We start from the raw sequence: 72,089 nt of genomic DNA, 5'->3' as shown, positions 1-72,089 counted from the left end.
GGACAACTGAAGAAAAAAGAAACGAACAGACAGTGAAAAGTTGTGGCTGTTTTCAATATCTGCTATAGGTAAGCCCGTGGACTCAGTTTGTGTTGCTCTCTCCAATTTTTCTTTAACGTAAGAAGTATATTCTTAATTGTTTGAGTTCTTATTGTGCACCCTTCACGTTAACATCCCTTTTGCAATTGCCCCTTTCATTCCACACCATTGTCTTGTATTGGTGAATGGTATGGCAATATTACACGAAGGAATTACCTAGTTTATTTGGAGCCTTTTTTTGCTTACCAATGATTTGAAACAGAGACATTAGCAAAAAAAACACGAGACATTTGGTCTACAAATGTATTTGTTGTTGTTTCCTATGCCCTATTTAGAAAAGGAAAATAACCACGGAATCAAGTTTGTGTTTGTCTTCTTGCTAACAATCTCTAGGTTTACGGCTGCTCCTTATTTTCTTTAAGTGCTAAAGCTTGTATTCATCCACTATGTGCTTATTTTACTATACTTGCTCTCCACTACTTTCTAGAATTATAAATTGTTCCCTCGCAGCAGGCTCCTTGTAATAAAAAATTGCTTATGAAGCTTTCAATTTTTCCTCCTTGTGTGTTTTGTTTGTCCTGTTTAGAGAGGAGAATCCACATCTTTTAGATGTTCCTCTCAATTGAATAGCTATATGCACTTATTCCCTCCAAAACCCAGGGTACATATTGTCCGCTTTAGCCCAACAAACGTCACAGATTTATCACTCGGGCTATGCTATCAACAACAACAACAACAACAACAGCCCAGTGAAATCCCACATCTTGGGGTCTGGGGAGGGTATAATGTACGCAGACCTTACTCCTACCAAGGTAGGATGGCTGTTTCCGAGAGACCCTCGGGCTATGCTATCATTGAGCAAAAATGCGTGCCTACCATGTGAATTTGTGCTGTACCTTATAAAGTTCTTCACTTGTGCAATTTTCAAGGAATTAGAATTAGACGAGAATATTACACGATAAATTCTAATCTTGCATAGCATCTTTCCCGTGGATGCTCTATCTGTGGCATGCTCCGACTTTTATTTCTAACATGTTCCAATTGATAATGCTAGCTCTCCTGAGTCTTTTTTATCTACTGAAACTATGTGATTAGATAAAATATGTCTTACTTCTATCTTTTTGGCAGTTATGTGTTAATGGCGAAGGCTCATGACTATTTGGGAAATGTATGGTGAACTGTGAGTTTAATTGGAAAGAAAAATAAAGTAACAGCATTTTCCTTGAGGAACCCTAGCTAATGCGAGGAAGAAAATCGTTATATAAAATTTAAAACAAGTTAGATGGACTTAATTTGGGAAAGAGTAATGAAACCTAAGTCGGAGTTTTTTGGATTTCTCTGTAGATACTGAAAATGTTCTCTCAAAATGAAGTTTGTGGTCCTCCAATCTTCCAATTTCTGCTCTTTCCTCTCTTACATACCTTAATTTTGTCTCTCTGATATAGGAAAACAGAAAAACATCTAGTTGAAGACATTGAACAATCAGTCATATAAGTCTATGTATATGTTGTTGAAATATGTATTCATGTATTCATCTAGTTGAAAACATTGAACAATTTCATATTGCCTTTATATAGAAATTCTAGTGAGAAATATTGAATACTTTGAAAGTCGAGAAGTGCATTTGCTTGGTACTTTTGGTTGACTTCCCGGATTTTCTTATCTCTCAGAAGTGACTGCAAACTTGTCAATACATGACCATGAAAAGTGCGAGGAGATCTGGTGTAGATAAAATTAGCAATCTGCCCTGTAATATTCTGGACGGAATTCTAGGGTGCTTGCCTTTGAAAGATGCAGTGAAGACCAGTATATTGTCAAAAGACTGGAGGTATAAATGGGTCACACGTCCAGACCTTGCGTTTGATTATCACTTTTTCAGGTCACTTGCACATGAGCAAGAAGCTAAGACAATCATTTACCAAGTCCCATTACTCCATAAAGGACCAATACTGAATTTTATACTCAGCGGCTCTAACTTGATAAGCTTTCCTGATATTGATAACTGGATACTCTTCTTGCCAAAGAAAAATGTCCAAGAATTCACCCTTCAGACATTCTCACGCAATAGATATCATTTACCTTCCCACCTTTTTACATTCAAGCAACTAAGGCATCTGGAACTTGGTATGTGTTTGTTCCACCCTCCACCCGGTTTCAAAGGATTTGAGAAGCTTATCAATCTTGATCTTCAGGACGTCACTTTTGTTCCAGCAGTTCTTAAGAATCTTATCTCCAGAAGCCCATTGCTTGAAAGATTGAGGTTGCGTTGGTGCACAAACTTTGACACCCTTGAAATCGATGCTGTTAATCTCAAATGCTTTGACTTCAGAGGAGCATCGAAGTCCATTTGCTTCAAGAACGCCCCTATGCTTAGGAAAGCTAATGTGTATCTTACTTCACCAGCTTCAGCGGATGCATCTTCTGTTTGTTCCATCTTACAAAATTCTTCTGTTACATGCCTTGCCTAATGGAACTGGATATAGGTGGTTTTTTATTGAAGGTAATGGGCATTTGTGGTATTAGTTATTATAACCAAATGATGCATCGTATTTGTATCTTTAACAAAATTTTCACATGCTTTTAGTACTTGACGATGGGAGGTCTGCCGGAGAATGCTCTGACTGCTCTGAACAATGTCAAATCTCTTAGAATTGGGGGAATGTTATTTAGAACCGTTCAGCAGGTTTCGTGTGTTATTTACTTGATTACGAGCTGCCCCAAATTACAGGAGTTGACTATTGAATGTGTAATCACTCACTCCTTTTTTCCCATTAACGTGATTTAATATTGTTTTGTCATCTGAACCCAGCCTGACCAGTTCCTGGTAATCTTTAGGAAACAATGAACGATGTTGCGGAACCTATTGTACAATTCTTACGAGACCAATCAAGCTTGTATGGTGTTATGAAGATGCTTCAAAGAATGCGTATGAGTACTTTTGGTGGTCTTGAGATGGAAATGGAATTTGTGAGGTTTATATTAGCATATGCACCTGTACTTGACAAAATTTCCATTTGGAATTATTCATGTCTCCTCATTCAGACGGGTAGACAACTGACGGATAAGATGAAACAATTCCAACGAGTATCACCCAATGTTGAAATCATAGTTGATGTAGAAGATTAGTATTAGTTTGTGTTGATGGTGCAAGACGGATCTTTTATTATTATTGGTTTTTGTTTTGTTTGTGGAGCTATTGCAGCAATTCTTGAGTTTGGATTTGCCTGTTATGCACTGTTGGTGTTGCCTAAGATACTTATATAAATCTAATTAATGGTCATATTTGCCCCTCTATTTTCAAAAGTTGTTCACATATCTCCTCTATTTGAGTATGTGACTATATATTACCCAACCATTACACTTTTGAATAAAAATTCCCCTCAACCATTATAGACCCGGACCTACGAATTAAAAAGACATGTGGAGGGCCATATACACATTTGTATATGCCCGATAGCTTTTACTCTAACCCAAACCCCTGATTTGAAAGCATAACCTACTTAATGCTAGTTAATTTGATTCTATTCTACTCTTCTTTCTTTTCGGTGTCGGTTACTATCTCGAATTTTCTAATTAGGGAAGAAGTAGGTTGTTTGGATTGGGGCTTGGGCGGTACATTTGAGGATGCAGTAAGTATTTAAGTTTTATTTCTCTCTTATTCTCTACTGTTTGTATAATAAAATTCATTTACAGTATAAATAAATCATTTTTAAAAATTTACCTCTATTTTTTAATTGTTTTTGCAATTACCTGCATATAAATATATTTATAAAGTTATGACGAACCATTTTTCACTTATATAAATAAATATTAAAGTTTTTATTATTTTTAATAAAATTTATTTTTTGTTTATTCTGCTGATTTATTTTATTATAAAACATCATTAACTTATATACTCAATTAGTATTCTCACTTTTTTCTTCGACTTCAAGATAATATTTATTTGTTATAATACATAAATTAAAAAAATTAAAAATATCATGATATTAAAGAAGTAAAAAAAAAAAAAAAAGACAAAAATTGATAATGTAAAGGGTGAAATAGGCATTTAAAAAAGTCAATTAGGATAAAGCGGGAAGAATGTCTATTGTTCAAAGTTGAGGGGGGAGTTTGGATTTTAAAGCATAGTTGGGGGAGTAAATGATTTTCACCCTTATTAAAAACAAAAGATTCTCACTGGAAAATATTAAATAGAGGGGTTATCGTTCTCATTCAATATGTGAGGGAGTATCGTTTTCCAACCCTTAAATGTTAGGGGGATAAAGTGGGATTCACTCGAATCTTGAAGACTCTTCAACAACTGTATCTTTTAAGCATTCCTAAAAGAGAGGACACACACAAAAAAAAAAAAAAAAAAAAAAAAAAAACTTCAACAATACAATTATTATTTATAGTACTGAAGACTCTTTAACAACAACAGTTACGAATCTTGAAGACTCTTTAACAATTGTTTTCCTTGGTAATTCTTGTCTTCCCTCCCTTTCTTAAGGGGTGTTAATGGTACGGTTCGAAAGGTTATTTTATAAAATTAATACCATACAAATTTTTCGATTTTTTTTATTTAGTATAATCAAAATTAGACTATTCGAAACCATTCCATCATCTTGGTTTTTCTTCGGTATCGGTACGGTTAGTTAATTTTCGGTATCTTTTTAAAAACAAAAATTTCATGTAAAAATTAGAATACAATACCATGCATACTCCAGTTGGACTTTTGTCACACCCCAACCTTGGGGGGTGTGGCCGGCACTCGGCACCCGAAGGCCCGAGCGAACTAACCATGGCATCTGTGACATGTAATATAAATAATGGGCCGACAAGGCCTCTATATGACACTAACAAGAACCAAATGTGTCAACCTGCACGCAGAAGAACCCAACAACAATATATAAGGCCAACAAGGCTATATCATGGTCATGCCAACTGTACAGGGGCCGACAAGGCCAAGCAAAACATATATACACTGACAATTGGTCTGCAAGCCTCTAAAAGAGTAACACAATATCAACAGGTCGGGACAGAGCCCCCGACATATTCGAAAACTATACATATACATATGCATCTGTACCTATGGACTCAGAACTAGCAAGTCCGAAGAAGTGGAGTGCAACACTCAATCGCTGATCTCGGTGTCCTACTGCAATCAGCACCTGTGGGGATGAACACAGCGCATAAAAGGGCGTCAGTATGAAATATGTACTGAATATGTAGGGCGATAAGCACAAACACAAATAATGTAAATAATGTGAGAAGAGATTTAGAAACAACCTGAAACTCTGTTCAAGGCCATTGAGGGCAACCATAACCTTAACATAAATGTAAATGCATGCTCGTAAAATCATTCCTCAATGTGAAGGAATATATCATATCATATAACAATAATAAATCCCTTTGTGGGGTGAGCTCATCATCATAACATCCTCTCTGCCCAACTGATCAGTGGTGATGCACAACTACATGCCTACCCGGCCGCCTACAACACGGCTCGATAAGAAAGAAACATTTCTAGGTGCACATATAAGTGCCTACCTGGCCGACTATAGCGCGGCTCGGTAATGAAAATAAATACATATATAAGCGCAATGCAAGACTGACCTCAAAAGAGATATCATAAAAAAAGTCTGAGTGACCTGTTGTCGTTATCCTCCGACTATCGTTATTGTCGATACGTTCTTTGGTTTCCAATTATGAGACAACCAGCACAAGAAACATGAAAGTTACATTTTAGGGATTTATTTGAAGTAGACATCATGTTCAAGCTAGCAGTAGCCATGATCAATATGAACGTCAGAGAAAGAACGAACAAAAAAATCCTAGTTCTCTTGAGCGACAAACAAGGGAAGATGAGAATACTTAAATTTTCTTCGATGTGAGTTATTCATGAGAAAATGGCATAATTAATCATATTTATCAATTTGAAGTGGAGCAATTTGAATTCGACGAAACAATTCAATAAGCATTCATTCGAGTTCTAGTCATGCCGAAAGATATAGAGAAAGCCCTACATACCTTGTTGATGGAGTTATATGCGTTTTTCAGGTCCTTGAATACCTTATGAAATCAAAATCAAGTTCATAGCTCATGAAAATCTTCATTTAGACATTTAAGCAAGCAACTCGCGAGCATAAGTTCGTAGGCTCTTTTGTAGCTCAATTTCCCAGCAAAACGCTACCAAATTCTACTTTCCCACTCCTCCTCATCAATACGATCCTATCCATATTCCCACATATTCAAATAACACACCAAAACCATACAAAATAGCTCAACAATCAAACTCTATTCACAAGACTTCTTAAGGAATGGCAAGAACCTATCTTATGAAATTTCAACCAATTTTTAGGATTAATTACTTGTAGAAGTTCAAAGAAATCAAAAGGGGGTTAAAATATATCTTAGATCATGAAAATCACTTCAAAACCCAAGTTACTTCAAAGTAAGGTTTCCCTCTGAAAGGTGAAATAGTGAAGAAATCACAATTTCGACATGTTGTTCTCCACGTTGAGGTTGTTTGATTTGCCCTTAGGTGTGTTATAATTGATGGAAGATGATTAGAGAGTTTTTCCTAGGGTTTATATGTTCCTTCAAGGTGAAGAAATGGAGAAAAATTCGTCCCAAGACATCTATTTATACTTGGGCAAAATAAAGCCACCAACCCAGCACACTGTTCCCGCGGCAGTTTGCGTCCCTGGATGGAAATGTGAATATCTCTCTACTCCGATGTCGTGTCAATAAACAGTTAAATGCGCTGGAAACTAGACTCGTAGACCTTCAATTTTATAGGTGGATCACCCCGTAACTCCAAGTATATTGAGAGAAAAGCTCTTCGACATCTAACTCAAATTTTAGTGAAATTTACAAACGTAACTTGCGACGACCTTTGTCGACTTTTGTATCACAACTCTTTGACTTCAATACTTAACATACGACTATCATACTATTTAAATACCTCAAAACATTACCTTCTTAGCATGTTATCCACCTTACGATACGATAACGCACGAAAACACGAGGTGTAACATCCTTCCCCCCTTAAGAACATTCGTCCTCGAATGTTGAGGGATATCTCAACTCTCAGGATTTCTAAAAATTTCGGCATAGTTGTCTCTATAAACAGGACTATCCAAAACCTGTCAAGCAGCTCAAACCAATATCCAAAGCCACACAGGTCCACATAACAATATAACAATGGCAATTTGGCCTCACACGACCATCTAAGTATGCAAAAATCAAGATAAGTATGCACACTAAGTATGCAGAAATCAAGGCTAGGGATGTAATTTGAGCTACAATTGCAAGACAATTAGTGTTTGGAAGATGAAGATTTCATATGAGGTCTATTTCCGGAATTCCCCATAGAAGACTACCAACCAAACAAGGCCCTTGTCTCATTAATGACATTTTTGTAATAACGAGTTAGTCTTCTTTAGCCTCTTAGGGCACGTTTGGTATGATGGATAAGCAGAAATAGTCCTGGGATAAAAATTGTGTGCCGCCTTATCCCACGTTTGGTTGGAATAAAAACTCGGGATAACTAATCCCGGGATTAGTTATCCCGGGATTATAGTGTTTTTTTATCCCACATTGAGGGTGGAATAACAATCCCGGGATAACTAATCCCGGGATTAGTTATCCCGAGATAACTTATTTTCTAACCAAACGAGCCCTTAGTATAAATACTATACTTAACCATTTCATTTACTTACTTTATGAATTATGATGAATTGAGAGTTGAGATTACTCCATTGAGAGTAGATAGTTTGTTTAGCTATAGATTTAGTGATAGTTCATCATAGGTGGATTCCTTTGTTGGCTATGAACCATTTTCCATTGATATTCATATGAGAGTTGCTTATTTGTGGATTTCAAGTTTGTGACTCTTGATTGAATTTCAAATAGTGTAGGTGCCTTGATTAATTTCCAATTGGGAGGATTTGGGTTTAATATACTCAAGTTTGCCCATAGAATTCATTATCAAGTGGGTCTTGCTCCTATCCTTCTCTTCTCATCTAAAATTCTTCTTTATTTTTCAATTTCCGCATTTAGATTAGATTCCTAGAGTTTCGGTTGTAGGAATCTTATCTCAAGAACCGATAAATAGAAATATTAATATTATTACACAGTAGACCTTTTATTTTTAATCTTTAATTTAGTTTAATTTCTTGAGAATATTTCAAAGTTGTTTAACATTCTTAAAATGGGAACCAAATGAACCTCTTAATGTAATAACTTAAGAGCAACTAAGCACACATAGTACAAATAGTCAAAACATGATAAGTATTGGTTTTTATAGCAGTTACTGTTTCCAAAACTATTTATCTTTAAGTAGAATTTACCAAATTCCTTGCAAAGTGACATGCCATTAAGGAGAAAGGCACTTTCAACTCCTTTTTTTTTTCTCTCCTTTTCTTTTCTATGATTAAAATTTAAAAATTTACCATTATAACACCTCATCACTCAATTTAAGTGGAGAGGATGGACTCTTTCAAAAGAAGATATACTTTGCTTCTTCTTTTTCTATCTTTTTCTACTATCGTGAAACAAAGTAACTCAATTTCATCACCAAATTCTATGCAAACTTCTCAGAAATATGTAATTTCTCCCTCTACTGTCTTAACACTCTAGAACTCTTCACATAAAAATGATCCATAAAGTAAACATAATCCATTCAGTAAAAATATAAAATACAAGTTAATATAATTATATGAGAGAAGGTAAATAATAAGAAGCAACCATATATAGGATTTTGCAGTAAAAGGAATATTGGTACAAATACTTCAGTAAAATCAATTTCGAGTCTAATCCTACGCATGAAAAAAAATAGAGAGAAAAAAAAAACCAAAGTTAGTAGAGCTCTCATCTTTCATTCAACCAATATCCATGAAAAATAGTCAAGATTCATTTCTAAATATGAGACTTGCATACTAGGATAGCAAAATAATTCAACAAATAAAGTTGAAGCATATAATAATAAAGTGTGTAAGAACATATTCATATTTGAAGTAATAATTTTTCAGATCAGTGCATCATCAAAATGCTTATGAAGGTTGAAAGAGAAAATACACAAATACGCCCCCAAAGTATACTCGGACTAATTATGACGCACCCAACCTTTGCGGGCGACCTATTACCCCCCTGGCCTTATTTTTTCTGTATTTTTGTACCCTTTTTTCGGCTGACGTGGCATAACAAAAATTAGATGACTAGTTGCACAAGGGAGAGTGTTGCACACACTCTCTGCCACATCGGCGCCACGTTGAAACTCCATTACTCATCTACTATAATTTCTTCTCTATTTTTTTCTCTCTCTATATATGGATATAAGCACTGCCTCCGCGGCGGCAACTACTGCAGCGGTGGCGGAGGTCCAACGCCGTTCTTGTTAAAGACATATGAAATGGTTGATGATTCACAAACAGATGATATTGTATCATGGACTCAAATTGGTCATAATTTTGTTGTTTGGAATCCACCTAAATTTGCTAAACATCTTCTTCCTACTTATTTTAAGCACAACAATTTCTCCAGTTTCATTCGACAACTCAACACTTACGTATGTATCATATCTCTCTCTCTCTTTCTGTATTTATTTAGTTCTTTATTAGCTTTTGACTTTTGTTGGAAATGGCTTCAGTTGAAGAAAATTGAATCTTGAAATTGAAGAGTTTAATCTAAAAAAATTGAATCATTGAGTTTATTTTCTATTTTTAGAAATGGGTTCAGCTTAATATTGGAGTGATTGCAAGCAATCCAAATTTCTCAGTAGCTTCTCCGCCTACTGAGAAGCTATTCGTGGGAGGTGATTTCAATGGGCACATCGGGCCTATTTCGGGGGGTTATGATGATGTGCATGGAGGTTTTGGCTTCGAGGAAAGGAATGGAGGAGGAGTCTCACTTTTGGAGTTCGCAAGAGCTTTTGGGTTGGTGATAGCCAATTCGAGTTTCCCAAAGAAGGAGGAGCACTTGGTAACCTTTCGTAGTTCGGTGGCTAAGACTTAGATAGACTTTTTACTCCTTAGAAAGGATGATAAAGGTCTGTGCAAATACTGTAAGGTCATCCCGAGCGACAACCTTACAACCCGACATAAGCTCTTAGTGATGGATTTAGGGATCAAGATGACGAGAAAAAAGAGGGTCGTGGGTGATCGGCCTAGGATCAGCTAGGGGAGTTTGACCATGACTAGTGCCCTGGAGATGGGAGAGAAATTGGAAGCTGTGGGGGCCTGGGATAGTAGTGGGGATGCGACCAGTATGTGGGATAGAATAGCTAGTTGCATTAAGGTAGTAGCTAGGGAAGTGCTGGGGGTCTCGATAGGTAGTCGTGGTGGGCATTGAAGGGATTGGTGGTGGAATAGAGAAGTGCAAAGGAAGGTGGAAGCAAAGAAGGTAGCGTATGCGAAGTTGATAGAAAGCGGGGATGAGGTAGAGAAGTGGACGAATAGGAAACTTTATAAGATAGGAGGAAGGAGGCGAAGTTGGCGGTTTCGATGGCAAAAACGACATTTTTTTAACGCCTTTCTACTGAACTAGAGGAAAAAGGCGGGGATAAGAAATTGTTCAGGCTAGCCAAGGCAAGGGAGAGGAGGGCACGTGATGTGGATCAAGTGAAGTGCATCAAGGACGAGCATGGAAAAGTATTGGTAGAAGAGGCTCACATTAGACGGAGAGGGCAGTCATATTTCCATAAACTCTTGAATGAAGAAGGGGACAGGGACATTGTGTTGGGAGATTTAGAACATACAGAGAGGCATCGCAATTTTGGGTATTGCAAGAGTATTAAGGTTAAGGAGGTTAAGGGTGCTGTTCGTAGGATACGCAAGGGAAGAGCGACCGGACTTGACGAGATTCCTGGAGAATTTTGGTAGATTGCGGGCTCGGCAGGTTTGGAGTGGCTGACTAGGTTGTTTAATGTCATCTTTAAGACGAAAATGATGCCTGAAGAATGGAGGTCGAGTGTAATGATCCCCCTATACAAGAACAGGGGCGATATCCAGAGTTACAACAACTATAGAGGTATCAAGCTGCTAAGCCATACTATGAAAGTGCGGGAAAAGGTGGTGAAGATGAGGGTAAGGAGAGGCTTATCTATTTCAGAGAACCAGTTTGGATTCATGCCGGGACACTCAACTACAGAAGCCATCCATCTTGTAAGGAGACTGGTGAAGCAGTATAGGGAGAGGAAGAGGGACTTACACATGGTATTCATCGACCTAGAAAAGGCTTACGACAATGTTCCAAGGGAGATCCTATAGAGATGCTTGGAGGCTAAAGGTGTGCCTGTGGCGTACATTAGGGTGATCAAGGACATGTATGAGGGAGCCAAGACCAGGGTAAAGACAATAGGAGGAGACTCAGAGCACTTCCCAGTCGTGATAGGGCTGCATCAAGGATCAGTTCTTAGTCCGTTTTTATTTGCCTTGGTGATGGATGAATTGACGCGGCATATTCAAGGTGAGGTTCCATGGTGTATGCTTTTCGCGGATGACATAGTCCTGATCGACGAGACTCATAGCGGAGTTAACGCTAAGCTGGAGGGTTGGCGACAGACTCTGGAGTCTAAAGGGTTCAAGCTGAGTAGGACCAAGACAGAGTACTTGGAGTGCAAGTTCAGTGAAGCACCTCAAGAGGCTGGCGTGGAAGTAAGGCTTGGTACCCATGTCATCCAGAAGAAAAGTAGTTTCAAGTATCTTGGGTCTATTATACAAAGCAGTAGGGAGATTGACGATGATGTCACACATCGTATTGGGACAGAGTGGATGAAATATTGGCTCGCTTCCGGAGTGCTATGTGATAAGAAGGTGCCATCACAACTTAAAGGCAAGTTCTACAAAGTGGTGGTTAGACCGACTATGTTGTATGGGGCAGAGTGTTGGCCAGTTAAGATCTCTCACGTTCAAAAGATGAAAGTTGCCGAGATGAGAATGTTGAGATGGATGTATAGGCACACCAGGAGTGACAGGATTAGGAATGAGGCTATCCGGGACAAAGTGGGAGTGGCTTGGTGGAAGACAAGATGGGGAAGCGAGACTGAGATGGTTTGGACATGTGAAGAGGAGAGACACAGATGCCCCAGTGCAAAGGTTGGCCATGGATGGTTTCATAAGAGGTAGGGGTAGGCCGAAGAAGTATTGGGGAGAGGTGATTAGACAGGACATGGCGCAATTACAGCTTACCGAGGACATGACCTTAGATAGGAGGGTATGGAGGACTCAAATTAGGGTAGAAGGCTAGTAGATAATATCATTTATCCTTGCATGTTAGTAGTCACATTATCGCGATATAAGTTCTTGTGCTTTGATTTCTGCTACTATCTGTTATTTTATACTTTGATTATCTTATTTTATCTGTGATAGTTACTGCCCCTTTGCAAACTGCTTCATCATGGCTTAGTCGCTTTCGTTATTTTCATTTCCATATCGCTTTGAATTTTTTGGCCTTATCTGACCTCTTTTTATGCTTTCTATTGAGCCGAGGGTCTTTCGGAAACAGCCGTCCTACCTTGGTAGGATTCAGGTCTGCATAGACTCTACCCTTCCCAGACCCCACGTTGTGGGATTACACTGGGTTGTTGTTGTTGGTGGTTCAGCTTAATACTGGATCTTTGAGTTGATTTTCTATCTGTTGAAATGGGTTTTGCTGAAAAATGGGTTGAATGTGTGTGTATTAATGGAGGGAGAAAATGAGTTGGTTGATTTCTTGAAAAGATATGTATGATTGATGATGAAATTGAATGTGTGTGTGTTAATGGAGGAAGAAAATGGGTTGAATGTGTGTGTGTTAATAAAGGAAGAAAATGGGCTGGTTGATTTCTTGAAAAGATATGTATGATTGATGATGAAATTGAATGTGTGTGTGTCAATGGAGGAAGAAAATGGGTTGAATGTGTGTGTGTTAATGGAGGAAGAATATGAGTTGGTTGATCTCTTGAAAAGATATTTATGCATGATTGATGATGAAATTGAATGTGTGTCTTAATGGAGGAAGAAAATGGGTTGATTGATTTCTTGAAATGAAGAAGAAGAAGAAGAAGAAGAAGAAGAAGAAGGGTTTAGTGATGAAGAAGATAAAATTAATGGTGGGTTTAATGGTTAATTAGAGGTTAATTAGTGTAAATATAATTAATAAAATAAAAATCAAATGAAAAAAAAGGAAAAGTGGCATTGACGTTGCAGTGACGTGGTGCCAATGTGGCGGAGAGTGTACAACACTTTTCACTGTGCAACTGGGCATCAATTTTTTTTTGTGCCACGTCAGTCGAAAAAGGGTACAAAAATACAGAAAAAATAAGGCCAGGGGGGTAATAGGTCGTTCGCAAAGGTTGAGTGCATCATAATTAATCCGAGTATACGTTGGGGGGCATTTCGGTATTTTCTCAAGGTTGAAATAAAAAAGTGAAAACCTGAAAATCTTAGGGACATCAAGGAGATGCTTGGATTCTAATATGAAAATTAAACGCTAATTCAATGGTCATGCCATTTTTGTTCTTCAATCACCAGCCACAAAGATAGCAATGACCATCGGATATATATGGTCCAGGACAAAGCTCTTTATTTTCTTCTTCTTCTTCTTCTTCTTCTTCTTCTTCTTCTTCTTCTTCTTCTTCTTCTTCTTCTTCTTCTTCATTGTTTTGGGCATTTGAAGGAGCAAACTTTGGAGTAATTATTGCAGATTTCAATTTGTAACAGAAAAGACCACATTGTGGAATCATTACAATGTATTAAGTGCTTTTAAGTATAAGGAAATGAAACGGACTATTTTTATTTTTATGCAATAGAGACTTTGTTGGCTTTTAAATAAAGTGATTAAAAAATTAATAAAGGAAAAAAGGCAAAAAAAAAAAAAAAAAAAAAATAGAAATGGTGGCCATAGAGAGGTGCCACATCACCTAGTTTTATACTAGTTTTATATTATATACTAGTAAAGTTACTCGCGCTTCGTGCGATCATACAATTCATGGCAAATTTATAAAGAGAACTAACAAAACGATAAGGAATTTAGATTCAATTCCTCTTTTTTATTATAAAATGATGTTTATAAAACATGCACATTTGGATTAATCATCTGTTAGTTTATAAATTAAAATTTAGTTTGAGTATATACTTCTACATAATATTAATTATATACTACCAAAGACCCAATATAAGACTTTAAGAGTAAAAATAGAAAGGATATTTGTGCATGAAGTGAACATATATTTGTTACTAAAAATAGCAATTTAAGAAACACAATATATAAATAAAACTTTTATATATACAACCACTTATGAAGCTTTTTTCCTTCTGTAGATTAACTAATCTATAAATCACCATATAAATTTGGATATCCACTGTGTGTTATTGTACTTCTTCATTGAAGCATCATCAATAATTTGTTCAACAAAATTATTCTTTTACTTCTCCATTACTAAAAGCAAAAAGAAAATGTTACTACTTTTTGTGTTATAATCTTGTCATTATAATTCTGGTATAATTTGTTCATCAACCAAACGTTCGTGATAGTATACAAATGTTTCTTGTAGTTGTGGTAAATGGGCGATTTGCTTGGGTCAAATACGTGTTTGACCCATTTTATCCATTTTATATGGCCACAAGAGTAGGAGCTTTATTTACTGTAGTGTGTTACTTGGAGTATTAACTGTAGCAGCTAAAGGTAGAATGTTTTTATGACTTTTTTTTGCAGTTTTTTCTAAAGTATCAATGCAACAGACAACGGAACCTAGTTGCAAAAAAATAAAAAAAAATAACATTTCAACTTGCATGAAATATCCACTGAGTTTATATAAAACACTGAAGCAAAATGAGATTGATAATGGACCATCCAATAATATTGCAGATGGAGTCATATCCCTGAATGACAATTGCCATATCAATAATAACAATTTGTTAGGAATATGCCTAATCCTAGCAGAGTTCTTATACCCAAAGTATTCCAGGACCTTGTAATATTGCGTTCTCATAGACAATGTACACACTTAGGTGCGTAAAGGGAACAAAATTATCATTAGTCTTGTATCAAATCCAAATGTTGTATTTGGCAAATAAATATCTCTAAAATGGTTACCCCCTGGAACTTGATTTTCAGCTCCTTGAAGCACATCAACTTTTGGCTCTCGTCTGTTACGAATTGAAATGTTTAGCAATACTTATACCCAAAACAACACAAGTCCAAACACACACATCTTTTCCATCACTATAAATAAAAAAAAACAAGAACCAATTCAGTTACTAAACACCTCCCAGAATTTTAAAAATAGACAGAGTGCACCAATGCATTGGATAAGTTAGTCACAATTGTTACTACACAACTTTACCTATCCATGCGATCAATACGAACCAATTCTATTAAGATATGGTTGAAGGTCTACGGTAATTTCATTGTCATCGGACTCTGATTCACTGCAGTCTTACGAAAATAAAACAAAAAAGTACTATTTTTTTTTTTTTTTAATTTGAACACCATTACAACATAATAAAGCTATAATATGCATAGAAACGATTTACCTTCTTGCACCCAGAGCCAAACTCTAGTACACAACTTTGGCTCCTGATTTGCAGGTATAGTGGAACTTGAAAATTCCCAATAATTCGATGAGAAAGAAGGTTTTAGGTGAGGAGGAAATCGTTTTTGAGAGCCAGATCCAGAGCCAGAGAGTACGTAAAGAGTAAGCCAAATATAGGGTGAAGCCCAAATATTGCGGATTATATATGAATTACATCACCCGACTTGAGACTCACAAAAGATCAATATGTGTCTGCAGCCATGGCGGTTTCTTGTCTCCTTTGCCTGATTGTGAAATTTTAGCCTAAAAAAAAAAAAGGGTGTCCCATTTACTATAGAATTCTACTGTCTCTCTAAAAGTTTACCGAAACGTAGTTGTTCCTCGTGCCATTAACATTTATTGTATTCTTGTTCTCTGCTTCTCCAATTTTTGAGGTTAACTGTATAAACATATAGAAAAGAATCCCTGGCTTACTTATTTGAGTCTTTATAATCGTAACTCGTAACCCATCAGTTTGTACCAAACGGTTTCTTCTTTCTTCATTGAACACTGGACTCTGTTATCTCTCTTCTATGTAAAATAAAGCTTGCTTCTCTTTCCTTTCATGTGTTCCTACCTTTGGACCCTTTTCTTTTGAACCATCAAGCCGAGTGTCAAAATTGCAGCACAAGATTTAAAAAGGCCCGCTAACTTTGTCACTTTTTTCTAAAATCGATCAAAAACTAAAAATGCACTTTTGCCTATGATTCTCCATGTTTAACAAACCAACAACCCTTTTAACAGAAAGAAAGAAAGAGAGAGCCTACTTCAATTTCTGGGTGATGCATATGTTGGAATGAAGCGAACATGAGAAGAAGAGAAACGGTACGAAATTTAAAAGAAAAAGTAAATGGAGCGTTTCGGAGATAGAATGAAGGCATTTCAGTTATAAGTGGTACCTATTAATGAGGAAGTAGAACAATACTAATAGTCGTATTAGGTGAAAATTAAGGGAAATATTAGCAAAAATCTAGGAAATTAGATAAATAGGAATCCTGGCCCAGGAAAATGCCACGTAAGCGGCCCTTTGCCTGCTTTTATATATGTATATGATTATATATAGATATAGATTAAAAAAAAAAAAAAAAAAAAAAACAAACAAAGGTCATATATACAAGAGTTGAAATACTAATGTAATCATTGTGAATACAAGTCAACACGTTGTTCTACTCTTACAGAACAGATTGTCTATGCTTATTCTTTTGTAGGTTTCTCCTATTATTAAATTAGCTAAATATGATTAATATTTATTATTTTCAAGATCTTTACTTTTTTCTTTAATTAATTTTCTTAACTCAAATTTATATCAAGCATTTTTTTTTTATATTTATATTAATATGAAATACATAATGCAACACGCGTATGGATGGATTAGTATGTATATACAAACATATGGGGCATTTATAATCCTTTTCCCACTAAACAATTCATTTCCTAAAATCTCTTCCTTTTTATTTTATTTATACATAAGCAAAAATAATATACTCCCTCCGTCCCAATTTATGTGACACTTTTCGCTTTTCGAGAGTTAATTTGACTAAATTTTGAAGCTAAATTGGATTAAATTAACGTAAAATTTTAAGATTAAAATTTATATATTGGGAAACAACATGAAAAGTACTGTAATTTGCAATCTTTCTCATATCAATTTGGTTAAAAAATACATCTCAAAATATTGATTAAAATTGATGCAGTTTGAATCTCGAGAAACAAAAAGTGTCACATAAATTGAGACAGAGGGAGTATATAAACATCAATCTTACTATCCAGGCACTCTCGTAAACATTAAACTACGAGTTAAACACCAAAAATCACCATTTAAAAACGGCTTATAGACACCCTATTGTCTCGAGAAAGATAGTGTGGCACTGAAAAGTTGACGCATATTCCGGTAAGTTTATTATATAGTGTTGCTCTGTCATGCTAAGTTTCTACTCTTTTTTCCTTTTTGCCGGTAAGTACTTGCATGTATAATCAAATTTGAGTTCTTTGTTGAATAATCAGCTTATCATGAACCCTCTTGTGTTATGTTTTCTTTGGTGATTCATTTTTTTTTTTTGGATAATCATGATGTCCCGGACAGCGGACACTTCGATTAATTCCACCCACCTCTAATGGTAGGTAGTTTTGTCCACCGAGACTTGGACAGATGAGAAAAAATCACCTAATGTTTTGCCTCGATTGGAATGTGAACGAGATCTCATGATTCTCAACCACTTCATTGACCATTAGGTCACGCCCTTAGGTGCTCGATACTTTTGGGAAAATTGTGTAGCAATATTACAAGAGGAACTCCCCATTCTTTTTGAAATGGAGAAACCACGAGGATTTGTGGCACAAGGTTCTTGGTGGATAATGGGCTCCCTCCTCTACGCTTCTCGACTTAAATACTAGGTTAGGGTTCGAACCTATGGCATGTAAGAAATAGGGATTGATATTGGTAAAAATTCACAAGAAACTTAGGACATGCTACAAAAGATTTTGATCGGTAATATTTGGTTATACGATGTTTAAGTTTAACAAAGTCAACCAGAAAACGGTGAAAACAAAAATCAGAAAACAATTAGCCGTTTGGTTTGCAAATTTATCTTTTTGTCATTGTTTCCTTTGCGCTATTCAGAAACAACCACACAATTAAGATTGTTTGCCTTCTTGCTCTTAACAATTTATAGGTTTACAAGGGAGGTCTTAATTTCTCTAATGCTTGCAATTATGCATTATGTGCTTATTTTACATAAGGCCAACATTGCTTGTTCTCCTTTACTTTCTTAGAACTATATATGCTGGGGAAGTATAAATTGGTCACGTTGAGATTGATCAATCTTTGTTGTGATAAATTTTTTAAGAGGTTTTCTTTTCATTTTTCTCCTTGGTGTGTTTTGTTTGACCTGTTCAGAAAGAAGAATACATGTTATTCAGATGTTCCTCACAATTGATGAGTTGCTATATGCACTTACTCTATCCTCCTTTATACCTATATAACTTTTTTATATCTTCTTGAGAGTGTAAATTATCTGTATAAATGGGCAAGTAGGCAATCTTCAAGAGCTTAAAATTAGATGAGAGAATATTACTTTATGAATTTTGCTCTTGCATTACATCTCCCCTGGATGGTTCTCTCTTTTAGACTCTCCATCTTCTATTTCTAATATGTTATAACTCATTGTGCTTGCTTTCCTAAGTCTCTTTTATCTACTAAAACTACATGATTGGAAAGAGTTTATTTTCCTTCTATCTTTGGAAGTCATGTGTTAATGGGAATAGGCCCATGACTATGGAAAATATAGTTGAACTGTGAGTTCAATTGGAAAGAAAAATAAAGTGACAGCATGTTCCTCAAGCACAAAGATTGAGGAACCCTGGCTAATGCAAGGAAGAAAATCTTTATATAATCTTTCAACAAATTAGATGGGTTGAATATTGGGAAGAGTTGAAACTTTGTAGGAGTTAATGGGCTCATTTTGTCGATACTAACGGTGTTCTTGCCATGTGACGTTCGCTGTCATCCTGTCTTCTGGTGGTGGAGACACCTTTATTGAAGGGGGTTCAACCAAATTCGTTTCTTCAAAAATTTGTATTGTGCATATAGGTGAAATATCTTTTTATGTGTACATATTTACTTGTTGAATCCCCGGCAAACGAAAGGGCATTTTTTGAATCCCTCGATGAAATTCCTTCCTCCACCACTGTTGTCTTCAAAGTCTATGTTCTTTCCTGGCACTCAATCATGTATCATTATTTTCTTTCTCCAATATAGGTAAAACAATAAAATTTTATGTTGTTGAAGACGTTGAGCTACTAGTCATATATTGTTCACATGTGTATTTCATGAGAATTCGGATATGTGTCTTTACGCTTGATTTTAATTTTCAGAATTGCCGGCAAACTTATTGTATTAGACCATGAGGATGCTCGGACATCTGGTGTAGATACAATTAGCAATTTTCCCTGTAATGTTCTGGATGGAATTGTAGGATGCTTGCCTTTGAAAGATGCAGTTCAGACCAGTCTCTTGTCAAAAGATTGGAGGTACAAATGGGTAACACGTCAAGAACTTGTTTTTAATGATGAGTTTTTCGCATCTTTCAAAAAAGATGAAGAAGCCAAGAGAATCATTTACCAAGTCCGGTTAGTCCATAAAGGACCAATACTGAAATTTACACTCAGAGGTCCTAATGTGACAAGTTGTCCTGATATTGATCACTGGATACTCTTCTTGTCAGAGAAAAATCTGCAGGAATTCACCCTTCACATATGCTCAGGCAACAGATATCATTTACCTTCTCGCCTTTTTGCGTTCCAACAACTAAGGCATCTGGAAGTTCAAGAATGCTTGTTCCACCCTCCACTCAGTTTCAAAGGGTTTCCATAAGCTTACTAATCTCGATCTTATGCATGTCACTTTTGTTCCAACAATATTTATGAATTTCATCTTAAAAGCCCATTGCTTGAACGATTGAGGTTGCATTGGTGCACAAACTTTGACACCCTTGAAATTAATGCCGCTAATCTCAAATGTTTTGAGTTTAATGGAAACTCAAAGTCCATCTGCTTCTAGTACTTGACCATGGGAGGTGTACCAAAGAGTCCCCCGACTGCTCTGAATAATATCAAATCTCTCAATATTTCGAGCATGTCTTTAAGAAACACCGAGGAGGTTTCAGGTGCTGTTTACTTGATAACAAGTTGTCTAAATTACAAGAGCTTAGAGTTGAATGTGTAAGCACTCTCTTATTGTTAAATCAATTAAGGTGATTAAATATGGTTTCTTCTTCATTTGAACGCGCCTAACCATTCATTGGAAATCCTTTAGGACCCTGTTGGCCATATGGTTGAACCTGTTGTACAATTCCTACGAGCCCAATCAATTTCGTACGGTGCTTTGAAGTTGCAAAAAGTTCATGTGAGCGTGTTTATTGGTGTTGAGATGGAAATGGAATTTATGAAGTTTATATTGGCATCTGCACCTGTACTTGAGGAAATATACCTTTGGAATTTTGCCTATCTCCTTCCTCGGCCGGGTGCACAAATGATGGATGAGATAAAACAATTCCGCCGAGCATCACCCAATGTCGAATTCATATTTGAAGAAGTTGATGTAGAAGATCGCGTTTTACGTGAACCGAAGAAGTCATGGAAGTGCAATGACTATGCTTCATATTTTTGTTGGTCTCATCCAAGAGGACAGTAGATGGTGAAAGAGAAGACTCGTTTATTATTATTTGTTATTGTTTGTTGGTCGAGCTGTCGTAGCACTTCTTATGCTTTAGTTTGCGTTGGTTATGATGCTTTATATGAGTTTTAATGAACTATTTCAAGAAGTTCAATACTAACTCTGGGTCAACTATGCCTCTACTAGTAGGTGGCAGGGTGGGAAAGAATCTTTTTTTTTTTTGTGCGGATTGCCCTTCATTTGGGTGGTCTCTAATTTTTGCCCTTTAAATTGGTGGTCTTTAACTATTGCTCTTTGCCAGTTCATCTAATACCCCGAGGTTGAGGGTTCGCACCCAGCTCAGTTAAAAAAAAAAATCGCAAGCTAAAATTTACATGGGTTGAAATTCTGCCTGTGCCCATGCAAATTCTGTCTGAAGGACAAATTTTAAAGACCACCATTTTGAAGGTAAAAATTAAAGACTACCTCCAGCGAAGGGCAATCCTGCAAATTGCCCAGAAAGAATTACATAAAATACGTATCCATATCAGATTTTATAACGGGAAAATAGCAATAATGGTCCATGAGTAAGTAAATTTGGTCCATGTTTTATTCAACTAAGCACATCCAATCTTTAATTACCTTAAAGGGATTTTTACACTCTATATTGACGTGGGAAAAGTAATTGTCCGGTTTAGCCCATTTTTTATTTTTTATCAGTGTTAGCCGCCGGAGAGGTCCTCTCCTTCATTCTCTCCGTTACCTAATCTATTGTGTGCTTATTTGTTTTTGCTAACCCATTTGTGCTCTCAATTTCTTGTTCCCAGATCCTAAACTCTCTACTGTGTTGCTCTCTTCTACGTGCTCTCTATGCTGTGCTTTTTGCCTAGCCATATGAATTCTCTCTATTCCTATATCAGTGAATGAAAAAGTAACCAGAAAAAATGGCCTTTGTTGTGCCCCTGTTTCGTTCCTCTATCTCTACTATATGTATTCCCCTTCTCATTGTGTATGTAGTGTGCTGTATATGTAGAAAGTGTGTATAAACACCTCTTGTATAAATTTGTATAATATTGTATATCAGTGTAAAAGTGTGTATAAACACTTTTTTTGCATTATTATACACTTTTATACAAGATTGATATATTGTCTATAGTAGATATATAAAGTTATATATTATTATATAATATTATATTCCGTGAAAAATTAGCTATGCAGCTGTAAATTAATATATGAATGTAATTTTATTGCTAAATTGTATATTATTGAAATTTCCTCTTTAACTTTAACGTGTCGTTATGGTCCTTAAAACTAAATAAGTGTGGTAGTCTTTTTCTAAGGTGGAGTGGATCCAGCTCAGCAAAGAAATAAAGTTTTAAAGGGGATACATGAGACCTAGAGGCTGGAGGTCTCTAGGAGCATAATTGGGCCAGTAACCAGTTTGCTAACATCGAGGGAAGTTTTGTCCATTTCCAATAATTCAGGAGTATTTTTGGGGTGGAAACCCCCCAACAAAGAGCATTTTTGTTACATTTTCGATAGTTCACCGTGTTCATGGTATACCTGTTAAGCACTTAACTTCTGTCAATTTTATGGACCAAAAACCAAAATTGAAATAACGTCATAAACCCAGGGAATAAAATTGTTATAAAATAACGCGGGGGCCAAGGCTATTTTAAATTGAAATCAGGTTGCTAGGTCGGGTTTTATAGTTTCAATTTGGTGGGACTAAAATAAAATGCCACATTAGTTTTTGGTCGTCGAAATATGGGAAATATGGCTAGGAGGTTTTTAGTGAGATATGAATATAGAAAAGCGACATTTTTGTTAAAAGAAAAAGAAGATTACTTTAGTATCTAATTTTCAATTATCGACGGACCATTTTGAGCAATGAACTCCAATTTCTACTTAGACAGCTCAGCATTTTGTTTGCTTAATTTACAAGTCTGTTCTGGTAGTTTGAGGCCTTAAGTACCTGCTTTTTACTAGCAAATTGTATGAGAACTTATCAAACGTGTTGAAATAATATAACTTGTCAAGACAAATAAATAATTAGTAATTTATAATCTTTTGCATAGACTTCAATAATATATAATCAATCTTGAAACGTATTTGAAAAAAGTATATAAGTAGGGATCTAATAGCTCAGTTGGTTGACTATCTGAACGAATCCCCAAGTTGTAATTCCCTACCCCCTATGTAATAAGAAATTTTGAAAAAGAAAATGTATATAACAACTCTTTAGTACTTAGGTCCTTTTTATTGAATTTTTCAATGCTCTAATTTATTCGCATAATTAATGAATAAAAAAACAAGAAACATTGTAAGGTATTTCTACTTAGTTATAAAAATATAAATACTACTTGCCGTCGCAACACTTTTAAACTACAATAATGTATTTGTTCTGTTAATTCACCATAAACTCACAATATAATCACAAATTTTAATTTTTTATTCAACTTCTATTCCTCGCAGAAAACAACATAATTGAAAAGAACTTCAATTCCAGACATTTATTTTATTGCTTTCTGTTTTTTCTGGGGTTTTAATTGTTTTAGTAGCTATAAGTAATGAATTGAAACCAACCACTAAATACTACGTGGGCACTTGGCATGAATCAATTGTGTCATTGATTGTACTGGATGGAATCTCAACCCTTGAAAGGTTTTAAGTCCAAATTCGCTGTATCCACGTTTCCTATGATTACGGAAAGTTGTTCCCAATTTTCTTCCTTCGGTTAGGACAGAGACCGTCCCTTACACTTTTTGACTAATCGACGTTTGTGTAAATTGTACCATTTCCGTCGTCATATAATGCGCCGCATCAATAATTTGAAGCATAGACCTATAAGAAAAATTAGGTATGAGGTAGAGCTAGAGCTGTCAATATTGACTTGACCTGTGAGGTTGACCTATCCCAATTCTTTATTTAAATAGGATTGGGCTAAATTTTTTTTGGCCCGTATAGAAGTGAGGCTCAAAAATCCAGTTTCTCTTGGCCAGCCGGCCTCAAGGGTTGAGTTGAGACCAGCTCTTTAAGCCAGAAAAAAATAATAAATTAATGAATTTTAAAAAAATATATAATTAAATGAAACAAAAAGATAAAAAAGAATGTACTTATTATTAAGTAGTAATTAGAAACTGCAGTAATACTTTTTAGTTTTAAAATTTATATTATGTTTAATTGCTTTTGAACATGATTTGAACTAGTGATTAAAAATAATAATTTATATTTGTTCTCTTGAATTTTTTTCTTCTACAATATGATTTTGCGCAAGAATGGGTGGTAGAAGATTCTATTTCATATTGCAAAAGTTTCATGTTCAAATTATACCAAAAATCACTTAAAAAATGCTATTTCGGAAGACAAAAAAAAATAAAAAATTAAAAGGCTGGCCCATCCTAACCTGCAGCCTGCTTAGGGTTGGGTTGGGCTATCATTTTGCCGGCCATTCAATTAAAAGAGTCAGCCCGTCCTAGCCCATTTAATTCTTTGTCCATTTAGGGTTGGGCTGGGCCGGCCCATTTTGACACCTCTAGGTAGAGCTACTAATAAAATATTGACAAAAGATAAAATAGAATTATTTGATAATAAGTAAAGAAAAAATGAAAAAGAAAACTACCTAAATTATTACTATCTAGTTTGCAAAACACACCTAAACTAAATGTGTGAACTCACTTTTTAAAAGGCAAGTGAAACTGAAATTTTCTCAAAAAAATTATCCATATGGCATAAGTAATATTATGGTGGTATCTACATGGAAATTAAAAAATATTTTTTTAAAAAAAAATTGTATTTTTTTTTTAAAATCAACATTTAAAAAAAATCTGAATTTTTAAAAAGAATATGAAAAAAATAATAATTTTTTAAAAAAATTTCAAAAAAAATTAGAAAATCATAAAAAAATGATTTAAAAAATGGAAAAGTTGATTTTTTTAAAAAAAAATGTGAAAACTAAATAATCAGTTTTTTTTTTTTTAAAATAACTTTTTCATTTTTTAAACTTTTTTTAAAATTTTTAATATTTTTTTTACAATAATTATTAATTTTCAGTTTGTTTTTTTAAAACAAATACCCCCATTCGTCTTGAAAAGATTGTCCTATTTTGACTTGACACAAAGTTTAAGAAATAAAGGAAGACTTTTGAAATGTGTGGTCCAAAACAAGCCTTACATATTTGTGTGATTATAAATCATCTCATAGAATTAAATTATTTCTAAATATAAAAAGAGGACAATCTTTTTGGGATAGACTAAAAAGGAAAAGAGGGTAATTTTTTTGGGACAAGGGAGTAATTTTTTTATTTTAATTTTCATATAGGTGCTATTGTGACATTATTTATACATGTGGATAACAATTGGTAACATTTTTATATAATATGGAGAGTGTACGTAGATCAAATGTCATTCAAGAATAATTTGAGGTGTATTTTATAAACTAGATGTGATAGTTTAAGTAATTTTTTCAATGATAATTTGGATATAAAATTAAAAAAAGTAATAATTACGATGTATTTTTAACCGTTTATCTCTTTTTTAAACTAACAATTACAGTAGGTAACAACCAACCAAACAAGAATTTTATTATATATACACACACAAGGCCTCATCATGAGAGGACACACTCTCCTTAGTTCCACAAAAACTAAAGAGAATGAAACTGAGAGGCTGTGAAGAGCATTCAAAAGAGGTATATTTCTCTCTCAGTATAATATTCATCATTTCTTCTTGTTTACAAATTTTGCAACACTTTTACATAATGAATATTGCATCATTCATTTCTTGCAAATTATAAGATTAGTTTCTTATTAATTTTTGAGAGATTCTAATTACGAATGTCTTCCATATATTTTTCTGAGGATAAGGCGGTGATAATAATGGGTGCAATAGGGTCTGGTAAGTCTAGGCTTTTCATAGATCTAGCCAATTCATTTTTGATAGAGGCTGAGAAGTGAGAAATGCAAGTGTACAAACGTCTTGATATAGTTACACACAACTCTGTCTCTGTGGAAACTAGCATGCAAAGTTCTTCGCAAATCAACGAAGGGTCTTCAGTTCTGCCTTGTGCATCATTCTCGGTAAAAATATTACCACATTCGTGACTATATATTGTCCTTTGTACACTTGCATTTTGTCACTAATCACAACCTCTGCTGGAAAATGATAGCTATAGATCAAAAAGTCTAGAATTTTTAGTCCTTATTGCTTTCATAATTATCACTATCTTGTCCTTTGGTGAAAAAATATATGAAGGAATCTATAGTTAGAACCTCTCAGAAACTTATAAGAGGCTGACCTTGTTTGCGAGAAACAAATGATGCAATACTCATAATGCAGAAGTTACAAATCTGTAAACAATAAGAAAATTGATGAAGCAAAGAGACTGTGAAGAGAACTGAAAACTTGAGTATCTCGATCTTTCGCAGAGGACTCTTGCTACAGGTAAGGCTATGGATTCAGTTATGAAATCCATGATTTATGATTAAAGTGTTGCTCTATGAAGTTAATTTTCTGTTTTTTTTTCTTTCTCCCCCCACCCCCCTCCCCCCCTCCCCCACCTTAAGTATAGTACTTGTATAATCTTGATTAGTTGCTCTCAAATTGTTGTCAGCTGCTTATGATCATTAGTTGTGTATCAAAATTACCTGACGGAACCCCCCAATTGGATGGTATGAGTAGTTGTGTTTCTTGGAGTCTAATTGAGATGAAATGGGTGGACTTTAGTGATAGTTTGCAAGAACTCGATGCTTAGCAAAGGCAATTAGAAAATATAACACATTTATAGTTGTTTTTTAAATTGTCACTTTTTAGTGATATTTTTCTAAAATTGTTTCCTTCACCCTAATTCAGAAGACAGTCCAGTAAGTAAGAGCCCGTTTGGATTGCTTATAAGTTGCTTATAAGTTGTTTTAAATTTTTTTGAGTGTTTAGCTGGCCAGTTTAAAATCATTTTGTGCTTAAAATAAGTTCAAAAAAATAATCGGGCTCATTTGACGTAGTTTATCTAAAAAAAAAAAATTAGATTAGTTCATCTTATTTTTTTTACCTTATAAGCTTATAGGCATAAACTCATCCGAACATGCTCTAAGTCTTTATTTTCTCAAAACATAATGCTTGTGCTGATGCACATAGGATGATTCAATTAAGGGAAAAGGGTCAAAAATACCCCTCTATTTTGAAAAAAGGGCTAAAAATATCCTCCGAACTTATGTTGAGTTAAAAATACCCCTCTCATCCTTAAAGTTTTCAAATGTACCCCTGTCTTGACGGAAATTATCCCTCCAAATAATCTAAAATAATTTTTTAAACTCATTTTATCATTTAAATCTGACCCAATTAAATAATAACCCGTAAGATCCCCTTATTCCCTCAATATGTAGGTTTGAAGTTTGAGGGAATTGGGGAATAAGGGGATCTTACGGGTTATTATTTAATTGGGTCAGATTTAAATGATAAAATGGGTTTAAAAAATTATTTTAGATTATTTGGAGGGATAATTTCCGTCAAGACAGGGGTACATTTGAAAACTTTAAGGATAAGAGGGGTATTTTTGACCCAAAATAAATTCAGAAGATATTTTTAACACTGTTTTTAAATTTGAGGGGTATTTTTAACCCTTTTCCCTTCAATTAATGTCCCTTTCTTTCTGACATGTTGCACTAAAGTCAAGGCCAAAATTATCAAAGTGGCAGGGGATAATGTTCTACTTTTTAGCCCAACTCCAACGCGGTTTACGGAAATTTGATGGCGGTTTTCACGCTTCCTGATGTGGAAAAATGCACACATTATTATGTTAGTAACATACTCTCCACAGAAAAAAAAAAAAAAAAAAAGAGTTCACTTAATTTTTTTTTTATCAAAAAAAAAATTTCATTTAGTAAATCAAGAAAGAATTAATTTTATTTTTTCATATTTGTCCCTATTAAGTGTTATATGATTAAATTTTAATATCTATTTAATTAGGAATAGTTTAGTCAAATTATCTATTTTTGTCTATGAATTAGTGATCTCTTAAAGGTGTGAAAATGATTAAGTGGACTTTTTTTTTTTTTTTTTTTTTATCCACATAGATATCACCGGATCAAGGAGAGAAAGTCAAAAGAAAAAATTGCACCATAAAAAATTAAGTACTACTCCCGCTTGGTCAAAAAAAGAATTCACTATAGTTTTTTTTTTTTTTGAATAAAAAAAGAGTTCACTTAACAAATCAAGAAAAAATTAACCTTATTTTTTTATATTTGCCCCTCTTAAGTGTTATATGATTAAATTTCAATGTCTATTTAATTAGGGGTAGTTTAGTCAAATTATTTATTTTTGTTTAGGAGTTAGTATTTTTTTAAGGAGTGTGCAAATGACTAAGTGGACTCCTTTTTGTTATCCGGAGGGAGTAATACTTTTGCCATTCTTACTGGAAAGAAGGTATATGTCTACAGTCACCATGAAGAGTCAAGACCCTTATATGATTTTTAATGCAAAAGGTACATTTAAAAGTGCTCTTGAGAATTTTATAGGTAATAACTAGGTGGAAGCCCCTTTATAAAATAGCGTACTTAAGACCAAAATAATGGTAGGTAAAAATCTATTAGGATTCGTTTTTCACCAAATTAATGAATACACGTTCATGTCTCTATATATATTCTTTATATTAAATTATACGTAAATTAATATGCATTTTTATCTTAATTTATGATTTAATTGTGATAAATTAATATGTTGGTGTAAAAATCGAATGCAGATACATTTTTATTATAGAACTAGCATAGACTGAAGGCGTCCATTAATGTCGAAAAGATTGGGTTAGTAAAGTGAAGGCCAAAGTTTTCGAGGTGGGTTGAAAAAATGCTGCATCTTTCTACTTTTCTTACCTAGAAAAGGTCTCTCATTTTTCCACGCCACATCAACAGGGGTTTACGGATATGGACCACATTGGATCAAGAGAGAAAACTCAAAACTAAAATAAGCACCAATTTATTAATAAGAACACATAAAACTGATCGAGAGAAGAAGAGGGGCATCGTGGTCATTCCATTTAAACTAAATTTTGATTACTAAATCTTTTCTTATTTAAATGCAAGATGTCCTAAGTTACTGAACCTTAATTAACAGTTTACCTTGTATGATTCTTTTTATATAAATTTATAAGGATGTGCATGGGCAAGATCAAATTTAGAAGAGTTGAACTGCTTGACGTTATAAACCAAAACAAAAAAAATTCATCAAAATGGTTGGACCAAATCATCATTGACAGTTGCATAATAAGGACTAAGTTTTGTCGCCTTCATGATCACATTAAGAAATCAAGATTGGATAAATTAAGAGTCGAGACACCCATAATTTCCACTATTCTACTCACAAACTACCATGATCTCCACATTACGTACCTCACTAATAATCTTTTATTCTTATATTCATTATATAGGAAATTACACCATGAATTATAACTCTTGTAAGCTATGCAACTCCTATGACATAAAGATACACTAACCAAAGTTAAGGTACATGATCTAATGTGTCTTGTAAGGTACAAGCTAAGTATTCAATCTCTGGAAATGTTAATTTCGCATATATATACACTTATATACAGTGACAGAGCTAAGATTTTCACTAAGGGGTTCAAAATATGACGAAATAAATACACGAAGAAGCCAAATAGTGTTGAACATCTATTATATATACATAAATAATAATTTTAAACATGTATAAACATTATAATTTTTCGTCGAAGAGGGTTCTAACCTCCTAGGTCCTTCTCGCCCCTGCTTATATCTATTATCTTCTTGCGAACTATATCATAAACAAGATCCTACATATTAATTTCTAACACAATGATGTGATAAAAGCCAGTAAATCTTGAAGAAAACAGATAGGCATTGGACGTATAAATAAACAGTGCAAATGTCCGAAAAGTTCTATAATTACAATATTTACACCAGAACATGACACTCTCCACCACAGAGGAATTGAGGAAAAGATAACACATCAGGTGTGTTTGGCAGGAAGGAAAACAAGTTTTTTAAAAATGAGAAAAACAACTCCTTAATGGAAGTAGTAAAAACAAGTTCCGATCCATAAGTGACATTCTACACTAATTATCTCCTCATTACCCTCCAATACACTTTACCCTTACCCCTCAGCGAAGTGACACCTTCATGGATAAGCAACCGTCAACGGAAATGGTGAGAGAGGAAGTGGTAGTGGTCAGGGACGGACACATGTTGGCTTAAGCGGCGTCATCGACACTGGTTTGCCAAATTCTTTTATGGGCCTTTTTCATTTTTGTCCCGTCGGCTGTCATTAACTACAGACGCTAGCCAAAATATACAAAACCTATATACTGATTATGTATATTTATATATACTAGTCCCTCAGCACGTGCGTTGCACGTGTATGACAAGGCATGTAGTATATGATTTAATCAATATCAATTTATAACTTAAAAATAGTCAATTGATTAGCATATTGTTGACAAAAATAGACGTTATTCCAAAGTTCCCTAATTAGATAAGAAAAAAAGAATTTTAGTTTAGTTTCAATCATATATAAGGAGACTCTTCTCTACAATATATTGAGGAGAGAAATAACTTCACTCATTCCTTCCTAAAAATTCCTAGATCACTAATGAAAATTTCCTACTTTACATGGAATCAACATGGCAGTCTTCCTAATGGGGCAAAAAATTAAAATATTTGTTACACCCTCCGTTTCAAATTGGTTTTCTTACTTTTCTTGATAGTCCGTTTTAAAAAGAATATCTTTTATTTATTTATTTTGACAAACTTTTAATTCCAACTTCCCACATGACATTTTTAAGACCAAAAGATTAAAAAACATCTTCTTTATTTTCTTAAAGTATGTGTCAAGTCAAAATCAAACAAACAAATTGAAAAAAAAAGAAATATTTCCTTTCTAATAGTGCATACCGAATTAATATGTTATGAATTAAATGGGTGATCTTCAAAAGGTGATGATGTAAGGACATTCTCAAGGAAGAGACAGAAAAGAAGAGCATAGAAGTTAGATATTAATCCCTCATCACCTTAACATTGACAATCAAGAAAAGATATAAAAACACAAATATCTTCGGAGTCGCCGTAGGTATTAAAGACTTTTATCGTGGAACATTTTTTGAAGAATTTTTTCTCATGTTTCAGAAAACTTTTTAATATGCATCCAAAGTTATTATCCAACTAAATTGAGAAAAAGTTTATACTCAGTTACATATTATCTTAAATGTGAGGTAACAATTTTAAAGCAGTTAATCACATAAGAAGGTACAGTACTATACATGAGTACATCTTATAGTATATGTTTAGATGTAATCTGTTTGAATTGAGGAAGTGCAACATGTGTACTACTACATGATCATGACAAAGAAGAAGAAGAACTTTTAAAATACTACACGTGATTTTTGTCTTTTTCTAAAAGTTGGTCAAGGTAACTTTGAGTGTAGCAGTTCCTTGGCTTCAACTTTCGAATAGAGAAATTGATATTTGGTTTGAATATTTCAATTTGTCGGTTCAACATAAATTAATTTTCACAAAATAGAAAACAGAATAGAAGATTGAAAGTTTTTAGTTCTTAAACCAGCACCAACCGAATAACCGGATAAATTAATTATTTTGGTTCGGTCAATTAATTTGGTTTTGTTAGAACAAGGATGATAATAATAAAAGAAATCCAAAATAAACTTGCTTGGCTTAGAGGCACGTTAAGACGTTTCTTGAAGATAGTTGGAGTCTCTCCCACGAGCAAGCGGAAGAATAAATAACAACTCTATCTTCGGGATTCAACTAAGCCACAACAAGTATTATTCAAGAAAGTTGCTCTTCTATTCTTGAATTGGTGATTTCACCTTTTGATCAATGTCTCTAAAGTTTTTAGGGGAAATTGTTTTCTTGAAGTGCTTGCCTTTTCCAAAAGAATGAAACACTATTTATAGGATAAAAATTACATAACATAAAAGTTTTCATTAAATAGAATTTAAAATAGGTTCATGAATTTTTCTTAAAATACATGCAACTTTCATGTAACTTTCAAGAACCTAAAACGTAAAATACTAAATGAAGAATGTATCTTCAAATTCACATTCATTTAGTTTGAAAACTTTTATCAGATGAAATGTTTCAAAATTAATTAAAACATTAACTTAACAATCCCCCACTTGTTTCAAGAAATTTTGAAAATATTTTTGAGACATTAATCTAGTAATATGCATCAATAATGGTGTCTTTTGGACTTGAACCATTAGCTAGTGAATACATTCTAAATCATTGACTACTTAGTGAACGAATCTTGAACTAAGTAGATCATTAAATGAAGTAGAAAAATTTCCACGCACATTACTATGTTCCGGTGAAAATCGTAATCCTTTGACACCTTACGGCCATGTGTCCTGAATCCTTTAAACTAAGTGCTTTAAGATTTCCCTGTTAAAAATCTTATTGAAGCGGCCTCCACTTCGCACTTAGCGCGGTGAATTAATCAAGAGTAACTTTGCATACTCTGACCAAACAGTCTATGAACTCATTAAGAGAATTTAATCTCATCCTCCTTTAAAGCAAAGTGTCGATAAATCTATCAAGAGGGTTCCTACACACTCCAACCGATACCGGTTTATAGACTTATTAAGAGAATATAATCTCATCCTCCTCTACAGTAGGAATATTGGTAAATCTATCAAGAGTCGTCATACTAACTCCAACCGAGATCGGTCTTATAGATTTATTAGGAGAATAGAATCTCAACCTATGCACATTTACTCACTCTTTGAAGAAATGGAAGTTTTATTGATGTGCTCCACAATTGTAACTTTACTTGTTTTTCCCTTTGAACCTAAGATTACATCATTAGGTAGGGTTACCATAAAGTACAATTAATTTACAATAGGCTTTATTCCCATCCCTTTACAAGTTTCCATTACTAACTCTTTGCCTAACCCTTTAGACAAATGATCTGCTAGATTAAATCTGGACTTCACATATTGAAGCGATATTATGCCATCCTCCAATAGTCTTCTCACATGATTGTGTTTGAGACGAACTTGCCTTGATTTGCCATTGTAACAATCGCTTGAAGCCCGAAAAATAGCAGCTTTATTATCACAATAGATAGTCAAATGTGGCATTGGCTTACTCCACATAGGAATATCTATCAACATACTTCGAAGCCAGTCAGCTTCTTCTCCAGCAGAAGACATAGCTATAAATTTTGACTCCATGGCTGAGTGAGTAATACATGTCTGCTTCTTTGATTTCCAAGAGATTGCTGTTCCGGCCAAAGTGAAAATCCAAGCAGTAATAGATTTAGTGTCATTTGGATCAGAATTCCAAGTAGCATCACTATAGCCTTCAATAACTGCTGGAAAGGTAGAATAATGTAGGCCATTATTAATCGTGCCCTTTAGATACCATAAAACACGAATTAAGGCATTCCAATGTTCAACTCCGAGGTTACTGGTAAACTTGCTCAAAGTTCCTACTGCATAACCAATATCTGGCCTGGTACAATGCATGGCATACATAAGACTCCCAACAATCTGAGAATACGTCAATTGATCAAGAATGTCACTAGAGTTCCGCACTAGTTTGATGCTAGGATCAAATGGTGTAGGAGCAGGCTTGTCATCAAAATGACCAAACCTCTTCAGAACTTTCTCAATATAACTTGTTTGAGTAAGAGTCAAACCATTAGCTGATCTCAAAATTTTAATGCCCAAAATTTCATCAGCTTCTCCAAGATCCTTCATTTCAAACTAAGAAGCAAGAAATGATTTTGTTTCTTTAACTCTTTCAATATCAGTTCCAAAGATCAACATGTCATCCACATAGAGACAAATTATAACTCCCGAATTTTCTTGAAATTTACTGAATATGCATATATCGCCACCATTAGAAATCATGGCCTTTCTAAATTTCTCATGCCATTGCTTTGGAGCTTGTTTTAATCCATAAAGAGATTTACGAAGCTTACAAACTTTATGTTCCTGACCAGGAATGATAAACCCCTCTGGTTGTTTCATGTAAACTTCTTCATCTAGATCTCCATTCAAAAACGCGGTCTTAACATCCATTTGATAAATTATCATATTATGAATTGCTGCTAAAGCAATTAAGAGCCGAATAGATGTCATCCGAGTTACAGGTGCAAAGGTATCAAAATAATCAATATCTTTCATTTGAGTAAAACCTTTTGCTACCAAGCGAGCTTTGTACTTATCTATAGTACCATCAGATTTTAATTTCTTCCTAAAAATCCATCTACAACCAATAGGTTTACACCCAGGAGGAAGATTTGATAAAATCCATGTATTATTTGACATGATAGAATGCATTTCATCATCAATAGCTTCACGCCAAAAAGGAGCATCATGGGAAGATACTGCTTTAGCGTAACTTTCAGGATCTTTTTCAACCAAATAAACTTGAAAATCAGGTCCAAAGTTCTTTGGTTGGGCTGATCTTATACTGCGCCTCAGATGGCTTTCTTCCACGGACTCAACTGTTTTCCTTTTAAGAGGAGATGTAAAAGAACTTGCATCTTGTTCTAAAGATTCTTTTTTCTTAGGAAATATATGCTCAAAAAAGTTAGCATGTAAAGATTCAATAATTGTGTGAGGACTTGGAGTCTTAAGATTTAAGAATCTATAAGCCTTACTGGTCTGAGAATAACCAATAAACACATAATCTACTCCTCTATAGCCAACCTTAGCCAAATGTTGATCTGGTAATCTAACATGAGCCAAACAACCCCATACTTTAAAATAATTTATATTTGACTTTCGATTCTTACAAAGTTCATAAGGGGATGCCTCAAGTTTCTTGGAAGGTATTCGATTCAAAATATGACAGGCTGAAAATAAGGCTTCAGTCCACAAATTTCCAGGCATACCAGATCCATAAAGCATAGAATTAACCATTTCTATCAAAGTCCTATTTTTCCTTTCTGCTACACCATTTTGTTGTGGTGTATAAGATGTAGTCAATTGTTTTTCAATGCCTTCTTTTTCACAAAAAACAATAAAATCTGATTTTAAATATTCTCCACCTCTATCAGATCTAATTGATTTAATCTTCAAACTCAATTTATTTTCAACATCTGCTTTATATGTTTTGAAAGACTCAAATGCCTTATCTTTTGTTCTTAATGGAAAGACATATGTATATCTTGAGTAATCGTCAATGAAAGTGATAAAATATCTCTTACCATGACGTGACAAACAATCCATCTCACAGATATCGGTGTGAATTAATTCCAAAAGTGTGGATGTCCTTTCAACCGTCTTAAAAGGTTTCTTTGTTATCTTGCATTTACTACAAGTAAGACACTTAGTAGTATGATCTTTTCCACAGTCCTTAATTAATCCATTTTTCACCATAAGTTGTATGGATCTAAAATTCATATGACCAAGACGTTCATGCCATAAATCTAGAGACTCCACAATATAAGCAGAAATATTTTCATTATCAATATTGAGTTTGAACATTCCATTTGTAGCATAGCCTTTTCCAACAAATATGCCATTTTTAGACAGTATAAATTTATCTGCCTCAAAAATCATTCTAAAACCATGCTTCGAAAGAAGCGTACCTGACACCAAGTTCTTCCGAATTTCAGGAACATGCAACACGTCCATCAGCGTGACTATCTTTCCGGAAGTAAACTTCAATTCAACAGTTCCTTTTCCCACAACCTTAGCAGAGGACGAGTTTCCCATTTACAAAACTTTGTCGTCCCCTACTAATTCATAGGTCTTGAAAGCATTTTGATCACCTGATATATGACGAGTTGTGCCAGTGTCTATCCACCATTCCACTTGATTTCCTGCTACAAATGCTTCGGTAACCATTGCTACAAATTCATCTTTTCCATGATTATTTGCCTTTTCTTTCTTCTTTTCAGCTTTAAGAATTTTACAATCATGCGCATAGTGACCAAATTTGTGACAGTGGTAACATTCAACCGACTTAGAATTGGTACTAGTACGCTTAAAATTCGTGCTTCTCTTTGCCTTCAGAATTTTCTTATTAACAGATTCCTTCTTGGTTGATTTTTCTTCAACCACATGAGCTTTCATGACGGGTTCCTTCAAAATATTATTGTCACGATATCGAGTCTCTTGTTCAATTTCAAATGCTGCAACAATTGCTCAAGAGTCAAATCTTCTTTTTTGTGTAAGAGTTTGCTTTTGTATTCTTTCCAAGAGGAAGGAAGTTTCGAGACAATAGCACCAACATGAAAGTTTTCATCAAGAGCAATTCCAGAGATAGCAATTTTATTAGCTATAAGTTGGAATTCTTGCACTTGTTCAGTGATTGACTTATCATCAACCATTTTGAACTCCATATAGTTTGAAACAAGAATTTTCTTTGAACTCGCCTCTTCCGCCAAATAGATATTTTGGAGAGTGTCCCAAATATCCTTAGCAAATTTGCACTTGGTATAATATTGATCATAAAATTTGTTGGACATTCCTCCAAGAATATAATTCTTACATAAATAATCATCATCTTTCCACTTGGCAATTTGTTCTTTAATCAAAGTAGCCTCGTCAGTTGCTACCTCAGAACCAGGAGCATTAGGACAAGGTTGTTCAAGAACATATGCCAACTTCAACCGTCTTAAAAAGAATTTCATCTTTCCACGCCATCTAGGAAAGTCTTTGCCATCGAATATTTCAAAATTAGGATTAGGCAGAGATGGAACACCATTCAATGTTGATGTAGTAGCCATAGAGACAACTATCTTCAAATTGTTAGAACAAGGATGATAATAATAAAAGAAATCCAAAATAAACTTGCTTGGCTTAGAGGCACGTTAAGACGTTTCTTGAAGATAGTTAGAGTCTCTCCCACGAGCAAACGGAAGAATAAATAACAACTCTATCTTCGGGATTCAACTAAGCCACAACAAGTATTATTCAAGAAAGTTGCTCTTCTATTCTTGAATTGGTGATTTCACCTTTTGATCAATGTCTCTAAAGTTTTTAGGGGAAATTGTTTTCTTGAAGTGCTTGCCTTTTCCAAAAGAATGAAACACTATTTATAGGATAAAAATTACATAACATAAAAGTTTTCATTAAATAGAATTTAAAATAGGTTCATGAATTTTTCTTAAAATACATGTAACTTTCAAGAACCTAAAACGTAAAATACTAAATGAAGAATGTATCTTCAAATTCACATTCATTTAGTTTGAAAACTTTTATCAGATGAAATGTTTCAAAATTAATTAAAACATTAACTTAACAGGTTTTAACCGAATAATCTCATCCTTATACAATAATATATCGAAGATGGAAGAATACGTTATGTCTAATGCAAAAAAAAAAAAAAAAAAAAAAAAAAAAAATATAATAGATTATCAAAGAAAATTATAATTTTGTAAAGGATATGTAATAAGTAATACATCGTGTAACAAACATACACCAAATGAAAATGTCAAACTATATGCTTGAGTGAGAATTAAATTGAGTACATGAAATAAAACTTACAAGTATTGGGCGACGTTTTCTTTTGCCAAATTAAATGAACGTGAGATGTTTGGCATATAGGTTTAAAGTCAATGATTTACAGCCAAGCCCCTTTTCGGCCAAACAGTTAATGTCAAATGTGGAAGTGCAACATGTGTACTATACTACATGATCATGACAAAGAAGAAGAAGAAGAAAAACTTTTAAAATATTACACGTGATTTTTATCTTTTCTGAAAGTTGGTCAAGGTAACTTTGAGTGTAGCAGTTCCTTGTCTTCAACTTTTGAATAGAGAAATTGATATTTGGTTTGAAATTTTTCAATTTGTTGGTTCAACATAAATTAATTTTCACAAAACAGAAAACAGAATAAAAGATTGAAAGTTTTTAGTTCTTAAATCAGCACCAACCAAATAACCGGATAAATAAATTATTTTGGTTTGGTCAATTAATTTGGTTTTAATTGAATAATCTCATGCTTATACAATAATATATCGAAGATGGAAGAATACGTTATGTCTAATGCAAATATATATATATATATATATATATATAATAGATTATCAAAGAAAATTATAATTTTGTAAAGGATATGTAATAAGTGATACATCGTGTAACAAACATACACCAAATGAAAATGTCAAACTATATGCTTGAGTGAGAATTAAATTAAGTACATGAAATAAAACTTACAAGTATTGTGCGACGTTTTCTTTTGCCAAATTAAATGAACGTGAGATGTTTGGCATATAGGTTTAAAGACAATGATTTACAACCAAGTCCCTTTTCGGCCAAACAGTTAATGTCAAATGTGGAAGTGCAACATGTGTACTACTACATGATCATGAAGAAGAAGAAGAAAAGGAGGAGGAGGAAGAAAAACTTTTAAAATATTACACGTGATTTTTGTCTTTTCTGAAAGTTGGTCAAGGTAATTTTGAGTGTAGCAGTTCCTTGTCTTCAACTTTCGAATAAGGAAATTGATATTTGGTTTGAAATATTTCAATTTGTCGGTTCAACAGAAATTAATTTTCACAAAACAGAAAACATAATAAAAGATTGAAAGTTTTTAGTTCTTAAACCAGCACCAACCAAATAATCGGATAAATTAATTATTTTAGTTTGGTCAATTAATTTGGTTTTAACCGAATAATCTCATCCTTATACAATAATATATCGAAGATGGGAGAATACGTTATGTCTAATGCAAAAAAAAAAAAAAAAAAAAAAACTAAAAAATATAATAGATTATCAAAGAAAATTATAATTTTGTAAAGGATATGTAATAAGTGATACATCGTTACAAACATACACCAAATGAAAATGTCAAACTATATGCTTGAGTGAGAATTAAATTAAAGTACATGAAATAAAACTTACAAGTATTGTGCGACGTTTTATTTTACCAAATTAAATGAACGTGAGATGTTTGGCATAGAGGTTTAAAGACAATGATTCAGCCAAGCCTCTTTTCGGCCAAACATTTAATGTCAAATGTGTTTATCTCAGAGAACACATCAGTTCGGCATGGGTTGTTTTTGCACGACAGTTTTTTTTTTTTTTTTTTTTAAATATGGTAATTAGATTTTTAAGAAGGGTATTTAAGTTAGGGAGTTCATATTTTTAATATAGTATAAATAAGTATAAATAACTTATACAAAACCTGTACATTTGTTGGCTATATTTGTGCGGTCCAAAAATGTAATAATCTCTTCTTTCTTTCTTTCTTTTATTATACTTTATGTATATCTAATTAATATACAAACACAAATATTTCGTACAAATAAAAAAAATGACACCACTTGTCTCGGACCTTCTTAGCTTGCCTGTTCAGGTGTCAAAAATTTCTTCAAGGTGGTCATGAGAGCGAGTCTGTTATTTTTTTTTGGCATGTTTAAAAAAATTTAAGCTTTATCAGCTATGCGTGAGTTTAACATTTATAAGCTTTAACAAAAGTTTAATTTTGTATAGTAGAGCAACCAGATAAGGAGCCCGTTTGGATGGGCTAATTTTAAGTGGCTTTTCAGCATAAGTCATAAGTTAAGATTTGTAGCTTTTCGCTTATTTTGACTTAAAAATAAATGTTTAAAAGCATTTTTTTTTACTTTATCCAAACACTACAAAATGGCTTAAAAGCTGTTTTGGCTTAAAATCACTTAAAATAAGTCAATCCAAACGGGCTCAAGGAAATTGTTTCAGCTAATATAATAAGGGAAATTGACCTAATATACCTATTTTAAGACTCTATATTACAAAACATAAGGATACTTTTCCTTATATACAAAATATACCAATAAAATTACAAAATATACCAGATTTGGACTTAATGGGATACTCACGATTTTAAGCTTTTTTTAATAAGGAAAATCTGATTTTAAATGTGGACTTAATTCTAGAATAGTTACCATTCAACTTCATCTTCTTTTAAAAAATATTTCTCTCCCCCCCCCCCCCCCCCCCTCCCAATTCTAGACACCATTTTCATTCCTAAAATTCATCTTCTCTCCTAGTTTAAATGTTCAAACCAATATTACAAAGTATTTTTGATTACTAACTTGTGTATTAATTATATAAAAATTGATTTGTATCGTTTTAAGATATATATGATCTATGTGTGTTTTGAAAATCTGTATAAATTATGTAAACTATAGTTTTAGAAAATGTTGAAAACTAATATATGTATGAAATGTGAATGGAGTCTGCTATATGTCATTTTTTAGATATATGCGGCACAATGTGTATGAAACGCGAGCAAATTCGATATCAATTAGTCTTAAAAATGTTGAAAACTGATATGTGTAATAAATGTAGATGAAATTTGATTTGTATCAATCAAACAACTTATTTATACATATATACTTTTTCATAATCTATACATACTTTGATAAGATTTTATACAATTTATATGTACTTTATCATAATCACAATATACATATGACTTTTATATATATTTCATACGTAGAAATTATAACAAATTTATACATTTATACATATTGCATACAAAAATTCATATATATTTATTTTCTGGTGTATGAACTTTGTATGGAATCTGGTTTGTATCAATTAAAAGTTTATTATACATATTTTTCTCAAAATTTATAAATACTGTGATTAGATTTTATACAATTTATATGTACTTTATAATAATCAAAATACACATACAATTTTTATACATATTTCATATATAAAAATTACAAGAATCTATACAGTTATACATATTGCATACGAAAATTATACATATATGTTTTTTGGTGTATGAACTTTGTACATAAAAATTACCGATTATAATAGAGTTTTTGAGTAAAAGTTGGAGAAATTAGGTAACACTATTTCTTAATTTTGAATGCAGAGAGAAAAGTAGATGAAATAAGGAAGCAAAAGTTGGAGAAAATAAGGGAACTACTAAATTTTGAATAGAGAGAGAAAAGTGGATAAAATAAGTGAAATAATTTCCTTACCTTATTTAATGTGTTTTATTTACTTCTTTTTAATTTACCTAATTCGTATAGATTTTGTAACAAATCTATTAATATATTTTGTAAACTGAAAAATATCGTCATGTTCTGTAAATATACCCTTTTACCATGTACATATATGTTTTTTACCCGTATAATAACCTGATTATGAAAAAACTACTCATTTCTGCAGTATGCAATTTCAGGGGATTAGTCATGCTTCTGCCCGCTTGAATTACTTTTTGAAAAGCTGACATTTCTAAGCATGTGAGTAACTTGAGATGTATCAATACCAAAATTGCTCATAACTTTTGAATTACAAAATAAGGAGGAAAATCACACAAATTAAAGTTGGCTGTCTTTGTCCATGTACAAAAGAAAGTTGATTTTGCGAGGAGTGCATTATTTAGATTCAACTGCCAGAATGGTATAACTTTTTTACGGTATAACAATTTCTAATTTGAAATTTTAACTTTTTTGTTAGTTTTTATTTTTATTGAAAAGCATTTTTTAGATTCGTCAATTACTTGAACGTGTCCTTCGACCCACGTCATTTCAGACCCTCCTTTCTAGTAGCCCATTACTTGAACGTGTAACGTTGATTTTGTGCACTTCATTCGATTTCTTCTTTGAGGCCCCTAGTCTCTAACTTTTTGGAATTTAGCGGAACAACAAAGTCCATTTGCTTCCAGAATACTCCTCTGCTCGATGAAATTATAAACGGAAAAGGTCCAAAAATATCCCTGAATTATTGAAAAAGGCTCATAAATACCCTCCTTCCACCTTTTGGTCTAAAAATACCCTTCCATCCACCTTTTAGGTCTAAAAATACCCTTAAGGTTTATTTTTGGCTCAAATATACCCCTCAAACTAATAAGTTAAAATTAACTCTTTTAAAAAGCCAAATGACAATTTGTAATTGGTCAATAATAAAATTCCGTAATTTAAAAAAAAAATCCAAATTTAAAAAAAAATTGTCAATAATAAAATTCCGTAATTTACATATTTGTTTTAAAAAAAATTGTGTGGAAACTTAAAAATTAAAAACTAAAAAATTTAAAAATATGAACGAAACTGTTTTTATTTTTTTTTGCATTTCGTGAATTAATCAACGAAATATGTTTTTTTTTGCATTTCGTGAATAAAAAAACGAAATAGGAAATTATAATTTTTTTTGCATTTCGTGTATTAAAAAACGAAATAGGATAATTTTTTTTTTTCGTTCATATAAAAACGAAATAGGATAATTTTTTTTTTTCGTTCATATAAAAACGAAATTGGAAAATTGGACAAAATATATTTTCCAATTTTGTTTTTATATGAACAAATTTTTTTTTTTTTATCCTATTTCATTTTTCAATACACGAAATGCAAAAAAAAATTATAATTTCCTATTTCATTTTTTTATTCACGAAATGCAAAAAAAAAATTCGTTGATTAATTCACGAAATGCAAAAAAAAAAACAGTTTTGTTCATATTTTTTAATTTTTAAATTAAATAATATATGTGTCCAATCACAAAATGTCATTTGGCTTTTTAAAAGAGTTAACTTTAACTTTGTTAGTTTGAGGGGTATATTTGAGCCAAAAAACAAACCTTAAGGATATTTTTAGACCAAAAGGTGGAAGGAGGGTATTTATGAGCCTTTTTCAATAGTTCAGGGGTATTTTTGAACCTTTTCCGAATTATAAATTATAATTTGGAAGACCTCCCTTGAGTTTTGCTTCATAATACAAATTTCTCTTGTGATTTATATTATTACGTTGTCTTCCTTTTTTTTTTTTTTTTTTTGTAGTAATTCTTTTATCCTATTTATCTGTAATGTAAATAATATGATTTGACTAATTAATCCTTCTCCAATATAAACTCTTGTAATTAACTACTCCAAGATCCATTATCTCATTAATTAATTTATGATAGACTATTTTGTTTAACAAATACGCTAAAAAGATAGTGGGCTAGAATATAAGGGGCAAGGAGGAACCCTGTCTGCACTCTTCTGGTGAGACGCTTGACTGCTGTTGTTATATGTTTATGTTGATTCCTTGCCCTATGTTTTAGTGTCTTCTGCCCATTATAACATTGGGAATTGCCAAAAATGGATATGTATAAAGTGCATTCCTTGTGTTAAGTGCTATTGAATTCTGGTTCTTCTTCAACAGAATATTGACAAAGCTGACTTCCTTGCTTATTTGATTCTAATTTTCTGTTTGTATTGATGAAAGTAACAAACACTTTTCAATTAGTGAAACCTTTGCCAGAAGTCTTTTTTTTTTTTAATTTTAATTTTTAATTTTTTTTTTTTGGCAATTGACATCATCCTCCTTTCTTAATCTCTAAACCGTTATGCTTTGTGTACTTCCATATTTGTTCATTAATTTTCTCTATTTGGAAAATCACATATATAGAAAGCTAGTGATGATAATGAAGTGACCACCTGATTCTTAATATGCAGAGTTGCCATTATGTCCATCAATAATATGAGTGAGAAGAGATCTGCGGCAGATAGAATTAGCAATATTCCTTGTGATGTTAAAAGCACAAGTACAAAGGGGTGGTACGTTCCGAACTAGTGTTTTGATGGTAACATTTGTTAGTGTTATGATTTTAATGATGACAAATTGTTGTGTCGGTATACTCAAAGGTTCAACCAAACCCATTGAACATAAAAGCCCAATGAACAAAAAAAGTTCAGTTAGCTGCAAAGGAGTACAAGCCCAAGTCGGCTGCATAAGGAAAGTATCTCAAGGCACGAAGAAAATAAGCTCATGCTTATTTTTGGAACAAGGATCAGATTTTACTCAAGCAATCAAATCAGTACAATCGTAGAGATTCAAGCATTAAATCAAATCTGCATATACAAGGAAACAAGTACCATTCAAACAAGGCAAATGACGCATAAGGAAAGCAGTTGTACAACATTGATTAGCCATCAAGGACACATAAGGAAACAAGTATCTACTAAATAAGGGTGATGCCACAGAAGGAAAGAAGCGTTACAGATTAATAAGTTCTTGCTTTATTCTTAGAAATTAGGATCCTCAATATTCCTAATTTACAAGGATCAATTCTCTTGGGTTGACATCTCTACTAAAAAAGAGTCTAACGGCTAGTTGATTTGAAGACTATATATTCAAGACTCTAGAGACGAAGAAAAACATACTGTCGTCTCATACTCTCAAGCTTTCTGCTTTACTTTTCACAAACATTGTATTCTTGAGTGATATAGTGTAAACAAAAAAGAAAAGAGAGATAGTATAATTTGTGAGGCATTGTATCAAAAAGATTACAAGTGTTTGAGTGTAGACATGGGAGCTCCATTCAAACAAACCATGTACCAATCCATTTACAAAGAGCTGCAGAGAAAATCTTTGCAACCCAAGGGAACTGGACTAGGATTCACATTGAATCTGAACCAGTATAAAATACCTGGTGTCATTTACTTTCTGCACTTTTATTACTGCATTACTTTATAGTCGACTAGTGTTCTAAGTTAGTCGACTGACTGAGCGAGAAAGTTACAATTCACCCCCCCCCCCCCCCCTTTGCACTTTCAATTCGTATCAGAGCAAGGTCTCACATTTCATTGCTTAACAGCAAGTGAGAAAAGATCAAATGACTGCATATCAAATTCCTGGAACAATCTTACAAGATGGGCGCTCCATAACAAGACCACCCTACTTCAATGGTGAACACTATTGTTATTGGAAAGAAAGGTTCAAGATCTTTGTGCAATCAACAGACATCAAGCATGGATCGTGATCAAGAAATGACCTAAGACTATCCCAAATGTGGATGCAAATACAAAAATTGATCTGGAGTCACATGATGTGACTAAAGAACAACAGGAAACTCTATCAACAAATCATGTGACTCCAAAAGTGAGGAAACCAAAATTGATGCACTAAGGCATGATTATGAAGCTTTTAGCATAAATGATGATGAGAACATTGAATCAATGTTCATCAGATTCAGCAAGATCATTGGTGAACTTAAATCTCTTGGAGTGGCCTACAACAATTCTCAACAAGTAAGAAAACTTGTCAGAAGTCTACCAAAGACTTGGGAAACTAAGGCGATTGTTTTGGAAGATGGAAATCTGGACAATTTTACCTATGACGAACTAAGAGGAAATCTGATGGCCTTTGAAAAGAACTATATTCAAAGATATCAGAAGGATGAAAAGAAGAAAATGGTTGCTTTAAAATCTCAGGCTGAAGAATCTGATGATGAGTTTAAAGAAGAAGAAGTGGCTATGATTTCTAGGCATGTGATTGAAGTCATGAGAAGATCTAGAAACAATAGAAATGGAAGTTCAAATTTCATAAAAGGTAAAACTTCCACTGTTTAAAGAAATGATGGAAAATGCTACGATTGTGGAAAATATGTTCACATTGCATCTGAATGCCCTGAGGCAAAAAAGAAACCATCGAAAAACTATCAAAAGCAAAAAGCATTCAGCAGTTGGAGTGAAGATGAAGCCTCTGAAGATGATGAAGAAGGAATGGAGAACATTTACTTCATGGCGATTGGTGAAACTAGCGAGGTAAGACCTTATCACTGTTCTAACTGTAGCGAAACATAAGAATTGCTTGATCAAACACTTGAAGATTTAAATAGAGTGTTTAATGAGTATAGGAAACTTAAGAGAGAAAGAAGGGACTGGGAACTTAAACTAGAAGTAGTTGAAATAGAAAGGGATCTTCTTCAAGAAGAAGTTGAGGACTTGAATTGCAGCTTAATGGGTTGCGTAAGTCCACCAGTCATAGCTCAGTTAGATCTAACCAGTCGACTTGTAACAACAAGTCAACTAGGAAAAGACCTATCAGTGATAGTAATACCTCTGAAAAATCTAAGGGTGTGTCGACCAATTATGAGGAGACAGTTCAGTCTAATAAAAGCTTTCAAACAACTGAAAGGAAGTCTCCAAGAAACATTTATTACTCGACCACTCAGTCATTCTCTGAAAAACACTATTTTCAAAAATGTTTTAGCTGTGAAAAAACGGGTCACAATTTTTTTTCAATGTAGATTTCGCTACACATCTTCTCCAGGTTGGATATGGAAGCCCAAGACCAATCATCAAAGAAGTAACTCTCAAGGACCCAAGGAAGCTTGGGTACCTAAAAAAAAGTAACTACTTTGTTTTACATGAACACGACAAGAATAAATCAAAAGGGAAATGGTATCTAGATAGTGCGTGTTCCAGTCACATGACAGGCGACAAAAGTTTGTTCAAATCAGTCGCAGACTTTGATGGAGGATTAGTTACTTTTGGTGACAACTCATCAGGAACAGTAATTGGTACAGGAACTATTTCTTTTAATAGCTCTTGTGATATGACTAATGTTTATCTTGTTGAAAGACTCAAATATAGCCTCTCAAGTATCAGTCAGCTATGTGATTCTGATTTAAAGGTAAGGTTCAAGAAGACAGGCTGTCTCATAGAAGACAAATCTAGAAAAGAAATTCTTCCTGGTAGCAGAACAAAGAATGTGTATGTGCTTGACTCTGTTAAAAGTCTAGCTGGACACATTTGTTTGACTTCAATGGGAGAAGATCCTTGGGTTTGGCATAAGAGACTTGGGCATGCTAGCATGCGGCTATTTGAGAAATTAGCCAAACACAATTTGGTTTTAGACCTGCCTAAAATAAACTATTCAAAAGATCATATATGTGATGCTTGTCAGAAAGGTAAGCAAACAAGAAGTTCTTTTAATTCCAAAGATATTGTATCTACTTCTAAACCCTTGCAACTTTTACATATAGACCTTGTTGGTCTTACTAGAACTGTTAGCATTGGAGGAAAAAGGTATGCTTTTGTTATCGTTAATGATTTATCCTGTTTGTTATACCCCATTTTAACCGGGTTGAAGCGGAGTACAACATATTGGAGATTCCTAAATTGTTTGTTTTAAGGAGTCGCCACCTAATTATTTATGGTGAATTAGGACACCTAATTTTTATTAAAGTCATGTTTAAAGTTAGCTGCGTTTAAGGTCTGCGAAACTTAAGATTCTAGGTAAGGGTTCAATTAGTCTAAAGGGAAGGTATTAGGCACCCTTTAAGACCCATTAACAATGGTTAACCGACCGGACTAAAATTAATTAGGCTAAGTATAAATATGATATTATAGAAAAAGAAAGTTGCTTTGTAAGTATGACTAAAGTTATAGATAGACATGTAAGAATGCTATTTAAAATAGAACTTGTAGAAAAATAACTATTTGTATAAAACAAGATTTTAAGTGCTATTTAAAAGTAAGACTTACAAAAGACTAATAGTTCAATATAGATTATGTAAGGATTGTTTCAACAAATGTACATTTGAAGCGTTGAAAAAGAGCTAAAGTGAAAGAGTTATCCGTTAAATTAGTTTGCCTTTTATTTCTCAAATGAGTTAGCATTAGTGTCAAATATGTAATGTTTTAAATTTCTAAGATAGTAAGAGCGAATCTTGATTCTTTTAACTCAAATACGTAGTCATGCTATTTTGAAAAGTCAATTATTCCAAATAAATTTTATAGATACTAGATAAGTAGTTTAGAACATAAATAGAAGTGAATGTAATTTTGTGGAATTAACTACCCATTATTAAACTAAACTCTTAATGTCTAGAATGTATCTAAATTACCTAAAAGATAAAATGTTAGTCATACAGGGTAAATAAGAAATACATAACAAAAGTAAGATAGAAGGGAAGAAGGGCAAATGGAACAGTCCATTTTTGGACTGCTGCTACAGCCTATTTTTGTTATTGGGCTTCGGTCCAGAAAGACCCTTTTTTTTGTTGTTGTTATTGCTGTGGGCAGGCTGGACAAGAGAGGAGAAGATCAAGTTGGGCTACGGCCCAACACCGAATGCGGGAGATGACGAGTCGCTTGGGCTCGTATGCGATGTTCATGCATAAAAACAGAAGAAAAGGATTAGTATACAATCGACGAATAAGGTCAAACATGTAGAATACAAACTCAACCAAATCAGCAGATTGTGTATATTCTATGTATATTTGAAGTATACCTTGTGTATACGTAGGTATATGATCTCACAGCCTTAACAACGTTAAAGCATTTATAACGTACTGAAGCACATAATCTGCCCAACAATGGCAGTAGACATTACAAGAAAAATTATACAATATGCTAAGGCAAACAACATCAACACAGCAATAGCGGTGAGTATTGCAGAAAAACTGCCTAGTATGTTAAGGCAAACAACATTGGAGTATTTATACATACTAAGGCAACATCTGCCCAACATTAGCAGTAACGAGATCTGTAGATTTTGGGATGATTCATGGTATACCAAACATCTACTAAATTTAGGAGGGACATTTATGGCATTCAGACACATTTCAATTCATATCTTTATGTTAACAAAGCAAGACACCAGTAGTTATAATAAAAAAAATCATCTCTGCATGTAGCTTATAATACTAAAGCGATAACAGAATATCGTCGCCTCTCAGTTCACATTATTCAATCAGTTTCTCATCTATCATGAACATATAAAGAGGAAGACAAAATACTGAGGCAGAGACATAACACAGACAGGTAGAATACCAGGCCTCAAAGTCATTTTGAAACAAGTAATATATGATAATGTTACAGCTATTGCAAACGCAGACATACATCATACATGATTGACTCACAGAACACTTTTCTGGTAAGGGAGCAGGCAGGTGGAAGTTCAATGGACTAGTTCATATATACTGAATCATCTTAACACTTAATTGTATATTTTCAGCAAATGAGAAGAATGCATTATCTAGTTAAAGAATAGTTGTTGCAGTTACCTCTTTTCTCAAGATCATTACATGTACCCAAATTAAAACAAATAAAACAGATGCGAGATCACAAGGTTGTCAGAATCATCAAGAGGCAACTACTGCAGTTAGTCAATAGAATAGGTGGTTTAAAAAGTCTTAGATTTTATGACATAACTGGGCATGCTTTATATCATATTGGATTCAACTGCTTCAACCAAATGATAACTAAGCTAGCAAAATAATTCAAAGATTTCAAAGGAGGTACACACAACATATATTCATAAAATTTGATCGAAATAGGACCTCAAACATGTGTCATAAATTTCCCAGAATACTAGATAGGTTCACAGGTGCTACCAGTTGCATCTAACAAACTTTCTACCCACACTTTGCGACTTTGGGATACCAAACCAATCGAACTAGACTCATATCATGGACACAGATTTAACAAGAACGACAGTAAAACTATGCACTAAACAAATGAAAGACCAGAACTTGAATTACTCCGTCATTCAGCAGCCAGGTTTGAAACTACCATCGGCAGTTTTTAAAATGGGCATTTAACTGCTTCTTAACAAGATGAACATATATTTATGACCACAACACAATTTATAATGACATAGATTTGTAATACCCTGGGCTTAAAGGAATGTGCCTGATCACAGTTGAATCAATAGTAAAATCACAAACCACAATATTGCACTTACTAACAAAATATTACTAAACTAATGCAGGTTCTGCCAACATCGTTTGAAACCAATCGACATCTAATCTTCATTATGGAATGACCAGCCTTGCTATGACAACCAAAATTAATCAACATGGAATGCTTACTCAATATAATACTGATCTAAAGGACACTTAAGGCAGTTGATCTAACATGCTATACTAATCAACCAATTCAACTTTAATATAGCTAAATGCTGCAGGCAGGTCGAGCATAGGGGATCAGGTTAAAGTAGTCTATAGGGCCATGAAAAACTGGGTCAAGCCGAGATGCCTAGACAAATTCCATTAGCAAACTGAAACTAAAGTATTAGAAGAAGGGAAATTATTTATGCTGGCAACACGAACAGGTTCACACATATTAAGCTTTCATATGCAAAATGATTAAAGCAGCTTGAGTTAGATAGGAAGAATACAGCTCACGCATTTTGAACCAACTAAAATCAAACTACTATACCCAACATATCCAATGGCATAAACAGAACTAACTTGGCGACTAAACCATCATGCAGGATTGATGAAATCCGAACTAATGTCCACGTACAAACAGACTTATCTATTAAACTGAGCTAATCAACTCTAACCAAACAGCATATAGAATAGCAACTGAAGGATGCGAAAACAAAAGAAAAGGGGAATTACCGTCTTCGGGTGCAGCGAAATGGAGCTTCGGATCCTTCGATCTACACTCGAACACTTTGAAATTCAAACTTGCGTATGCTCGGATTCGAACGAACACCCACAACAAAAACAGAACAAGATCTAATATTTTGTGACGATATCGAGCAAATTGAAAGCCGATGTTTTAAAGGGGAACTGGAACAATTAAAGACTTGTATTTTCAAGGGAAATCTGGTGATTCAAAGACTTTGATTCTTGGGGATTTCTGCGATTAAGAATCTCTCTTTGTAGAGGATTTCAGCGACTAAAAAAAAACTATATCTTTGTAAAAGGGATTTCCCCGTCTCCGAACCTTGTCCCTAATGAACTAACACAAACGATTATTTATAGGGTGGATTAGGGTTTTCGTTTGAAGAAAGAGAGAGAGAGGAGCAGGGGGGACAAGAGGGAGTGGGTGTGGCAGAGGCATGGGGAACAGGAAAGAATGGGGGGTAGCAGTGGCAACGTGGGGGGGGGGGGGGGGGGAGACGAGGGAGAAAGGAGGGAGAAGGAGAAGAGGGAAAGGGGGAAGGCGGCGTGAAGAGGAAAAATGAGAAGGGAACCCTAGGGTTCCCTCATTTTGAACGGAATTGGGATTCCGGGTCGGGTAAATTGTTGGGTTGGGCTAAAAATATACGGGCTGGGGTATTTAAAATGTGGGCTAATCGATTTGGGGTAGTGAATTAAAAGAATGGGCTGATTGAATAAAAATGTGGCCAGGTAAATTAAAAATGTGGGTTGATCTTAAGAATTGGTTCGAAAAATAGTATGAGTTGATTGGGCTACTACATTTAAATAAAAGACCTATTTAAATAACTTGCGTTAAAGTATTACTTAATATAAAATATGCAATTATTAGTGCTCAGATAAAAAATGGCGTTGTAATAACCGTGTAATAATATTTCGAAAATCTACAATAAATAAACACTATTATTTAATTATGCAAAGATAAATGCGATGCGTGTGCGTAAGCTGGTAAAATGCCGAAAATGATAATAATAATAATAATAATCAGTGCGGTAATAGAATAGTGAAACACCGGTATTGATAAGAGGCTAATAATTATAGTAAAATATAATATATATATATATATATATATATATATATATATATATATTTTATTTTCCAAAAATATTAGAAGCGTAAATTGGTATTTCGGAGGAGAGGCGGGACAAAATTGGGTGTCAGCAGGGTTATATTTCTTGCTCATAAGGATGATACTCTAAAGAATTTTAAGTTTTTCTGTGAGAAAGTTCAGCGTGACAAAGGATACTACATTACTTCCATAAGGAGCGATCATGGAGGAGAATTTGAAAACAAGGCCTTTGAGGATTTCTGCAATGAACAAGGTTATGCACATAACTTTTCTTCACCAAGATCTCCTCAGCAAAATGGTGTTTAAAGAAAGAACAGAACCTTACAAGACATGACTAGAACAATGATTTTAGAACACAATCTGCCACATCACTTTTGGGCAGAAGCTGTAAGCACAACATGTCATGTATTGAACATGTGCCTAATTCTACCTATTCTAAAGAAAACCCCTAATGAGCTATGGAATGGTAAGAAATCCAATATTAGTTATTTTCACTCCTTTGGGTGTAAATGTTTTGTGCACAATAATGGAAAGGACAACATTGGTAAGTTCGATCCTAGAAGTGATGAAGGTATTTTTGTTGGCTACTCAAATAATAATAGATCCTATAGAATTTTCAATAAACGCACTAAATCTATTGAAGAATTTGTTCATGTTATTGTTGATGATACTAATCGTTTGGTCGAGAAAGAAAAATTTGCAGATTAAGATATTTGCCAACCTTTAGTCACTATGATTACTCCTTCAACTAATTAGAATCTCTCATCAAAAGAAACGACCTTTGCTTATGAGTCGATTAATCTTACAATTATACCTATTCCAAACGAATGGAGGAGTGAGCCTGATTATCGTAAAAGTTTGTCATTGGGGAAATAAATGAAGGAATGAAGACTCTAGCATCTTTTAAAATTAATGCAAATTTGGCACTCATATCTCAACTTGAGCCAAAGAAAGTAGATGATGCTTTAAAGGATGATCATTGGATTAAGGCAATGAAAGAAGAACTGGATCAGTTTGACAAAAATAAAGTATGGAATCTAGTTCCCAAGCCTGAAAAAGGATCAGTAATAGGAACAAAATGGGTTTTTTAGAAACAAATTAAATGAAGCAGGAGAAGTTGTGAGAAACAAAGCACGACTGGTTGCCCAAGGCTACTCACAACAGGAAAGAGTCGACTATGATGAAATATTCGCTCCTGTTGCACGGTTAGAATCTATTCGAATTTTGCTTGCTTATGTTGCCTTTAAAGGTTTTAAACTATTTCAAATGGATGTTAAAAGTGCTTTGTTAAATGGATTTATTGAAGAAGAGGTTTTTGTAAAACAGCCACCTAGTTTTGAAAATCCTAAATACCCATATCATGTGTTCAAGCTAAGTAAGGCTTTACATGGTCTTAAACAAGCTCCTAGAGCTTGGTATGATCGAGTGAGCACTTTCTTAGTAGAACATGGATTCTCTAGAGGAAAGATTGATACAACAATTTTCATTAAAAGATCTTCCTCTGGAAATCTAATTATATAGATTTATGTAGATGATATTATTTTTGGAAGTTCTAACCCCTCTTTGTGTAAGGAATTTTCTGATCTCATGCAAAGTGAATTCGAAATGAGTATGATGGGAGAACTAACATTTTTCTTGGGACTTCAAATTCATCAATCGGATAAAGGAATATTCATTTGTCAAAGTAAGTATACAAAGCTTGTTCACAAATTTGGCTTAAGTGATGCTAAAGTTATGAAAACCCCTATGAGTCCTACTTGTTCCATTGACAAAGATGATACAGGTAAAGCAGTTGATGAGACTAAATATAGAGGAATGATAGGATCTTTACTATATCTTACTGCTAGTCGACCGGATATCATGTTTAGCGTTTGCAAATGTGCTCATTTTCAGTCAGCTCCTAAGGAATTTCATCATAGTGCTGTAAAACGAATAATTAGATATTTACTTGGAACAATTTCCTATGGATTATGGTGTCCCAAAACTAATCCCTTAAAACTAGAAGGATTCTCTGATGCTGATTTTGCAGGTGATAAAGATGATAGAAAGAGCACAAGTGGTTCCTGTCAATTACTTGGAAAATCATTAATTTCTTGGCATAGCAAAAAACAAGGATGTGTTTCTCTTTCTACTACTGAAGCTGAATATATTGTTGTTGGGCAATATTGTGCTCAACTCCTATGGATGGTGCATCAACTAAGTGATTATGATCTGTTATTTAAGCCTGTTATTTTTTTTTTTTATGATAATCCAATTGCTATATGTCTGTCTAAAAATCCTGTGCATCATTCTAGAGCAAAGCATATAGATATTAAACATCATTTTATTAGAGATCATGTTATCAAAGGGTCTATTGAATTACAGTTTGTTTCCACTGAAAATCAACTTGCTGATATTTTTACAAAACCCTTACTTGAGGAAAGATTTTGCATGCTTAGAGAATCTTTGGGAATTATTGATAAACCTATATAGCTGCGTTATTTTCGGTAACTTGCTTGATTTTCCTTTCACTGAATTGCTTCAGTCCCTTCATTAATTACCGCCTCCTAAACTCTTCCTAATTCATTCCTTCTCATAAATATCATCATTACCCCTTTTCCCTATTTTCTACCGTCTTTTCACTCTTTCACCACGTATCCTACTTGCCTATAAACCTTTCCTCTTCCATGACTTTTAATTATCCCCAAAATCTCTATTAAAACCTTCCATCCGTCCATTCCTCTACACTCAACAGCCTTCTTCTCTTCTTCCTCATCTCAAACCATGGCCAAAACACAGAAACATTCTTCCATTTCCACTCGCAAAAGTTCAAGAAACAAGAACAAAGGTAAAGCCTCATCCCCTGTTAAAATAAACTCTGATGGTTCTATTGATTCCTCTCCTTGCAACTCTGCAAATTCGTTGTCTCTTCATTCCTCTAGTAAACGTGACCATGCAGATGAAGAATGTGGTGAGTCTTCCAAGAAATTTAAGTTTGACAATGAAAATGTCTTTCTTGACCATCGAAACTTCTGGTCTACCCCAAATTCTGGCCTATTTCACTCCCTTAAAGGTAAATCTTTTGCTCATGGTCGAATTGTGAACTTTGATGTTAATTCTTCGTTGCATTGTCACATTCAACAATTTTTTAACTTTGAAGGCTGGGTAAATCTTTTCTCCTATGCACCTCCTTGTTGACACCCAATTTTGTCCCGCTTTCCTCCAAAATATTTATTTACGCTCCTAATATTTTTGGCAACTTAAGAAATAATTATTTATACTTTACTACAATTATTAACTTTTTATTAATATCAGCGTTTCATTATCCTATTGTAGTCACTAGCTATTATTATTTTTATTTTATTACCGTTACTTCTACCACTATTATTATTATTATTATTATTATTATTATTATTATTATTATTATTATTGTTGTTGTTGTTGTTGTTGTTGTTGTTGTTGTTGTTGTTGTTGTTGTTGTTGTTGTTGTTGTTGTTGTTGTTGTTGTTATTATTAGTATTACCAGTATTATTATAATTTGCATTATAATCATTTCAGCATTTTTTACCATCTTATGCACACGCATCGCATTTATTTTCGCGCAATTAAATAATAGCGTTTATTTACTGTTGAAATTTAAAAAATATTATCGCGCGGCTATTATGACATCGTATAATTTTATCTGAGCAGTAATAAATATATTTTATAGTAAGTAATACTTTAGCACACGTTAATATATATAATTAATGGAAGAAGATCTTTTATTTAAATTTAGAAGCCCAAATTGTTTCTTGCATTCAGCCAATATTAGCCCAAATCCGAGCCCAATCAATCCACATTATTTTTCGGACCAGTCCAGCCCACCATTCATTTAAACGACCCATTCCATTAACCCTTTTAACCCAGTGACCCGACGCGGTCGTTCAACAAAGATGAAGCCTTTAGGGTTATTTCATTTTCCTTCACGCCGCACACCCCCTGTCCTTCTCTTTCTCTCCCTTCCGCCATTTTTGGTTACACTCCACCTCCTTTTAGCCGTGGACAGAGTTGTCCATCCCTATTTCCGTGCAAAGCTTGTTTGTTTTCAAACCCTAACAGACGCGCCCCTTTTCTCCTTCCTCTCTCTCTTCGACGAACTTAGCAAAATCACAGAAGCCTTTCGCGATTACAGCCCATGCATGGCCACTTGAGGGAAAGAAATTAACAATCTCGTCAAAATTTCAACCGTTGAGAGGTGTGTCTCTGTTTTCTTCCCCTCCCCTCTGCTTTAGATCTGAAACCATTTTAATGGGTTTCGTCGATTTGTGAAGTTCAAATCGTTTTCCTTATCAGTTCTTTTTCATTTTTCGGGTACAATTTTTAATGGATTTTGTCCATTTCTCTTTTTCTGATCGGGTGGGTAAAATACCCACAAAAATCCGAGCGTTTGAACCTTAAAATCCCGCCCAATTTTTGAATCTCAGAAAAACCCTAGATGTTTCCTATAAATAATCGCTTATTAATTCATTCGAAGGAGTTCTTTTTTTGGCCACCTTAATCCCTCTAAAAAATATTAACATTCTTCAGTCTTTATACATCTGGGTGCTCATTCGAAACATTAAGTCGTTTATTCTCTTTTATCCCTGCTGTTACTTCGAATTCGAGTGTAGATCGGAGACTCAAAACCCAGTTCGCTGCTCCTGAAGAAGGTGCGTAATTCTCCTTTCCTTTCTATTTTTTGTATTTTTTTAAATTATTTTTCTTGAGTTATTACGTATTAGTTGGTTATTAGAGCATGCTAATTAGTTAGCTTAACAAAGGATCTGTGTGTATTCTGGTATATTTTCTTGATTTAGGCAGTCTGGTATGTTAATGTAACTGAAGATGTTTCGCTGGTAATTAAATAGTGGTCATGCATGCCAGTTTAATTTGATTTTTAAGACATGTTGGCTATGTGATATTCTGTCTTGTGGAATTTGTGTCTACGTCAGTAAACTCAGTTTGTCTAGCATGCTTGTATTAGTTTTAATATGTCTTGTTAAGTATTTTATTAAGCCTGCTTAAACTGAGCATGTTCAACCTAACTTGATTCGCCTTAATCTGTTAATGCATTAATTTAGTCTAGATAAGCATATTTGTGTTAGCTCAAGCATGATGTTTAATTCAAGTTATTCATGTTTATATGCTAGTTTAGCTTAGTTGGTACAGCATAGTTGTGTTAGCTTAATCTGCATATTTTAAACATGAAAACTCAGCCTGTTAACTGTGCATGTTCAGTCTAGTTTGGTTCTTTAGTTTAAGCTACTCATATGTTGGTCTTTGTAAGCATGTTCATGTTAGATTGAACTAGTCAAGCATGATTGTTAGCTTATTTAGGTGCACTTAAGTGTTAGTTCAATTCGGTTAGCCAAACAGCTGCTTATCCAGTTTGTCCCCTGTGTTGAGTTAACTGGTCCAGTCAAGCATGTTCATGCATTAATTCAATTTTGTTAATTTGAAACTGCTTTGCATAAAGTTTAAGCAGTTGAGTCGAAAATAGTGGCATGGTCAAGACACTGTTATTCCTAAATCTTGCTATCTTAAGTCCAACTTCTTTGTTTCCTTTGTCATCTGGGTATGTCATTTAATTTCTATTGTGTTAGATGTGGTTCTCAGATCAGTCTAAATAGGACAGTGACTCTAAATGATTTGAGTATGAAAGATTTAAGAACTTGTCCTATACATGACTACTTGCATTTGATCAGTTCTATTTGAAACCTACTGACTCAGGTTTGTTTCACTTGTGTCATGTTGCACCTCTCTCCTTTCCCTCTTGGAGTGTTCTTCTGTTTCCAGGCATCTGGTATATGCCATGTTAAACATGAATCCAGTGCACATCTGGTTGATGTTTGCTAAATATTGTGTCCTTTTTTGTGGAGTGCCTTTTGTATATTTTAAAATAATGACATAAGTATGTCAAACAAGTTGAAATCTGCATGCTGCTATGTCACCACGGATAGGGTGCTATTAAATAATTTTCTTAAGCCTAATATATGTTTGGTTGGATTCATTATGTTTAGCTGTAATGGTAGCACCCTTGCTTTGTTTCCTTCAGTTTACTGTTTTGCCCAGTCCTGCTGTCCCCCTGTTTGGATTCCTCATGTCTGGTGGATGTATTCAAGTTTCCTTATTACTCTATTAATTTAGTTCAAGCATGATCTTACATTATATTGCTAAAGCATGTTGCGTTTCTGCACTTGTGTAAATTGTTATATGCTCTTACATTGCAAATATATTGTGTTTGATTACGTATATATATGTATATGACCCGTATACTTTAGTTAATACATTTATGGGGAGATTAGTGGGTCATTATGGATTAAGCTTGAACCCTCCCCGGTGTTAGCCATGCCTGGGATTCCTGGAAATCCCTTGGAACTTGTGCAACATCGGGAAGACGAGGGCAAAAGCTTTCCAATATTAACCCTCTAAGCCTCCTTATGAATGTGTATATATAGAGTATACTCAAATATACATAATATATACATAAGCCACTGATCTGTTTTGAATTTTACATCATATATGTCTTGCCTTATTTAATGGTTACGTATATTTCTAATTCTGTATCTTTGTTTTTTTGCATGTGTACTTTGGGAGCAAATTGGGGTCTTCATAAAAGACTTCCGTGGCTACAAGAAGTCTCGTTTTGAGACTCAACCAGCAGCCCATTTTTATCCGCGTCACTCTCATATTCTTCCGCATTCGGTGTTGGGCTGAAGCCCAACGTGATATCTTTCTCGGGTCATCCTCTATAAGCCGTGCAAAAGGGGATTTTTGGGCCAAAGCCCACACGGCAGAATATATGGAAGCAGTATTAAAATGGGACAAACCCATTTAAAGATATTTGTTTTCGCTACTCTATTTTCGTGTATTTGATTGCTTGACTAACGTTTTATCTTATTTTTGTTTTCTTAGCTTAGATGAAACCTAGTGGAATACATGGGAATAGTTTATGATAACAGGTAGTTAGAATTCGAGTTTGCCTTAGAAATAATGTATTTAAAACAATTTAGAAGTTATGATATTTGAATTTAGAATACTTAAAGAATAACGTACTTGTTTAAATAACGCATTTAAGGTAGTTAATTTTAGATAATGTACTTATTCTATGACATAATTTAAAACCATACCGTACTTAACGTATTTTTAAAACAATTTATGATATTTAAATTTAGAATACTTAAAAAAATAGCGTACTTACTCTTTGTTTTGTTTTAAAAAAATAATAAAAAATAATTTTCTAAACGCATAAGATAAGATTGCGTATAATGCCTCATTCGTTTCATTTGAGACGTAATTAGTTAATCCCTTTGTTTAATTATGATATCCACTTATGTCTTTGTATTCATTAAATTCGGTTAGCATTAAGTATTAAACCCATTGTGTTATCAAATGCAAATCTTTTACTTAATCACTTAATTACTTAAGATGAAATACTTTTTCTTACATTACCCATAAAATATAAAAATATTATTTTTGTCAAAATGCCTTATATTCTCCATTTTTTGAAATCTTGATAATATTTACAAACTATTTTCCTAAACATTTAAAATGTTATATTTGTATTTTTAGCCTTAATTAAATAACCTAAGTTTGACCGGTTAATCGTAGTTAGCGGATCTTAAAGGATGCCTAACCCCATCCCTTTAGGATAACCAAGAACCCTTACCTAGAATAACATTAGTTAAGCAGACCATTAACGGAGGTTTAGTTTAGCTTTACCTTAGTTAATAATTAGGTGGCGACTCCTTAAAATTAAATAATTTGGGAATCACCAATATGTTGTACTCCGATTTGACCCGTTTAAAATGGGGTATAACACTCCTCGAGTTTATGAACACCATATTCGCATGTTTTATGCTAATCTTAGAGCTACTAAGAATGATGAACTTGAAACCCTTGTTTTTGGCATTCGTATTTTGTTTGATAATTCTGGCTTTGAAGAAATGTTCAATATCAAAAGCTCTAGTTTTCTTCTTTACCTCGTAATTCATAGCCATCAGATTTTGAAGTTTCTTATGAACAGGCCAAGTGGTCTATTTCTCTAGAATCGATGGTTCTCTACCCTCTCACTTAGGCCCTAAAAATCTATCTTTTAAAACCCGTGTACTTGCTCACATTGTTGCCGCCACCATCATGCCTTGTGTAGGCTCTTTGTTAACTCTCACTCAACGTGATACTCTCCTTACCTACTGTTTGGTTAAGAAACGTAAGCTTCACCTCTCCTCCCTAGTCATGAACCACATGTTAGAATCTGCTTCTGATCCCACTAATTTGCCCTATGGTATGCTCATTACTCGTATTATTGAAGACCATCATGTTAATCTTGATGACCACCTTCCTATCTTTGTTAGACAATGTTATGACTCTAGCGCATTTGTCATTATGAGCTATGTTTGTATGGATGATGCTTGGGTTCTCAAGAAGGATGTGGATAAGGAACCTGAGAACCCCTATCCTTCTATTTTCCAACAATCTAAACCTTCCTCATCGAACCCCCCTTATGATCACTCTTATGATATTCTTGCTAAACTATCAACCCTTGATGACAAACTTGATTCCCTTAAAGATCTCCTTGTGTCCACTCACTTTCAAATGGAAAAAGTCAGGGATGTCTCTAAGGAGGCAAGTGCTGATGTTGCTCAACCGTGTATAAAGATTGATGGTGGCTTAAGGGAAGTAGGTAAGTTGGCTACTCAATTGCAAGGTAGTGTTGATGGCCTTCCTGCTAAGTTGACTTCAATTCTGGATGCCATGAAAGATGCTATGGTTAACACCTTAGCTTACTTCCTGAGGCCTTTTGCTCAGCGGCAGCAGGAGGAACAGCAGGAGCAACACTCTGAAGGGGAGCAGGACTAGTTGTGTTATGACCTGCTCGTTTTAGACAATTTTTTGGTTTTGGACATAAGTCCATATTGACTATGTTATTTTTGTTAGTACTTACTAGAACTAGACTATATTTTGTGGCTATTCGTTCAGCCCTTTTTGGACTCCTTTGGTGCTGGTCAATCCAGCCATCTGATCTAACCCTATTATCCCTCTACTCTGTCTATTATTATTTTGGTTTTGCTGTGTGTTTCTCTTTTTGATTGATGCCAAAAGGGCAGAAAAGGAAGCACTACAAAGTCTGGATGAGTCAACTATTTAAGGGGAGCATTATTCATGGACTAGAATCAACAAGTTAAACAGGGAAGTTGACTACACTTACACTTACTTTGAGTATTTTTTTGTCATCATAAAAAAAGGGGGGATTTCTAGTGTTATGATTTTAATGATGAAAAATTGTTGTGTAAGTACTATACTCAAAGGTTCAACCAAACCCATTGGACATAAAAGTCCAATGGACAAAAAGAGTTCAGTCGGCTGCAAAGGAGTATAAGCCCAAGTCGGCTGCATAAGGAAAGTATCTCAAGGCACGAAGAAAATAAGCTCATGCTTATTTTTGGAACAAGGATCAGATTTTACTCAAATCAATCAAATCAGCACAATCGTGGAGATTCAAGCATTAAATTAAATCTACATATACAAGGAAACAAGTACCATTCAAACAAGGCAAATGACACATAAGGACAGCAGTTGTACAACATTGATTAGCCATCAAGGACACATAAGGAAACAAGTATCTACTAAATAAGGGTGATGCCACAGAAGGAAAGAAGCGTTGCAGATTAATAAGCTCTTGCTTTATTCTTGGAAATTAGGATCCTCAATATTCCTAATTTACAAAGATCAATTCTCTTGGGTTGACATCTCTGCTGAAAAAGAGTCTAACGGCTAGTTGATTTGAAGACTATATATTCAAGACTCTAGAGATGAAGAAAAACATACTTTCGTCTCAAACTCTCAAGCTCTCTGCTTTACTTTTCCCAAACATTGTATTCTTGAGTGATATAGTGTAAACCAAAAAAGAAAGGAGAGATATATTATAGTTTGTGATGCATTGTATCAAAAATATTACGTGTGTTTGAGTGTATACATAAGGGCTCCATTCAAACAAACTATTGTACCAATCCATTTACAAAGAGCTGTAGAGAACAACCTTGCAATCCAAGGGGATTGGACTAGGATTCACATTGAATCTGAACCAGTATGAAATATTTGGTGTCATTTACTTTCTGCACTTTTATTACTGCATTACTTTATAGTCGACTAGTGTTCTAAGTTAGTCGACTGACAGTGCGAAAAGTTACAATTCACCCCTCCCCCCCCCCCCCCCCCCCTCGTACTTTCAACATTGACAAAGGACTCTTTGCCAATAAAATTTAGGCATAATACATAAACAGGCCCTCAAACTTGACCTCAGCTAGTAAGTATGCCCTCCAACTTTGAGTGTGCACAAGTAGGCATATCAACTTGTAAAAAATTTATGTTTATGTGTCACGTCAGCATTTGTGTTTACGTGTTCAATTTTTTACAAGTTGAGGTGCCTACTTGTGCACACCCAAAGTTGGAGGCATACTTGCCAGCTGAGGCCAAGTTTAAGAGCTTATTTATGTATTATGCTTAAACTTTATTTACCAAGTTTTGTTAATCCATCAAGGTCCCTAACCTTGACCTTTTAGTAGGCTTGTTATCCTTATCTTTCGGTTTGACCGTGAGCCCCCATCATTTCAAGCAGCTCATTACTTGAGCGTGTAAGGTTGGTTTGCTGCACTCCATTTGATAGCTTCATTGTTGATGCCCCTAGTCTCAAATTCTTTGAATTTAGCGGAATAACATATTCCATTTGCATCAAGAGAACTCCTCTGCTTGAGGAAATTATAATGTGCCTGGCTGAAAAAGTGTTCTTTCTTGTCAAAATGTGAAAAAACTGAATTTTATTATTTTTAAAAAATGTGGAAAACCCATGTTTTAAACTACATCTGGAAGACTAGATTTTTGTTTTCATATATATAAAAAAATAACTCAGTTTAGAAAAAACTTTAAGCTTTAATGACAATTAACTAGGTGTAATTAAACATGAGGTACCCAAATTAAAAAATGACACGTGTCAAATTTTTATGCTTTTCATTCTCCCAAAGAGAGTGAAATACACTCTAAAAAGCTCTCTAACCTAGCGAAAAAATAAAACCCTATTATACACCAGAAACCAATTGAATGGCCACGGCGGCTGGCAACCAACCACCACTAGTGGTTGGTCAGCCTACCACAAACCCAACACCTGTAGCAAAGTACTTGGCGGCACTAAACAATAATGTGAATATGGAGACCGTGGAGCCTATGGATCTTAAACCTATTACATATTTGCATGGAGAACCAACCATAATGTGGACGAAGGAGGAGTTTGAGTGCCTATGTCTACAACAAAACTTAGAATACGCTGTGGTGGCTAAATTTTCCTATGGCAGACCAAATCAACACACTTTGAGGAAAAACATGGCAACACAATTGGAGATCAAAGGAACTTGCACTATTGGGTATCTTGAAGAAAGGCACGTTTTACTTAGACTATCTCGTTTGGAGGATTATGCAGCATTAATGTCCAGAGCATCAGAATTACATGTTCATAATAGATACTTCCCAATTTGATTCTTGAAATGGGATCCATGATTCAATCCCGATGAAGAGACTGCGGTTGCAATATCATGGATATCATTTTCGGGTCTCCCTACTAATCTTTTTGACAAAGAATCCATGTTTTCTATGGAAAAAGCAGTGGGAACTCCATTAGTGATTGATAAAGCTACAAATAATCGGACTAGGTCAAGTTGTGCAAGGGTAAAGTGGAGGTAGATTTATTGAAGGAATTGCCAAAAAGGATCCAAATCAATTGTATTGATGAGGAAACTAGAGAGATTAAATCAAAATGGCAAAAAATTCAATATGATTACTTACCAAAATATTGCACACATTGCAGACTTCAAGGATATGACATAGAGGGATGCTGGAATATATATCCAGAATTTAGACCAGAAAAAGAAAATGCAGAGCAAGAAGAATATTTAGACGAGGGGACTAAGGAAAGGGAGAAACAGTTGACAACTAAAGCAAATATATCTTCTGAGAAACAACATCCAAATCTGGGTAGCTAAGGTGATAAACAACAGCCAAATTTGAGCAGCAAAGGTGATAAACAACAACCGAACCTGGAAAACAAAGTTAATGAGCAACACCAATACAATCAGGGAAGCAAGGGGAAAGGGAAAAATGAGGAACAAGCAAGCAAACATGCATCAAGGATTCTAAAAGCAGGCAAAATGGTGAGAAACATGAATGAACAAAAACAATGGAATGTGGTTCACAGCAAGAAAAATAAACAAAACAATAATACAGACATACAAAGAGAAAGAGGATAAAAAGAGGGGAAGAATGCAAGTGAAGAGTATGAAGGCAAGGAGAAGGGGACTGAGAACAATAATAAATTCAGTTCTCTGGTGGATTTAGACAGTGAAGAGAATTTAAAAGAAGTACAAAAGTCTCAGGAAAAGGGCAAGAATGGTGCAGAATCCTCCAAACCTTGGGTTGAGGATTCATTTGGAAAACAAGAAGATAAAGAAAGTGGAATCAAAGGCAAACAACAAGAGCAACATCCAGATAAGGAGAAGGAAAGCAAGGAGAAAAAGTAAAATCAAGAGGATAAGGTCACAACAAAAGGACAATATAATGCAGAAGGTAATAAAGATAGGATTGCTATCTCTGATGACAACAAAGTCAGTGATAGTAATCTGCAAAATGAGAATAGCATTCACATAGAGGAAAGCAAAGAAATGGAAGCAGAGAGTGTGAATAATGTAGACGCTTGCATTATTCATAAACCAACTGAGGAGACACCACTGGAGGAAAAGCCACCAGATAAACCAGGTGAGCAAATAAAAGATGCAGAGTCAAATAGAGATGGGAAGCCAACTGAGAGTATGAATACAGGAGATGCTCAACACACCATGAAACAGCCAGAACCATATGTGCAATTAGTAGAGCAATCACAAACCAATGACAAAGAGAATGATGATATATGTGATGCACAAAACAATACCTAGGAGAGGGGCCAGTCAAATGATAACTTGGAGATGCAAACAAAGGAGTTGGGACTAGTGGAAGATAATAGTAACTCACATGCAATGGACCATGGAGGTGTGCAGATTGATAAACCTCAAATTGATATTGGGGATGATGATTATGTAGAACACAGCTCATAATCACAGCATGAGGAAATTACAGGCAATATAGGAGATATATCTCCTAAACACATAGTAAAGGCAAGGAAAGAAAGCAGACACACAAGAACCATCAGAGATAAGAGTGTTCCTCCTAAAATAGCAAGGAGGGGGGGGGGGGGGGTTGCAGACAAGGCTACATATTGCCAAATCATCTCATTAATGAATCACTCATTGATATGGAATATAAGTTCTGTAAATACGCAGCAGGTCGTTGAGAGGGTAGTCATAATGAACATGCAACAACAATTTAACTTTGTTGCATTAATGGAATGTTTTCAGCATAGTAGACACATTAACATGTATAAACAATGTTTGGGAATGGGAACAGCTTGGCCTAATACCAATGGGAAGATCTGGGTGTTTGTAAAGGAGGATTTTCAGGTAGATGTAATTTTGGATATTGTTCAAGTATTAACTTTGCATCTGAGCCAGATAGATGGACCGCAGGAGATCACTGTTTCATTAATCTATGCTAGTACTGACAAAGCTACTAGAATAGAGTTATGGGATCCTTTATATTATCTATCTACTCAGATTCATAATCCTTGGCTAGTGGGTGGTGATTTCAATGTAATTCTTGATGAGGTTGAAAAGTTTGGTGGTTTGCCAGTGTCATTTATGGAGACTGAAGACTTCTTACACTGTTTGAATGTATGTCTACTTTCGGATCTTAATTTCATTGGTCGTATTTATACTTGGTGGAATGGAAGATCAGACGAGGTATGTATATTCAAAAGATAAGACAGATGCTTGGGAAATCAGGCCCTTGTGAACAAATTTCCCAATCTGGAATTGAACATCTAATTAAACAAGGATCTGACCATGCCCCTCTACTGATTAATTACAAGGAAGATAGCGGAAACATTAAGAAGTCTTTTAGATTTCTCAATTTTTGGGTGGAAAATGATACTTTCTTGGATGGTGTTAAACAGAACTGGGTGAGAAACTTTGGTCTAGACCTTTTTTTTTAAAGTGCACAACAAAATGAAGCAAGTCAGTAAAGCATTCGCTAAGTGGAGCAGAGATATATATGGAGACATTTTCAAACAAATTGCAACATTAGAGGAGGTGGTTAAGGTACATGAGGTGGAATTTGAACAAAATCCCTCTAATTCAAATAGGGGGAGACTACAAAAAGTACAGGCAAAGCTCATCAGATTTTATGAAGTGGAAGAGAAGTTCTGGAAACAGAAGGATGGGATGCAGTGGTTCAAAGATGGAGATAGGAATACTAAATTTTTCCATGCTCATGTAACTGGGAAAAGAAAGAAGTTGCAAATAAGGAAGATTTAGGACTCTAGTGGGAATTAGCTTGAGCAGGAAAATACTATCATTCAGGAAGCAATCAGATTTTACAAGGACCAGTTCTTTGAGGATCATATTCCAACAGATTTTGATATCCTGAAGCATATACCTCAGATGGTCACTATAGAACAAAATCAGTTGATTCATGAAATTACAGAAACAGAAGAGGTGAAATGAGCAGTTTTCGGGTTAAATGCAAATAGTGCAGGAGGACTAGATGGATTCACTGGGAAGTTCTTTCAATATGCTTAGGAAATAATTGCTGAAGACATGGTGCATATGGTACAAGCCTTTTTCTGTGGGCATAGTCTACCTAGATACATTACTTGCGCTAATCTGGTCCTAATACCTAAGAAAAATGAGATTATGACATTTTCAGACTTGAGGCCTATAAGTATAAGCAATTTCACAAGTATGATTTTCTCGAGAATTATCCATGACTGGTTTGTTCACTTACCTCTAGCCTTGATTTCACCTCAACAAGCTGGCTTTGTGAAAGGTAGAAGCATAGTGGAGAACATCCTTCTGGTGCAGGAAATTGTGCATGATATTAGAATTAGGGGAAAACCAGCTAATGTGGTCATCAAATTGGATATGACTAAGTCTTATGATAGAGTTTCCTGGCTATTTTTGACTAAAGTGCTGAGGCAAATGGGGTTTGGAGAATTGCTGATTGATATGGTGTTTAGAATTATTTCAAATAACTGGTACTCCATCCTTATTAATGGATAGCCTCAGGGTTCTTTAAATCCACGGGGGGGGGGGGGGGGGGGGTGAAACAGGGAGATCCTTTATCACCAACCTTGTTTATCCTAGAGGCTGAGTGTATGTCAAGAGCTTTAAATGTCCTTCACGAAGATGGAAAATTTAAAGGATTTGGAATGCCAAAATGGAGCCCCTACATCAATCATCTTGCATGTGCATATGATACTATCATCTTTGCTTCTGCAGATGACTATTCTTTGAAGAAAGTGATGGAGACTCTGACTGAATACGAAAAGACCAGTGGCCAGAGGATCAATAAAACAAAAAGTGCAGTGTACATGCATGAGAAAGCTCCAGAGATTGCTGTGACATTGGTGAATAATGTTACAAGGATACCAAGGAAAGAATTCCCCTTCACATACTTAGGGGTGCCCATTTACTATAGCAGAAGGAATTGAGCACTATAAAGAGATTTCTGACAAGGTAAGTAATAGGTTGTTCTCATGGATTGGAAAATTGCTTTCTATTGGAGGCAGAATCACTCTGATAAAGCATGTGTTACAATTATGCCCATTCATCTGTTGTCAACTTTTGATCCACCTACTGGGGTCTTAGCTAATTTGCATAGGATGTTTGCAAAATTCTTCTGGAGTAACTCTATAGGAAATTCCAGTAAACACTGGACCTCCTGGACAGTGTTGTGTCATCCATATGAAGAAGGAGGTCTAGGGTTTAGAAGTCTGCAAGATGTGTCTAAAGCCCTTTTTGCTAAATTATGGTGGAACTTTAGAACAAAGCAGTCTTTATGGAGAATGTTTTTGAGCAATAAGTACTTCAAAAAGGAGCATGCTATTTTAGTAGGATGGAAGAGAGGCACTTATGTTTGGAAGATGTTACAAATAAGGGATCTGGTGGAGCATGAGATTTGGTGGCAACAAAAGCAGGGGAATTCTCATTTCTGGCTGGATAACTGGACTGGACTAGGTTCTTTATATCATACTACTGGTACTAATTTTGATTGTGATAGAACAGTAGTGCAAGTACATGAGGCAGTAGATGTAGGGGGATGGAATGAAGGCATGCTAAGGGATTTGATTCCTAATAAAATTGTGGAACATATCCTAAGCACTGTAACACCTCCAACTAATCAAGATGCAGTAGATAAACCTTTCTGGAAGTTAGAAGCTAGAGGCAAATTTACAGTTGGTTCTGCTTATCAGTTTGTGAGACAGAGAAAGGAGCCTAGTCTTTTATATAATAACATGTGGATAAAAGGGCTTCCTATTAAAATTTCCTTCTTTATGTGGAGATTCTGGAAATTTAAAGTCCCCTTAGATGATGTGGTGAAGAAATGGGGAATCCAGTTTCCTTCAAAATGTTAATGTTGCCATAATCCAGAGATTGAAAACTTTTCACATGATTTCTTAAAATCTCCAGCAGCTCAGTTTATATGGCAACAATTCAGTAGACTAGTAGGCTTAAATATACAGGGGTTGTAGCTTTCTCAAGTTATCAACCTTTGGTGGGAAGCTCCAGTGAACCCTCATGTAAGGTATATGTTTAAAGCTATTCTAGCAATTATTGTTTGGGAGTTATGGAAGAGAAGGAATGCTATTAAACATGGGGGAAATATGTCGCATGTTAAGCTTATGTACCAGATCATGCATACTATTGTTCAATTCATGAAGGTAAGAAGAAGTAATTTCAAGTATGCACCATATAGATGGCTTGAACTGGTGGCAGTGTTAGAAGCTTATACTCCCAAAGTTAAGATCAAACAGGTAATGTGGAAATTCCCTGAGGAAGGATGGCTCAAATGCAACAGAGATGGGGCCTCCAGGGGCAACCCAGGAAGAAGTTCTTGGGGCTTTTGTGTCAGGACTAGCTCAGGAGATCTTATACATGCTCAAGTAGAGGAGATGGAGGATGCATATACCACTAACACACAAGCTGAAGCCATGGCTATACTAAAAGCTCTAAAATACTCGAGAGGATCACAGGTAAATCAGGTTATTATAGAGACTGATTCTCTATTGTCGGAAAAGGTGATCCATAAGGTCTGGGAGGTACCTTGGCAAATTGTTACCCAAATAGAGGAGATCTGGGAACTTATGATCTGTATGAGGGTTAATGTGAACCATATCCTAAGGGAAGGGAACAAATTAGCTGATTACCTTGCAAATAGGGCTCTGGATCAAGGAAGACAGTGTTTTACCTCTTTTCACCAGATGGAAGAGTAGGGGAGAAGACTGATTAACAATGATAAAATGCAACTACCATATTTGAGAAGAAGATAATGCAAATGAATAAAGCCATTGGGAAGAAGTACTTGAATTTCTATGTTAAAATCCTATGGGAGGAGGGCATAGGAATCTTTTATACTAACTGTTTGCTTCATTTTGCAGGGATAATACACATTAGAGATACACATGCTTTAAACATCTGTAGGGGGGAACAAGAAGCAGCTAACCCAACAAAACAAAGAAGGAAACTTTATATATTGCATCATATGCTTTCCATTAATAATTAATAAATGGGTGGTATTAGTACCAACAGATACTCATCCCTTTGAACAAAAATTAGATGGAAGAAATAGGATGCAGAAACAAAGGGACATCATACTGCAGCAGACAAAACCAAGGAACAAGCAGCGGAAAGAAAACGAAATTCATACGCATCAGCATACATCGAGATATCCAAATGGGGACAAACATTTTCAACAAACAATCAGGGATATACCACCAAGGGAACAACAACAGCTACAGATTTCATTAGAAGGAGGCTTTATACAAAATTGAAGGAATACATAGGCAGATTAACAAAGACGACACCGGAAAACAGAAACATACCGGATAGACATCATTTTAGATTGCAAACCCGGGCCATCGACTTTTCAGCTGTCCCTTAAAAAATAGTGAAGGGGGAGTTTTTTTTTTCAGCTGCTGCAAGCTCTTCAATGGACTAGATTCATAGTAGCAAAGAGATCGATCTCTGATTTTGATCTCCAATTAGCACATTTCACTTTCCAAATTAGGGCTTTTGCTTTGGTTTATTTTCTCTTTCTTTCTAGAATAGATTCACTTTCCTATTTGTTTGTACAGACTTGGTTTTTGTAATAAATAAATAAGCAGCCTACGTGGCCAGGTTTTAAAAAAAAAATACACTCTCTTTGCCACGTCAATGCTTAGAGTGATATTTATTTCGTTTTATAAAAGTTCAATGGGCTAATAGGACCCCTGAAAAGGTAACATGTGCCGTAGCAACTTTGATCAAAGTTCAAAGTGGTGACAATGCTTTATCCCAAATATAAAAGATAAAATCATGAAGTAGAGAGAGGGAGCATGTTTATGAGAGTTTTATTCAAGTTATATGATTAGAAGTGGAATTTCTTCGCTTTCCGATTTTTGAATTATTTGCAAACATTATTTAAAGGCATAATACATAAACATACCCTCAAATTTAGCTTCAGCTGACAAATATACCCTCAAACTTTGTGTGTACACAAATAGGCACCTTGACCTATCTTCATTCTGTCAGTTGAACACTCGAACTTACAAAATAATCATTTAGACACCTTTAAAATTTATGTGTCACGTCAATGTCGTGTCAGCATTTGTGTTTACGTGTTCAGCTTTATACAAGTTGAGGTGACTACTTGTGTACACCCAAAGTTAGAGTACACCCAAAATTGGAGGACATACTTGCCAGCTGAGACTAAGTTTGAGGGCCTATTTATGTTTATGCCTTATTTAAATCCTACCATACTTGATAGAATAATTAATTCGTCCTTTTATTTTCTTTACAAAAATAAGAAAATATAAATAAATTTCAACCTAATCTGTCCTGCATAACTGCACTGTGGTAACTGGTAAGCATTAGGCTACGCGTTAAAAGTCACCATTTAAGCGTCATCAGACAACTGAAGAAAAAGAAACGAAGAGACAGTGAAAAGTTGAGGCAGTTTTCAATCTCTACTATGAGCCCGTTTGGATTGGCTTATAAGTAACTTATAAGTTGCTTATAAGCTGATTTCAGCTTTTTTGAGTGTTTGGCTAATCAGCTTATAGTCATTTTGCGCTTAAAATAAGCTCAAAAAAATAATTGGGCTCATTTCATTTAGCTTATCTAAAGCAGCTTATAAGCTGATAAGCCAAAAAAAAAAAAAAAAAGTTAGACTACCCAACTTATTTTTTTTAGTTTATAAACTGTTTGCAACTTATAGGCATAAGCCTATCCAAACAGGCTCTATATATGTAAGTCTATCGACTCAGTTATGTTGCTCTCTCTAATTTCTCTTTAACGTAAGAAGTTGTATATTTGCCTTCTTTTTTGTCTTCTTATCTGCCTTCTTTTTTGTCTTCTTTCTTGAATCAAATCAACTGATCGTGCCCCCTTCACCTTGATGTTCCCTTTGCAATTCCCACTTTCATTCCACATCATTGTCTTGTATTGGTGAATTGGATAGCAATATTGCACGAAGGAATTACCGAGTTTATTTGGAGCCTATTTTTGCTTACTAATGATTTGAAACACAAGCATTGGTAAGAATTGCAAAAAAACATGAGACATTCGGTCTCCAAACGTATTTGTTGTTTCCTTTGCCCTATTTAGAGAAGGAAAATAACTACGGAATCAAGTTTGTTTGCCTTCTTGCTCTAACAATCTCTAGGTTTACAGGTTGCTCCTTATTTTCTCCAAGTGCTAAATCTTGTATTCATGCACCATGTGCTTATTTTACTTTACTTGCTCTCCATTACTTTCTTGAATTATAAATTGATCCCTTACAACAGGTCATCATCGAGATTCATCAAACTTCCCTATAATAAAAATTGCTTATGAAAATTTTCTTTCAATTTCACCTCCTAGTGTGTTTTGGTTGTCCTGTTTAGAGAAGAAAATCCATTTCTTTAGATGTTCCTCGCAATTGAATAGCTAAATTCACTTATTCCCTCCAAAGCCCATGGTACATATTGTCCGCTTTGGCCTAACAGACCTCACAGATTTATTACTCGGGCTATGCCATCATTGAGCAAAAAGGCGTGCTTACCATGTGAATTTGTGCTATACCTTATAAAGCTTTTTACTTGTGCAATCTTTAAGGAATTAAAATTAGACGAGAATATTACATGATGAATTCTAATCTTGCATAACATCTTTCCCGTGGATGCAGTGGCGGAGCCAGGATTTATGTCAAGGGGGTTCAAAAATATAAAAAAGCCATAAATGAAGAAGCTAAGGGGGTTCAACGTCTACTATATATACATAAAAAATAATTTTCACCTTATATATACAATGTAATTTTTCGGGGGTTCGGATGAACCCCCTCGGCTCTATCTACATCCGCCACTGCGTGGATGCTCTATCTGAGGCATGCTCCGACTTTTGTTTCTAATATGTTCCAATTGATAGTGCTAGCTCTCCTGAGTCTTTTTTTATCTACTGAAACTACGTGATTAGATAAAATATGTCTTACTTATATCTTTTTGGCAGTTATGTATTAATGGCGAAGGCTCATGACTATTTGGGAAATATATGGTGAACTGTGAGTTTAATTGGAAAGAAAAATAAATTAAAGTAACAGCATTTTCCTTGAGGAACCCTGGCTAATGCGAGGAAGAAAATCATTATATAAAATTTCAACAAGTTAGATGGACTTAATTTGGGGAAGAGTAATGAAACCTAAGTAGGAGTTTTTCGGCTTTATTTGTTGATATTAACAATGTTCTCTCAGCATGAAGTTCGTGGTCCTCCAATCTTCCAATTTCTGCTCTTTCCTCTCTTACATACGTCTATTTTGTCTCTCTGATATAGGAAAAACAGAAAAGTATCTAATTGAAGACATTGAACAATCAGTCATATAAGGCTATGTATATGCTGCTGAAATATGTATTCATGTATTCATCTAGTTGAAAACATTGAACAACTGCATATTGCCTTTATATCGAAATTCTATTGAGAAATATTGAATACTTTGAAAATCGAGAAGTGCATTTGCTTGGTACTTTTGCTTAACTTCCCGGATTTTCT

At 34.4% G+C, this 72,089-nt stretch overlaps 1 protein-coding gene, 1 long non-coding RNA gene and 2 pseudogenes across 4 annotated transcripts in view; all 4 read left to right on the top strand.

Moving 5' to 3' along the window:
- The window catches only part of LOC132638267 (F-box/FBD/LRR-repeat protein At1g13570-like), a 3,397-nt pseudogene extending 70 nt beyond the window's left edge, over positions 1–3,327 (top strand).
- A 15,521-nt stretch (positions 3,328–18,848) lies between these two features.
- On the top strand, positions 18,849–20,765 carry LOC132637258 (F-box/FBD/LRR-repeat protein At1g13570-like; annotated as a pseudogene).
- Positions 20,766–25,305: 4,540 nt separating this feature from the next.
- LOC132635510 (uncharacterized) lies at positions 25,306–44,091 on the top strand. Of its 3 annotated transcripts, none has more exons than XR_009580577.1 (3): positions 25,330–26,167; positions 28,461–28,551; positions 43,105–44,091. It is a non-coding gene; the product is annotated as an uncharacterized LOC132635510 (long non-coding RNA). The 3 variants fall into 3 exon arrangements; XR_009580578.1 differs by lacking the exon at positions 43,105–44,091 and adding an exon at positions 28,630–28,899; XR_009580576.1 differs by lacking the exon at positions 43,105–44,091 and having other exon boundaries at positions 25,306–26,167; positions 28,461–28,899.
- Positions 44,092–72,002: 27,911 nt separating this feature from the next.
- The window catches only part of LOC132638266 (F-box/FBD/LRR-repeat protein At1g13570-like), a 1,650-nt gene continuing 1,563 nt past the window's right edge, over positions 72,003–72,089 (top strand). The window contains exon 1 of the mRNA XM_060355215.1: positions 72,003–72,089. This exon is cut by the window's right edge and continues 1,111 nt beyond it. The gene's annotated coding sequence lies outside the window, so the exon portion shown is untranslated.

This window comes from Lycium barbarum, chromosome 4, assembly GCF_019175385.1.
Source record: "Lycium barbarum isolate Lr01 chromosome 4, ASM1917538v2, whole genome shotgun sequence".
Lineage (NCBI taxonomy): Eukaryota > Viridiplantae > Streptophyta > Magnoliopsida > Solanales > Solanaceae > Lycium > Lycium barbarum.
Note: the sequence above shows the minus strand (reverse complement) of the source record. Positions and strands in the feature narration are given on the sequence as shown.